Source organism: Cajanus cajan, chromosome 7 (genome assembly GCF_000230855.2).
Source record: "Cajanus cajan strain Asha chromosome 7, NIPB_CcT2T_4, whole genome shotgun sequence".
In the NCBI taxonomy this organism is placed as follows: domain Eukaryota; kingdom Viridiplantae; phylum Streptophyta; class Magnoliopsida; order Fabales; family Fabaceae; genus Cajanus; species Cajanus cajan.
This window is the reverse complement of record NC_138523.1, coordinates 35,037,350-35,109,438: the sequence shown is the minus strand read 5'-3', so window position 1 is coordinate 35,109,438 and position 72,089 is coordinate 35,037,350. Positions and strand designations below refer to the sequence as shown.

General features: G+C 35.5%; 3 protein-coding genes and 1 non-coding gene across 8 annotated transcripts; all 4 read right to left on the bottom strand.

Moving 5' to 3' along the window:
- Positions 1–44,668: 44,668 nt before the first annotated feature.
- On the bottom strand, positions 44,669–51,396 carry LOC109817232 (protein CNGC15a). 5 transcript variants are annotated; one of them, XM_029275192.2, is made up of 7 exons: positions 50,631–51,396; positions 49,264–49,789; positions 48,283–48,495; positions 47,834–48,126; positions 47,520–47,631; positions 46,667–46,903; positions 44,669–45,840 (listed from the first exon to the last, which is right to left on the bottom strand). In XM_029275192.2, the coding sequence occupies exons 2-7, from the start codon at positions 49,756–49,758 to the stop codon at positions 45,139–45,141; spliced, it is 2,052 nt and encodes a 683-aa protein (XP_029131025.1). In that variant the 5' UTR covers positions 49,759–49,789; positions 50,631–51,396; the 3' UTR covers positions 44,669–45,138. The 5 variants fall into 5 exon arrangements, with proteins under 5 accessions (XP_029131025.1, XP_082915665.1, XP_082915664.1 ...); XM_083059539.1 differs by having other exon boundaries at positions 50,668–51,396; XM_083059538.1 differs by lacking the exon at positions 50,631–51,396 and adding an exon at positions 50,395–50,579.
- Positions 51,397–53,606: 2,210 nt separating this feature from the next.
- Positions 53,607–56,713, bottom strand: LOC109817237 (uncharacterized). The gene is made up of 4 exons (XM_020382453.3): positions 56,567–56,713; positions 56,386–56,463; positions 56,183–56,278; positions 53,607–53,861 (listed from the first exon to the last, which is right to left on the bottom strand). Exons 1-4 carry the CDS (start codon positions 56,567–56,569, stop codon positions 53,790–53,792), a joined length of 249 nt encoding a protein of 82 aa, XP_020238042.1. The 5' UTR covers positions 56,570–56,713; the 3' UTR covers positions 53,607–53,789.
- A 3,006-nt stretch (positions 56,714–59,719) lies between these two features.
- Positions 59,720–59,810, bottom strand: TRNAY-GUA (transfer RNA tyrosine (anticodon GUA)). The gene is given in 2 exon segments: positions 59,720–59,755; positions 59,774–59,810. It is a non-coding gene; the product is annotated as a tRNA-Tyr (tRNA).
- Positions 59,811–62,597: 2,787 nt separating this feature from the next.
- Positions 62,598–64,845, bottom strand: LOC109817235 (putative xyloglucan endotransglucosylase/hydrolase protein 32). The gene is made up of 4 exons (XM_020382451.3): positions 64,540–64,845; positions 64,338–64,438; positions 63,916–64,133; positions 62,598–63,127 (listed from the first exon to the last, which is right to left on the bottom strand). Exons 1-4 carry the CDS (start codon positions 64,736–64,738, stop codon positions 62,761–62,763), a joined length of 885 nt encoding a protein of 294 aa, XP_020238040.1. The 5' UTR covers positions 64,739–64,845; the 3' UTR covers positions 62,598–62,760.
- Positions 64,846–72,089: the final 7,244 nt, after the last annotated feature.

Sequence of the window (72,089 nt, the reverse complement as noted above, 5' to 3'; positions counted from 1 at the left end):
TAACATCTCGATTTTGGCAGAGTTTGCACCAGGCGTTAGGGACTAAGTTGAGACTCAGTTCTGCTTATCACCCACAGACTGATGGGCAGTCTGAGAGGACTATCCAATCTTTGGACGACTTGTTGAGGGCTTGTATTTTGGATCATCTATGGAGTTGGGAAAAAATGTTGCCTTTGGTCGAGTTCACTTATAATAACAATTTTCATGCAAGTATAGGAATGACACCCTTTGAGGCTCTGTACAGGAGGAAGTGTCGGACACCTCTATGTTGGTTTAAAGAGGGAGAATCAATGATGGTGGGGCCAGAGATCATCTTACAGACTACCGAAAAAGTAAAACAAATTCAGGAAAGAATGTGATGGAGGAGGTCCATGGGCCAAGGGCACTTCTACTAGGGCTATGGCAAAGAGGATCCAAGAGGAGTGGGCCCAAGCTCAAGGAAAGCCCATCACATTGTTTAGTTGGGCTTTGACTCAAGCCTAAGTAGAGTAGGAGTAGTGTAGGGTTGGGCCTTAGGGCTTTGTATTTCTTTTAGGCCTTGTATTTCCGGCCATTAGACTAGGAATTTCATTTCATGGTCATTTGAATTTAGGGTTTAATTAGGGTTGCATGTGTATTTGCATTAGAATGTAATTAGCTTTACATTTGGTATGCATTTCGGCCATGTGCAACACATGCACATAGTGTGACCGAAATGCAACTCAAATGGAAGATAAATTACATTCCAAATGAGGTGCACATGGTGTGGTTCCGGGTTTGGCTCCAAACTTTGAATTTTGAATTCAAATTTTGGGCGCCTAAGGTTAAGTAAACCATACCATGGTTTCACTTAACCTTAGGCTAACCCATGGTTCCTTTAACCTAATTTTTCCCTATATATTCTAAGTGGCCGAGAATTGTATTCACTTTTGAATATATACATGAGATTTCTATCTTTGAATTCTCTCCTCTCCGAAAGTCACTCACACAACCTACCTCTACCCTCCTTGAGCTCCTCTCTTTGTAGAGCTAGGTTGCCTTTACATCTTCCGGATTTAGCTTGGACAAAGCATAGGTCACTTTGATGCTTCTTGGAGCTTCCTTCCTTGCCAATCTTCCAAGGAACCGAGAAGCATTTGAAGGTGTTCTTGAGGATCCACAAGTGGAACCTCATCAAGTGGTATCTAGAGCTTCGGTCTTCAAGAGATAAGCTTCTCATTCTTGTCTTTTGAGTTTTTGATCCGTGGTTCATCTTGTTCATTTTTGTGTTCTTGTCACTTTTTGAGTTTCATCTTTCCTAGATCTATTTTGTGCCTAAAATTTGATGGATCTAGTTGTCATGTTGCTTGAATGATTCATCTATGCGTTTATGATTAATTGCTTCCATGAATCATGCTCCATTTCTTATGCTTTCTAGGAATTTTCTGCCTATGAACTTTTTAATTTGCTTGAGTCTTATTTGAAATCTTATTTGGTCATTGTGTGTTTGAGTCAATTTAATTTTGAATCCATGTCCAGGAGTAATGTGTAGTTCTTTTCTTGTTCATCATTCTTAGCTATGCTTGTTTAACCTTGTATTTTCATTTGCATCTTGAAAATTTTTCTGGATTTGGCCGAGATCCTTATTGTCTTGTGTGCTCTTAATTTTGATTGAATTTGAGTTCATAAACTACAACTAGTTCATTAGTAGTTTTCTTAGATTTTAGGTTTCCTATTCTATAAAATGTCTTGAAATTTTTTTTTCCTATCCGTGAGTTTGATCTTGTGTGAGACTTGTGTGCTGAAAATTTTTGTTTAAAGATTCTTTTGAAATTTGAATTTTAGAGCCAAAACCGTGCATGTGCTAAACAAACAAGCAAGTACCAAAAGCATGTTGCATTTACATTACATCTTGACCTAATTTGCTTGCCATTTGTATTTCAAACTTGAACCGGTTTTGTGCTTCATCTTGAGTGTGACCGAGAGTGTGTGTTTGCAAATCATTTAAAAGAAAAAGGCATCTCCTAAGATAAAAAAAAATAGAACAAAGTTTAAAAAAAGAAAATGCAAAAGCAAAGTGATTAAAAAAAATAGCTAAACCTAATTGCTCAAAGTAAAAGCCATACAAGGAGATTTGTGTTGAAATTGTTCAAAAGTTCTTCTCGGTTTTACATTCCCTATTGTGTATACATTTTTTTCAGCTTACATATTTTGAGTGTTTTGGTTTTGTTAATCAACTCTAGAGCTTATCTAGGTTAATTCCTTCTTGTCCTAGCCAATTCTTTGTTCTTTGTTCATCTATATTGTCTTCTCCTAAACTCTACTCTTGTCTTCTTTAACTCTCAAATATCTTGGCTGTTTATGTTCATTTTGGTACTCAAATGTGACCTAAGTTTTGACCTAGCCTATCTCCTTAGAAGCTAGTTCTACAAGGGTCATCAAAAGAGGACTAAGAAAAGGAGGAGGAAGGGACAAAGAGTGCTCTCGGATTTGGCTACCAAACTTGAAACACCAAACACTTTGTTGGCTGGAATTTTGTGGCTGCTGGACTTTCACATCCGAGGAGATACATTGGAGTTTCAATTGATTTGTAATTGAATTTTATAAAAAAAAAACAGAGTATTAGTGACGGATTTAGAGACCAAATTTTCCTTACTACTTTGAATTTTTTGTTGCAAAATTGGTCACTAATCCCTCGCTAATTTTGGTGGCTGTTTTTGACTTATCTTGAAGCCACTTGTTTACTTTGTTGTTCAGTTTGTAATTACCTTGTAATTGGCCATTTTTAGGAGTGTCTTGGGTGTGTCTTTGGTACACAACCATCTCTCCTTAGTTTCTTAATTTTCGTTAGACTTGGTGGGAGTGGTCCTTGATTGGTCTTTGGTACCTCTCAAGCTCTCACCTTAGGAAAACGTTTTAGATAGTTTTTAATTTCTTGCAAGTTTAATTGTTTTAGTGCTTTAATTCGTCTAGTTTATCTTAGCTCACAAATCACACAAAAATAATTTTCATTGAAAAGATTTTGGTGGAGATTAACTACAAGAGGGATTAGTAATTTTTACTTGAAGAGGCTTGGTTATTAAGTGGCTCTTAGTAGCTCACCTCCCTCCAAAGTTCAATTTGTATACTTAGTTCCCCAAGTACTTAGTCTTAACCTTGTAAAAAAATTGCTTTCAAAAATTCTTTCATAAAAAGAAATCTTTCTCCTATAATGGAAGAATTTTCTACTCCTCATAGTGATACTAATTCAAGTGATTACAATGACATTGCCAAAGTATCACATGAATTAAGATCACTCAAGATTTGGAAAGAGCAAGAGTCTAAACAAAGACTCAAAGAAAAACTTGAAAGAGGGGCTCAACTTGCTCTTTTGGAGGAGGAAATTCGTTTGTTAAAGGAAAAAAGAAGAAAAATTGCACCATAAGCACCGAAGTAGACATAGCTCCCAAGCTCATAGTTCAACCCTAGGAGAGTCTATGCATGATGATAGCCTAGCCTTAGGTGATCATTACCAACAACCTCCTAGAAGAGTTCATAGGACCCCAAAGGCAAGGGAATCTAGGGTAGATCTCCCTTATTTTCATGGTAAAGATGATGTTGAGGGGTACCTTGATTGGGAGATGAAGGTTGAACAAATCTTCACTTGCCATCAAGTGAGTGAAGAAAGAAAAGTATCCCTAGCCACTTTAAGCTTTCAAGGTCATGCCATGTATTGGTGGACATCCCTTGTTAGGGATAAGCGTCTCCATAATGATCCTCCAATTCAATATTGGAATGAATTAAGGAGTGCCTTGAGAAGGAGGCATATTCCCTCTTACTACACTAGGGAGCTTATCAACAAGCTCCAAAGACTCCATCAGAGAAACATGACTGTGGAAGAATATAGACAAACGATGGAGTTATACTTAATGAGGGCTGGCATTAGGGAGGAAGAAGATATTACCATTGCTAGATTTTTGAGTGGTTTGACTTTTGAGATAAGAGATAAGGTTGAGCTTCTTCCTTATAGAGATTTGAATGACTTGGTTCAACTTTGTATCAAGGTTGAACAACAAAATTTGAGAAAGAATTTCAAAACAAGCTCATACTCATCTTCTTACTCAAAGGTTGACTACAAGAGGGAAGGCAAGCCAAACACTTTTGAAAAGAAAAATACTTTTGACTCCTCCAAAAATCTAGACAAGGGTAAAGAAAAAGAAAAAAAGACAAACACCTCACACACTAGCACCAAGTCTAGTGACATAAAGTGCTTTAAATGTCTTGGGAGAGGTCACATTGCTTCTCAATGCCCTAACAAAAAGGTCATGATTCTAAGGGGCCAAGACATTTATAATAGCCAAGATGAAGCTACTACTTCTCCATCTTCAAGTGAGGATGAAGAAGAAGCAAGTGAGGAAGAGTCATGTGAGGTCACTTACCCTTACAATGGGGAACTTCTTATGATGAGAAGGGTCCTCAACAACCAACCTAGTGATACACAATCCCAAAGAGAGAACATCTTTCACATAAGATGTAATATTTCAAACAAGGCTTGTTCTCTCATAGTGGATAGTGGATCTTGGTGCAATTGTTGTAGCACTAGGATGGTTGAAAAGTTGGGCTTGACTACCACACCCCATCCCAAACCTTATCAACTTCATTGGCTTAATGATGATGGGGATATGGTGGTCAACCAACAACTGGAAGTGGAGTTTTCTATTGGGAACTATCATGATAAAGTCAAATGTAATGTAGTTCCCATGGAAGCTTGTCATATTTTATTGGGTAGGCCATGGCAATTTGATAAACAAACCCATCATGATGGCCTAACCAATAAAATAACTTTCACTCACAAGGGTAAGAAGTTTGTGCTTCATCCTCTATCGCCTTCACAAGTGATGGAAGATCAAGTCCAAATGAAGGCCAAACGTGAGCAAGAGAAAGGAAAAGAAAAACAAAAAAAAAATTGAAAAAAAAAACTTCTAAAAATTAGTGATAAAGAGGATTCTAGAGAGTCTAGTGTTCCCTCTCTAGAGATAGTTCAAGAAGAGATTTTTGACACAAAACCTTTACACAAAACCTCTCTTTTCCTTGAACCATCTTCTCATATCCTCATGTGTAGAGGAACACTCACATGCACTGCCACAAGTTCTTTGGAAACTTCTCTACCTCTTGAAGTAAAAAATCTTTTAAAAGAGTTTGATGATGTGTTCCCTAGTGAAGGCCCAGTGGGACTTCCACCTTTTAGGGGAATAGAACATCAAATAGATCTTGTGCCTGGGGCTAGTCTTCCCAATAGACCAGCCTATAGGACCAATCCACAAGAAACTAAAGAGATAGAGAAGCAAGTACAAGAGTTGTTGGATAAGGGTTGGATTCAAAAGAGTCTAAGCCCTTGTGCTGTGCCTGTCATCTTGGTGCCAAAAAAAGATGGAAAATGGAGGATGTGTTGTGACTGTAGAGCCATCACAACATCACAATAAAATATAGGCACCCAATTCCTAGGCTTGATGACATGCTTGATGAATTTCATGGGTCATCCATATTTTCCAAAATAGATCTTAAAATTGGATATCACCAAATTAGAATCAAGGAAGATGATGAGTGGAAAACTGCTTTTAAGACTAAGTTTGGTTTATATGAATGGTTAGTAATGCCTTTTGGGTTTACTAATGCACCTAGCACATTCATAAGGCTAATGAATCATGCCCTTAGGGATTGCATTGGTAGGTTTGTAGTTGTTTATTTTGATGATATTTTAATCTATAGCCAAAGTCTAAATGATCATGTGGATCACCTAAGACAAGTCCTACTTGTTCTTAGAGACAATCAATTGTTTGCCAATGTAGACAAGTGCACTTTTTGTGTGGATAATGTTATATTTCTAGGGTTTGTGGTAAGCAAAAAGGGGGTTCATGTGGACCCCGAGAAAATCAAAGCCATCCAAGAATGGCCTATTCCTACTAATGTTAGTGAAGTTAGGAGCTTCCATGGTTTGGCAAGCTTTTATAGAAGATTTGTTCCTTACTTCTCTACCTTAGCTTCACCTCTCAATGAGTTGGTGAAGAAGGATGTGGTCTTTTTGTGGCAAGAAAAACATAATTTAGCTTTTCAAGAGCTTAAGCAAAAATTCACTCAAGCACATGTTCTAGCTCTCCCTGATTTTAGCAAAACCTTTGAGCTAGAATGTGATGCTTCAGGTCTTGGCATAGGAGCTGTGTTGTTACAAGGTGGCCACCCCATAGCCTATTTCAGTGAAAAACTTCATGGGGCTGCCTTGAACTACCCTACCTATGACAAGGAGTTATATGCTTTAGTTCGTGCCCTTTAAACTTGGGAACATTACCTTGTGACCAAGGAATTTGTTATTCATAGTGATCATGAATCACTTAAATATTTGAAGGGTCAACATAAGTTAAATAAGAGACATGCAAAATGGGTTGAGTACCTTGAGCAATTTCCTTATGTCATCAAATATAAGAAAGGCTCTACAAATGTAGTAGCTGATGCTTTGTCAAGAAGACATGTGTTGTTGAACATCCTAGGTTCTCAAATACTAGGGTTTGATGACATTAAGGAATTGTATGAGAAAGACCTTGATTTTGCTAACTTTTATTCTTTATGTATTGAAAAACCTTATCAAGGGTACTATATTTCTGAGGGGTATCTTTTTAAAGAAAATAAACTTTGTGTACCCCAAGGATCTATTAGGAAACTCTTGGTAAAGGAGAGCCATGAGAGTGGGCTCATGGGGCATTTTGGAATTGAGAAGACTCTTTCACTTTTGAGAGAGAAATTATTTTTGCCTCATATGAAAAGAGATGTTCAAAGATTTTGTAGTAGTTGCATAGCTTGTTTACAAGCTAAGTCTACCACAAAACCTCATGGACTATACACCCCCTTGCCAATATCCAATGCTCCTTGGGTAGACATTTCCATGGATTTCATCCTTGGTTTGCCTAGGACCCAAAGAGGAAAGGATTCCATCTTTGTGGTTGTGGACCATTTTAGTAAAATGGCACACTTTATTCCATGCCACAAAGTGGATGATGCAAGTAGTGTTGCTAAGTTATTCTTTCAAGAAATAGTGAGACTCCATGGGATGACTATCTCCCTCATGTGGAGTTTGCCTATAATAGAGTGGTCCACAAAACCACTAACATGTCTCCTTTTGAGATTGTTTATGGATTCAATCCTCTCACTCCTTTAGATTTATTGCCCCTTCCAGATGTTGCTTCCTTTGTCCATAAAGAAGGCACATCTAGGGCTGAATTTGTCAAAAATTTACATGAGAGGGTTAGAAATCATATTCAATCCTAAACTGAAAAATATCAAAAATACAATAATAAGGGTAGAAAGGAAGTTATCTTCAAGGAAGGCGATTGGGTTTGGCTACACCTTCGGAAGGATAGGTTTCCTTCCAAAAGAAAGTCCAAGCTTAGTCCTAGAGGAGATGGACCCTTTCAAATCCTTAGGAAAATAAATAATAATGCCTATGTCCTAGATCTCCCTTCTGAATATGGTGTTAGTCCTAGTTTTAATGTTTCTGATTTGTCTCTCTTTACAGGACTTGCTACCCAAGAGGAGGATGCTTTGGATTTGAGGACAAATCCTCTTCAAGAGGGAGGGGATGATGGAGGAGGCCCATAGGCCAAGGGCCCAACTACTAGGGCTATGGCAAAGAGGATCCAAGAGGAGTGGGCCCAAGCTCAAGGAAAGCCCATCACATTGTTTAGTTGGGCTTTGACTCAAGCCCAAGTAGAGTAGGAGTAGTGTAGGGTTGGGCCTTAGGGCTTTGTATTTCTTTTAGGCCTTGTATTTTCGGCCATTAGACTAAGAATTTCATTTCATGGTCATTTGAATTTAGGGTTTAATTAGGGTTGCATGTGTATTTGCATTAGACTGTAATTAGCTTTACATTTGGTATGCATTTCGGCCATGTGCAACACATGCACATAGTGTGACCGAAATGCAACTCAAATGGAAGATAAATTACATTCCAAATGAGGTGCTCATGGTGCGGTTCCGGGTTTGGCTCCAAAATTTGAATTTTGAATTCAAATTTTGGGCGCCTAAGGTTAAGTAAACCATACCATGGTTTCACTTAACCTTAGGCTAACCCATGGTTCCTTTAACCTAATTTTTCCCTATATATTCTAACTAGCCGAGAATTGTATTCACTTTTGGATATATACATGAGATTTCTATCTTTGAATTCTCTCCTCCCCGAAAGTCACTCACACAACCTACCTCTACCCTCCTTGAGCTCCTCTCTTTGTAGACCTAGGTTGCCTTTACTTCTTCCGGATTTAGCTTGGACAAAGCATAGGTCACTTTGATGCTTCTTGGAGCTTCCTTCCTTGCCAATCTTCCAAGGAACCGAGAAGCATTTGAAGGTGTTCTTGAGGATCCACAAGTGGAACCTCATCAGAATGAAAGCTTCTCAAAGTAGGAAAAATTCTTATGTAGACAAAAGGAGGAAACCTTTGGAGTTTTTAGAGGGAGAGCATGTATTTTTGAAGGTGACTCCTACTACAGGTGTGGGAAGGGCTATTAAAGCTAAGAAGTTGAATCCTAAGTTTATTGGGCCGTATTAGATTCTCAAGAGGATTGGATCATTGGCATATCAGATTGCATTACCTCCATTCCTGTCTAATTTTCATGATGTGTTCCATGTTTCACAACTAAGGAAGTATATTCACGATCCGAGTCATGTCTTGGAATTAGAGGCAGTGCAAGTTAAGGAGAATTTAACTTTTGAGAAACAGCCAGTCTTAGTGGTAGATAAGAAAGTTAAACAGTTGCGGGGTAAATCTATCAATTTGGTAAAGGTTATTTGGGATGAGGTTACTAATGAAGCCACTTGGGAGTTGGAAGATAGGATGAAGGATCAATACCCATATCTCTTTTTGAGTAATTGAATTTTTGGGGACGAAAATTTTTGTTGTTGGGGAGAGTTATAACGCCGTGTAAATAGCGAGCTATTTGATAGATATACTTTATATTATATATATGTATGTATGTAAGTATGTATATGTTGTCTATATTGATTTGGATTGGATTATGGAGGTGTGGATTTGAAATGTACTTATCTTTGTGCATGTTGTATAATTATGTGGTTTTGATTAGTTGTTTGGACATAGTAGTGATTTTGTAGTATGAGATGAGAGGTTTATATAGGCATGTGTATCATGAATGTGGTGAATGATGCATTGTACACCATTATATTGAATTGGTACTAAGAAGGAAGAAGACTGGTCACCTTCCTTCTCATCTTAGTTAAGTGAAGTATTATGGCATGCAACTCATTATTCCAAGCATATGAATCTGAAAGTGATGTTTGTTTGTGTGTTGATACATGTTGCATTTCATATGGTGGTAAGTTGTGAGTATTGCATGGAAAGGAATAGGATAGGTAGGAGATTGAAGGATAGGAACTTAAGATAAATCTGGTCTTTCTAAGTGAATTTGAGGTAGTTTTAGAGCTTAGGGAGTTGAAATACTTCAACGAATAGAATATTTGAGGTGCATAGGTTCTAAGGGTGAAATTTGGAAATTTTGGAAAATGGCTATATATAGAGACTTAGGACCGGAGGGTACAGACAATTTCTAGAGAGAGGAAGTAGAGAGAGAAGCTCTAGTCTGGAGGGAAGCTGAGGACACATTTGGGAAGTTTATCAAGCTAGGATCAATCTTCAAAACTGGAGTTTCAAGAGATTTGGCCTCTAAAGCCTTGAAAAGGGGGATTAAAGTTTGAGTTGGGATTTGAGGGTTTTGTTCAAACCTTGCATTTCTGAGGTTTCTAACGTAAGGGTAGTACTTATTAGACTTAATCTGGTGTGTATGGATTTGAAATATCACATTAATTCCATGATTTATGCATGATTAAGGATGGATTGAGGGGAAAGGGTTTTGGTTGGGTTTTCTTCATGATTTCCACGAATTAGTGGTTAAGACTTGATTTCATTGCTTAATATGTTATTTTTGGATAGTATTTATGCTTTGTAATGATTTGAACTCGTGTAATTTGAATTGGATTCATGTTGGGAAGAAATTTTTGAGATTTTCGAGGGTTTCAGGTAGTAAATGCACCGGGCCCAGTTCTTGGCACCGGGCGTGAATTCATCATGGACCACCATTGCCAAATCATGTCGGGCGCGAGGCTAGTCGTGTTGGGCGCAATTTGAAATGGAATCCCTGGGTGAATCACACCGAGCGTGGGGAGAACCATGTCGAGCGCACTATCAGACGTGGTCCTTGTGTTTTGGTTACTGATATTGCGCCGGGCATGATCTGAGCATGTCAGGCGTGGAGACTCATTGGGAGTCTCTGTCTGGAATTGCGTCGGGCGTAGGATAAATGTGCTGGGCGCTGAGACCTTTGTAGGTTTCTGTTTGAGTTTTGCGGCGGGCGGGATATTAGTGCGCTGGGCGTGAGTATGTTGGTCTTTAAGTATTTATGAAAGTTTTATACTTGGATGTTAGCTTTCCAATGGTGTTGGAATCACCCAAAAAGGAGGTCTAGAACTCCAGATATGACTGTTTTAGTGAACAGGGGTCAAGCTGCCAGCATTGGTTATAGCTTTTGCGGTTTTTAGAATTTTTAACAAATTAGATGATGGAATTAGGACTTGATGTTTTCATAAGAATTGTAGGAAATCGTCTTATCTTTCATATGAGATAAGTATGAGCATGATAGGAGCAGTATAACTCCTGATATGTTGTTTTAAGTGAAGGTTACCATTTCACAAGGAGTAATTTAGTTAAGTTGGCATGATTATGGAAAAGTTTGTATGTAATTATGTAATATGCTATGTGTCTTTGGCTTGTAAAGCTAATAAGACTTAGAGGAGTAAGGTTATGGTATGGATTGGGAGATCTCTTGGTGAGATCAGGATATAATCTTTGGAAAAATATGGAATTTGGGAGTCCCATGGTGAAGATTCCAATATGAAACTTTTCCAAAGATTATATAATAAACCACTTCAGATGTTAGGTCGATTCTAAAGTACTCCTCTAAGTATTCTATATGCTACCGGTATAAGGGCAAGGTCGAGTCATACCAATGGATGAAGTGGCCGCGATCACCAGGGTTACATGATGACGTAACCCAACTGTATATTTTCCATGAGAGGTTAGGTGTGTGACATGGGCAGGTGACATGTTCACGAATTCAACACTTGGTTTGGATGTGTTGAAGTCAACATTTGGTTTGGATGTTTTGGCTACTTCATGAGATTATACAGTGGTGTGACTTTGGTTTGGATGTGGAATATGTATGCATTTGGTATGGATTGTATACATTGGTTATGGATTCTTTATTATCATAGAATATGTATGCATTGGCATGGATGTGTATACGTTGGATTTTGGATTGGTTTATATTTGGCATGGAAATGACTTGTTATAATGTTGTCATTCCCTTGGTATGGATACATACTGTTGATGAATATCTAGTTTAATGATATTTCATTTTATTGTACTATGGTTGATTTTATACGTGCTAACCCTTATATTTCCATGATGTGGACTATGATGATCTTACTATGTGGGGGAGAAGATCTGGTGTGAGGCTTTGGGATGGCAAGGAGTCTTTTGGGTAGCTTCTTTGAGAAGTGGCTAAACTTAGAGTTTGACCAGCACCTAGGGTGTCTTATTTTGATACTTTCATGATGTTGTAATTATATTTTCTTTTTGAATGACTGTATAACCTTGCTGAGGATGACTCTTTTATAAAATTATGTTTTATATGATGAAAATAATTTATACGTTATTGTATATTTACACTCTAGTGTAGCTGGCCTTTGCTCTATTTTCTTTATTATATATTATTTTATTTTAGTTGTCATATTGGTTGTTGATGTGATGGCCTAAGGCGGGTCGTTACATTAATAAGCAACTTCTTTAACCAAAAAAGCTCACAAAATCCTTTAGTCATACCTCTAAATTATGCTTCTGCACTGGATAATGCCACTACCTTTTTCTTTTTACTCCTCCATGTAACTAGGTTCCCTCCAACAAAGGTAAAATAACCCGATGTAGATTTCCCATCGGTAATACTTCTTACCCAATCTGCATCAGTATAACCTTCGATATCCAAATGATTGTTCTTAGAAAAATAAGTCCCTTTCCAAGAGTCGACTTTAGATATCGAATGATTTGATTTATTGCATTCATGTGATCTTCACTTAGGTAATGCATAAGCTGATTTATCATAATTACTGCATAGGCAGTATCTGGTCATGTGTGATAAATAAATCAATTTACCAACTAACATTTGATATCTCTCCTTATTTGTGGGTTTTTGATTTGGGTGTTCTCCCAAGTGATGGTTTTGAACAACAAAAATGTCAGCTAGCTTATAATCAAGCATGCCAATTTCTCAAAGAAAGTCTAGTACATACTTCATTTGGGATACAAATATGCCTTTCTTTGATTTAGCCACCTCAATGTCAAGAAAATATTGTAGTCCTCCCAAGCTTTTCATCTCAAATTTAGTTGCCAAATGATTTTGAATTCTAGATATTTCTTCTTCTTCATCCCCTATAATTATCATATCATCAACATAAATGATCAATGTTGTTACGTTTTTATTTTGATGTTTCAAAAATAAAGTATGATCAAAGTGGATTTGCTTGAAGCCAAATTTCTTGATTGATATATTGAACCGTCCAAATCATGCATAGGGTGATTGCTTCAATCCATAAAAGGCCCTTTGCAATTTACAAACAACCTTGGCTTGGGATAGCACAGTGTACCTGGGTGGGATATTTGTATATACTTCCTATTAAGGTTTCCATGGAGGAAGGCATTTTTCACATCAAATTGATGTAGTGGCCAATCCAAATTGGTTGCCAAAGAGAGTAGTACTCTAATTATGTTTAGTTTAACCACCTGTGAGAACGTTTCCTCATAGTCAATGCCATAAGTTTCTGTATATTCCTTTACTACAAGTCTTGCCTTGTATTTTTCAACGAATCCATCTACTTTATGTTTGATTGAAAAAACCCATTTACATCCCACTATTTTCTTATCCCTTGGTAGCGAAACAAGGTTCCATGTATTGTTATCTTAAAGAGCCTTCATTTCCTCTTTTATTTACTGAACCATTTAGGATCCTTTAAAGCTTTTTCAACATTATTAGGAACTTGATTAGAGGATAACTGATGTACAAATGGAATAAGAGGTTCTAATAATTTTTTAGAAGAAACATGGTTTGCAATTGAATACTTTTCCCTTTTTACCTCAAAGTCTGGAGAATATCAAATTGGTGGTTGTCCCTAAATTTGTCTAAAAGGAAGTTTATGCATAACAGGAGTTTCAATCAAATTTACAGGAGTATTAGAGGATCTTACCTCATGAATATTCTCATGAGATTGTTCATTTGGTATAGGAGAATAAAGGTCTTCTAGTTCAATATCTTCAGCTAGATTATCACTAGTTTTAACCAAACCAATATCATTGTGGCCTATAATTGGTTCATCTGAGGCATCACCATCTACTAAGATCAGTTCCAGGGATTAAGGAATTAAACCGAAGAGCTAAGAAGAATAGAGAAACCTGGAATAGAAAGAGTTTTGAGACAGTATGATTGATTCACAAGATTGGGAAAATTGGTTACAAAACTGATTAACCAATTCTGAATCATATAGTTTTCTAATATACTAGTTGGTTTCCCCAACGTACTATTAACTACTAAAACACGAAACTTTAACCAAAATAGTCCTCCTATTATTAACTATCCTCACTTAACTACCTGTAATTCTCTCTAATTACAATTTAACCTGTATCAATGCCCCACCCTTACAAAAATCCTTGACCTCAAGGATGGAAATTTGGAAACTTTTTCATCAAATCATAGTAAAATTCCTAAGTTGAGTCTTCGGGTAGTCGATGCTTCCATTGTACAAGTACTTTGGTGACTGCCTTGCCTTGTCTCTTGACTGTCATGCGATCAATTATAGCTTCTAGTTCCTTCTCATTACTGGAATCAGTAGCAGAAATAGGAATACTGACAAAAGTAGTAGCTTCTCCAACATGCTTCTTCAATTGAGAAACATGGAACACATTGTGGACTTTTGATTCAGCTGGAAGTTGCAACTTGTAAGCTACTGATCCCACTTGATCAATGATCTTGTAAGGTCCAAAATACTTAGGATCCAATTTAGCATTGATTCTGAAAGCTACTGAAATTTGTCTATATGGATGTAACTTCACATAGACCAAGTCTCCAATGTTAAACTTCCTATCAAATTTGTGTTTATCAACCAATTACTTCATTCGATCTTGTGCTCTCTTCATGTGAAATTTAAAAAATTTAAGCATTTCCTCCCTCCTTTGAAGACTTCTGTCTACTAACTCCACCTTAGATTCACCAGGTAGATATGGTAAGTAGATAAGTGGGGGCTGACCATATACTATTTCACAAGGATTTGCATTAATTGTGTTGTGATAATTGGTGTTGTACCACCGTTCAGCTAAATCCAACCATTTAGACCATTGTAAAGGAGTGTCAGCATACATACACCTGAGATAAGTTTCAAGACATCTAGTCACGAACTCAGATTGGCCATCTGTCTGAGGGTGATAAGCTGTAGAAAGCTGAATCTGTACTCCTTGGAAAGCCAGAAGTTCTTTCCATAATTGACTCACAAAAATAGAATCTCTATCGCCTATTATGGATTCATAAAACCCATGTAATTTGAAGACATTATCCAGAAAAGATTGAGCTACTTCAGCTACAGTATATGGGCGAGCTAATGCCATGAAATGAGCTGCTTTGCTTAGTCGGTCAACTACCACAAAAATAACTTGTTTCTCATAAGAACTAGGCAATCCTTCAATAACATCCATAGTAATATGTTGCCACACATGCTCAGGAATAGGTAAGGGCTGCAAGAGATCAAGAGATCAAGAGATGCCACTGTCTCATACTTACATCTTTGGAAAATACTACATTGTTGGATAAACCCCTTCACATCCTTAGTCATGCCTTTCCAATAAACCATTGCCTTTAGTCTTTGGAGGGTTGAATTCCTTCCAGAATGACCACTGGAAGTTGTTGTATGCATTCAACCCAAGATATCCTATCTTAATTTGAAATCCTTACCAATAAGCAGCTTGGCCTTCCTCCTTAACTCCCTTTTATCCTAACTGAAATGTTTATGTGAAGTTGTTTTAGCCTGAACCTCATTGATTAACCTTTGAATATCACCACCACTTTCCCAAGATTTCTTGATTCGGGCTAGTAAATCAAATTCTAACTAATGAACTTGGATAGCACAACAATTTGTAGTTCCCAACCTAGAAAGGGCATCAGCAACAATATTGTCCTTCCCTTGCTTATATTCGATAGAAAAATCAAACTCCATCAATTTAACATACCATTTCTTTTGACAAGTGGTAGTTAATCTCTGTTCCAGCATGTACTTGAGGCTCATATGATCAGTCCTAATAATAAAACGTCTATTTAACAAGTAGTGCCTCCATTTTTGGACAACAAACACTACTACCAATAACTCCTTTTCATATGTAGAGAGAGATTGTTGTTGTTGATTCAGGACTCTACTGATGACAGCTATAGGGTGCATCTCTTGCATTAGCACAGCTCCAATTCCAAAACCAGAAACATCTACCTCCACCATAAAGGTTTTGGTAAAATCTGGCAATGCTAAGACTGGTGCATGTACCAGTTTTGTTTTTAAGGATTGAAATGCCTCATTTGCTTCTAAAGACCAACAAAACCCTTCTTTCTTCAACATATTAGTTAATGGCTTAGTTGTACTCCCATATCCCTTAAGAAACCTTCTATAATAGCCCGCTAAACCCAAAAAACCTCACAGATGTTTAATCGATTGAAGCAGTGGCCAATTTTGGATTGCTACAATTTTGCTTGGGTCAGTTGCTACTCCCTCTCGAGATATATAATGTCCCAAGTATTCTACCATTGTAACTCCAAAATAGCATTTATACCTCTTGGAAAACAATGAGTGTGCTCTCATGGTTGTCAAAAGTTGCTGCAAGTGGCCAATATGGCTTTCTAAACTACTACTATAAATGAGTATATCATATAAATAAAAAAACTAGCAAAAACATCCTCAAATAGTCTTTAAAGAACTCATTCATCAACCCCTGAAAAGTGGCAGGAGCATTGGTGAGGCCAAAAGGCATTACCAAATATAAAAATGGCCACTGTGTGTTTTAAAAGCAGTTTTATGGATATCAATAGGATCCATCCTCACCTGATTATAACCAGATCTCAAATCAATTTTGGAAAAAAAATCAAAGAGCCATACAACTCATCCAACAGATCATCAACAAGTGGTATTGGAAGTTGATCCTTCACTATATTCTTATTAATTCCCTGTAGTCCACACACATTTTCCAAGAACCATCTTTCTTACGCACCAAAATAACAGGACTTGCATAAGGATTGTTACTAGGCTAAATGATACGTGACTTGAGTGACTCTTTCACCAATCTATCATTTTCATCTTTCTTCTATTTAGCATATCTATAAGGGCCTTTGTTCACTGGATTAGAGCCTTGCATTAATGGAATCTTGTGATCATACCGTAATCTCTTAGGAGGCAAGCTGGTTAGTTCATCAAATATATCAGCAAACTAACTGAGCAGCTCATCGATTGCTCTTGGTAATTCAGGTTGGTCAGCATGAGTTGTTAAAGAATGCAACAACCCTTTAGAAGAATCACCTACCTGTAAGACATACAAATGAACACCTTCTTTAAGAGCTTTAGTGATGGAAGTAGGTAGGTGAAGTGAAGCTTGTTCTTCCCTTTCCTCCTCCAATAGCTTGGATCTTCTTCCTTGATTGATGAACACGAATTGAAGATTGAATTGATAAGAGAATGACACAGTTTCCCTAGGCTAAGAAGGAAGTTCCCTAGCTAGAGAATCAAAAGAAAGCCCACAGACAAGGCTTAGGAGAGGTGATTTCCCTAAGGCTAAGACTAGGCTTTCTTGGTGACTTTGAGAGAGACTTGGCTGAAAATTTTCAGAAATCTCATTAAGCATTCAAAGTGATTTTACAAGGGTGAGGATCCACTTAAATAGGTCGCGGATTAGGAGTCATTGGCGCTAGATCAAGCCACACATTTTGGCGCCTAGATTTGAATTCAAATTTCAGCCCACATGTGCTTGGCCGTGAGTTAGGTAATCTCATGCATTTAGATTTAATTTAGATGACATTTAGGGTTGATTTGAGTAAGCACATGTTCAGCCATTAGTGGTGAAAAACATGTGACTCAAATGCAACTTAAATGACTTCCAAATTAAACCTAGTTTAGCCTAATTCGTCCATTTAAGTGATCCTTGCATATTCCTATTCTAATGGCCTAAATACAATGGCCAATCAAATACAATGGAAAGGAAAAATTAAAAGAATGAAAATGAGCCCAATATTGGAAACCAAAAGCCCAAAGGCCCATGAAGCCCAAAACTAGGCCCAATAAGCCTAAAACCCAACAAGTCCTATACTAAGGTCCATAATACAAGACCAAACAATATGAAGTCCTATACTACCAAAAATAAAAGACAGGTGGTCAATCATGTAAAGCCCAAGTGAAGAGAATCCTAGGCCTACCAAGCCCATTGGGCCCACTAATCTCTAAAGCAATCAAATCTTCAAGTAGTCTTCTTGTCATGGCTCTAGTGGTTGGACCCTTGGTCCATGCTCTTCCATCATTTAGTCACATGTTGCTTCCTTATAGTCTTAATATTGGTAGAAGAAGCACCTCACAGCACATGCTTCTTGCCACTATCAGAAAATTCCATAGAGAGTTTGTCAAAATTCCAAATTTTTATCTCTCAATGTAGCCAGCCACTCGATTCCCAAGACTAGGTCACAACAACCTAAAGGTAGCAACATCATGTCAGAACAAAAATTTGTATTATGAATAGTTCAACCAAAGTTCTTGACTGTAAATACCAATTTTGTTACATCAATTTTTCTAATAATTTCTTTCTCAAATCTCCAAATCAATTATTCAAGAATAAAAGAATAAACGAATAATATATATATATATATATATACTTTTGTGATTTGTATATTTAAAATAAAAATAGAGTGATTAGTTATAGCTTTTCCTTCTAAAATATAATATAAAATTGAATAACAAAAATATAAAGAAATAAGAGAATCAAGGAATACATAAATGAGTCAAAAAACAAAACCAAGTAAAGAAATTGGGAGGCACCATTTTGAGTTTAAGAAACAGAGACTTTCCCTTGCGCCCCTACGTTACTCTTATTCTCGAACAAGGTAGTGCAAACCTTGTTCTCATAAAAAGGTTGTCTATGCGACCTATGAGGCTATTTTCCCTTTTGATTAAAAAAAATCCTCGGGATAAGCGAAAGAGAAAAAGAAGGAGTTCATGGATGAGGAAAGGAGATGATATTTTCATTCCCTTGCTTATATTCGATGGAAAAATCAAACTCCATCAATTTAACTAACCATTTATGTTGAAAAGTGATAGTTAATCTCTATTCCAACATGTACTTGAGGCTCATGTGATCAATCCTAATAATAAAACGTCTATTTAACAAGTAGTGCCTCCATTTTTGGACAAAAAACACTACTGCCAATAACTCATTTTCATATGTAGAGAGAGATTGTTGCTGTTGATTTAGGACTCTACTGATGAAAGCTACAGGGTGCATCTCCTGTATTAGCACAACTCCAATTCCAAAACCAGAAGCATCTACCTCCACCATAAAGGTTTTGGTAAAATCTGGCAATGCTAAAACTGGTGCCTGTACCAGTTTTGTTTTTAAGGATTGGAATGCCTCATTTGCTTCTAAAGACCAACAAAACCCTTCTTTCTTCAACATATTAGTTGATGGCTTAGCTGTACTCCCATATCCCTTAACAAACCTTCTATAATAGCATGCTAAACCCAAAAACCTCAGTTGTTTAATGGATTGAAGTAGTGGCCAATTTTGGATTGCTACAATTTTGCTTGGGTCAGTTGCTACTCCCTCTCGAGATATATAATGTCCCAAGTATTCTACCATTGTAACTCCAAAATAGCATTTAGACCTCTTGGAAAACAATGAGTGTGCTCTCATGGTTGTCAAAACTTGCTATAAGTGGCCAATATGGCTTTCTAAACTACTACTGTAAATGAGTATATCATAAAAATAAAAAAAAAACTAGCAAAAACATCCTCAAATAGTCTTTAAATATCTCATTCATCAACCCCTGAAAAGTGGCAGGAGCATTGGTGGGGCCAAAAGGCATTACCAAATATTCAAAATGGCCACTGTGTGTTTTAAAAGCAGTTTTATGGATATCAATAGGATCCATCCTCACCTGATTGTAACCAAATCTCAAATTGATTTTGGAAAAAATCAAAGAGCCATACAATTCATCCAGCAGATCATCAACAAGTGGTATTGGAAATCGATCCTTCACTGTATTCTTATTTAATTCCCTATAGTCCACACACATTCGCCAAGAACCATCTTTCTTACCCACCAAAACAACAGTACTTGCATAAGGACTATTACTGGGCTGAATGATTCCTGACTTGAGTGACTCTTTCACCAATCTATCAATTTCATCTTTATGTTGTTTAGCATATCTGTAAGGGCCTTTGTTCATTGGATTAGAGCCCTGCATTAATGGAATCTTGTGATCATACCCCAATCTCTTAGGAGGCAAGCTGGTTGGTTCATCAAAAATATCAGTAAACTAACTGAGCAACTTATTGATTGCTCTTGGTAATTCAAGTTGGTCAGCATGAGTTGTTAAAGAATGCAACAACCCTTCAGAAGAATCACCTACCTGTAAGACAGACAAATGAAAACCTTCTTTAAGAGCTTTAGTCACCTGTTGCTTCCTTATAGTCTTAATATTGGTAAAAGAAGCACCTCGCAGCACATGCTTCTTGCCATTAATAGAAAACTCCACAGAGAGCTTGTCAAAAATCCAAATTATATCTCCCAATGTAACCAACCACTCGATTCCTAAGACCAGGTCACAACATACTAAAGGTAGCAACATCATGTCAGAACAAAAATTAGTATTCTTAATAGTTCAACCAAAGTTCTTGACTGTAAAGACCAATTTTGTTCCATCAATTTTTCTAATAATTTATTTCTCAAATTTCCAAATCAATTATTTAAGAATAAAAGAATAAACGAATAATATATATATATATATTTTTTGATTTGTATATTTAAAATAAAAATAGAGTGATTAGTTACAATTTTTCCTTCTAAAATATAATATAAAATAAAATAACAAAAATAGAAAGAAATAAGAGAATCAAGGAATACATAAATGAGTCAGAAAAAAAAACGAAGTAAAGAAAATGGGAGGCACCATTTTGAGTTTAAGAAACAGAGACTTTCTCTTGCGCCCCTACGTTACTCCTATTCTCGTACAAGGTAGTGCAAACCTTATTCTCTTAAAAAAAAAAAAAAGGTTGTATATGCTACCTATGAGGCTATTTTCCCTTTTGATTAAAAAAAATCCTCGGGATAAGCGAAAGAGAAAACGAAGGAGTTCTTGGATGAGGAGAGGAGACGATATATAGGAGTCATACGAAGGAGTTCTTGGATGAGGAGAGGAGACGATATATAGGAGTCATGGTTCATTCTCTAGAGAGGTGAGAAACAGAGAAAGAAAAGAAGAATCAGTAGTGGAAAAGAGCACCAACTAGTGAGGTAAACTGCTCTTCAACCTTAGTATCCATGTTATTCCTTTGTTTGAATTTATTTTTTTTCTTAACTTGATGGTTTTGTTAACCTGCACACGAAACTTGCACATGAAGTCTACCACGTCAAAACCTTCATCATTCCATGTCACTTCTGCATGCACATCATGTCATTTTCTAAAAGGTATATATACAATGAAAAAGAAAAGAAAAAGTATATCTATGAAACTTCATACCAAACCAAGACTTTGTAATACATTCAAGCTCATCATTATACATTCTAAAACCATTCATAACCATTCCTTAGATCCATAACAAGCTATATTTTTACCCACCATTCACTCATTATTTAGGCCTAGATATTTAATCTTGTTTTATCGTTGAATATCATCTTATAAAGTTATTGTTGTCACTGTTGCATTCTTTTCTTAAAATCATGTTGTTCTCATTATATTCGTTTATTTATTTAGTTATTCATTTATTTTAAACATGTTTTACCTTTTCAGTCAACAATGAATTTAGTAATATGTCTTCGGTAATTCTTAGCTACGTAATTTGTGACTTATAAGCTATTCGCCAAATATATTACTTTCACTATTGTGTAGACTTAGATTAGTTTATATTGTAAGAATTATACCTAAAGTTTGTACGTACTTAATATCATTAATAAGGAATTAATAAAATGTACATTAAACTAACGAGGCAATATTAAAAATAAAATAAAGGAAGAAAGATAAGTAATATTATGAATTAAGTTTTAGGTAATCTATACTTTCCTATTAGATGTTTATTTGATCATTTTTAAAATTACCTTTTTATAATACGCTTAATCATCGTTTAAATTTATTTTATTAAGAAATTAATTGAACGTAATATCTTTTTAATCTTGAAGTCTCAGAGCACAAGTTGTAACAACTTTGTAGTTCTAAGCTTTCTTCTAAAAATGAAATATTTCGTAATTGTTAATCTAGATTAAGTCATTATAATAAAAATAATGTTATATACAATGAAAACAATAATTTTATTCACAATAAAAAGCGGAAGGATTTTTCTAACATTTTTTTTTAAAGAGAGTTGATTAATTAGATGAAACATTTATTTAATCCTAGAGGTTTGAAAGCATAAATTGTGGTAATTTGATAGTTCTAAAACTTCTCTTTAAAACTTTAAAACATATCAAACCATTTTATAAAAAGAATTAGCTAAGGAGTACACCTTAGTTGGTTTCATCCTGTAGGACACGTGAATTGTAACAGTTCAAAGATCCTACAGTAATAATAATAATATTATTAATAACTATTGGATTTCTGCATCAATATTTATATTAATAATATCTATCATTTAAAAAAAAAGAATTATTTGAATGTAACATTCCCTTGATTCTAAAGCTTAAAGTGTTGGGATAAATTTCTTAAGCCAAATAGAAATTTTTCATTAATCAATATTAAGAACCTTTGTCCCAGATTACAGAGTTAATGTTAATAATACGTACCTGTATCCATTGACGTTGATCAAAAGATTGCAGCGGAATAGTCCTTTGGTGCAATGATCTTCCTCAGCCAAATCACTGGATTTCTTGATAGGACTTGATGTTACTCTTCTGATAGGGAGACAGAGAGATGTGTGTTTTTGATTTGGCATATTGGGGACCATGACCATCTTTACGATTTTAAACTTATTAGGGTTCCCATTAAACTCTAACGGGCCAAATCTGGTTTCCACTTATTTGGGCCTATATCAATTTTTCTTATTGGCAGTCTAAAGGCTCACTAAAATTAGATCACTTTTGTGGAGCCCAACTAAATGTAAATAACTAATATAAATACTACAAATAATATATGTAGCCCACAATAATTATTAGAAATAAAATTTCTAAAAATCTCCCACTTGGGCTTCATATTCATTTAAGTATTTATATCACAAAATTCTTTAGACACGCAACCATATACTATTTACTTTTAGACTCCCCTTAAACAATTTGGTCCATCTCATACAACAACAGGGAACCACTGCAGCTTTCATCATTATCTAATGTGAATAAACCACAATGATCACCACAATTGTATGCACTCAATGACATAGATCAAATATGGATAAGTGGCATGGAAATTACATGCAACGTGATCTTAGTCATGTCTATTTCCAACTGGTCCAAACTTTATTATTTATAGAGATCCATTCAAAATGCAACATATATATATTGCACAAAAACAAGCTCAGAATAAAATTATGAACATCAACTTTATTTCTGTAGAAAATCCAAATAATACAAATATTTGGAAAAATTAAAAAAAAAAAAAAAAAGACATAAAACATAAATGAGACTCCCACTAAACTAGGGTACTATAAGGGATTACACCTATATGAGCAGTGTGCTCATGAAAGACTTTAGGCACCAAACCCTTAGTAAGTGGATCAACTAGCATAAAATTAGTCCCTATATGTTCTATAGAAATTTTCTTATTCTGAACTTTTTCCTTAACAACCAGAAACTTTATATCAATGAATTTTGACTTGGTTGTACTCCTATTGTTATTGGAATAAAGAACTGCAGAGTTATTATCATAATAGATTTTCAATGGCCTTTCAATGCCATCAACCACACGTAAATTAGTGATAAAATTTCGCAGCCATATCCCATGGTTCGATGCCTCAAAACAAGCAATGAACTCCATAGCCATGGTTGAAGAAGCTATAATAGTCTGTTTAACAGACTTCTAAGAGATAGCTCCTCTAGCCAACATAAAGATGTATCCAGATGTGGAGTGTTTACTGTCTTGACATCTGGCAAAATCAGAGTCTGAGTATCTAATGATCTCTAAACTGTCAGACTTCTGATAAGTGAGCATATATCATTTTGTTCTCTTTAAATAGCGAATTACACGCTTTACTGCCTTCTAATGTTGCATCCCAGGATTACTTAAGTATCTATCCAAAACTTCCACTATAAATGCAATATCGGGACGAGTACAAACTTGAGCATACATTAGACTTCCCACAGCTGAAGCATAGGGAATCTTTTGCATCTCATTTCTTTCAAGGTCATTATTAGGGCATTGTTTGAGGCTAAATTTGTCTCCATTGGCTATAGGGGTATCTCCTGGTTTACTATCTTTCATGTCGAATCTATCTAAAACTTTATCGATATAGTTCTCTTGTGATAACCTTATGATACCATGAGAACGATCTCTTAGTATCTTAATACCTAATACAAAAGAGGCTTCACCATGATCTTTCATTTCAAAATTATTTGTTAAAAATCTCTTGCTTTCATGCAATAAGCCTATATCGCTGCTAGCAAACAGTATATCATCGACATATAATACCAAGAATACATATTTACTCCCACTAAACTTTGTAGACACCCAATTTCGTCCGGGCTCAGAAAAGCAATGAAATAGAGTCTATTATCAAGGAAAGGAGCTCCCGAAGCATGGAAATAATAGGACATGACATCAGAAGACCTAAAGCATAAATAAACTGGTTTTAGTAGCCCAGAACGAGCTGTTCCAAGACCGAAACAGATCGTTCCCAAAAGCGGAATGGGCTGTTCCCAAATAGGTTGTTATAAGCAAGATTTGAACCCAGAACGGGTCGTTCTAAATCGAGAACGGGCCGTTCCAACTCATCAAATGGGCCTAAAACCCTAGTTTGGAACGGGTCGTTCCGGAATAGCTTGTTGTAAGTGAAATTCGAACCCAGAACGGGTCGTTCCACTTTTGGAATGGGCCGTTCCAGATTCTTATTTTACCCATAACAGACTAGACCAGAACGGGCCGTTCCGAATCCGAAATGGGCCGTTCTGGCCCCCTTCTGATGCCTATAAATAGACAGCTCGGGCACAATTCTCAGGGCCTCAAAAATTTCGTCCAAGACTCCTTAGAGCACAAAATTTCTCTCTCTCTCTCTCTTATTGTATTTCTTGAATTTTGTGAGGCATATTGTAGTGTGAAAGGTTGTCGTAAAGCACCTAAAATCTCCATAGTTGAAGATCTAATAAAGCTTGCTACGAGGTATTACTCATTAATCTCTTGTTCTATCTTTCTCTTCTTTTATTTCATATATTGCTATAATAAACGCAATCATGTAGATATCTTAGGGTTCATCGTGTAATTTAATTTTCTTGTAAATAATCATTAATAAAGGGGATTAAACATTTAAACTATTAATTCTTATTACGTTATCTTCATCATAGGGTACCGATTTAGGGCGTTGTAAGGGTGCTTAATACCTTCCCTACACGTAATTGACCCCCGAACCCAATTCTGGTTATCAAGGCCATTATTGGACTTTTAAAAACCTTTTCTTTTTCCAATGTTTTGAGTAAAACATTGGTGGTGACTCTATGAACATATTTTCAAAACCATTAATTAAGGATTAGTCTGGTGTCTGGGCATTCCTTAATTGATGAATTTTCAAAAGGATGTCTAAACCATAGATCGCAAGATCAGAAATTTTCGGGTTGCGACAAACTTATGATAAACACAATCATCAACTATATTTGCCTCAAAACCATATGAGGTAATAACTTGATGGAACTTGTGATACCATTGACGGGAAGCTTGTTTGAGACCATAGATGGATTTCTTTAGTTTGCATACCATAGACTTTGAGTCACCAGACACAATTTTCTGGTTGCATCATATAAATTATTTCTTCAATGTCACCATTTAGAAACGCAGTTTTAACATCCATCTGATGGAGCTCTAAATCATAATGAGCTACGAGTGCCATTATTATTCTAAAATAATCCTTTGAAGAAACCGGAGAAAATTTTTCTTTGTAATCAATGCCTTCCTTTTGAGTGAAACCTTTAGCAACTAAACGAGCCTTATATCTCTCGATATTACCTTTTGAATCCCTCTTGGTTTTAAATATTCATTTACAACCAATAGGTTTCACAACTTTAGGTAATTCAACGAGATCCCAAACATTGTTTTCTTGCATAGATTTCATCTCATCCTTCATGGCATCAATCCACTTTTGAGAGTTAGAACTGTGCATAGCTTGACAGAAGTTGATTGGATCATCCCCTGTTAAACCAATTTCGTCCTCATGTTCTTGGAGAAACACAATGTAATCATCTGAAATTGCACTTCTCCTTTCTTTAATGGATCTCCTTAATGGAACTTCTTAAGGTTGTTGAGCTTGCTCTATAGGTATTTGAGGGAGAACCTCAATATTGTCTTATGTAGGGACAATGTTAGGAATAACTCCATGATTGTCACCTATTACTGGGGTAGGTACTGGAATAGTAATAGGCACGAGGACTTGATCACTATCAATGACAGGTTCTTCCTCAAAGACAACATTTCTTATGTTCTCTTCCTTCCCAAACTCAACATCCTTAAGGAATCTCGCATTCCCCATCTCAAAGAATGATCTAGTAGTGGGATTGTAAAATTTATAGCCCCGAAAGCGTTCAGGATAACCAACAAAATAACAGCTAACAGTCCTTGACTCCAGCTTGCTTTCATGCGGCCTATAAGGACGCGCTTCAGCCGGAAAACCCCAAATATGTAAATGTTTTAGACTTGTCCTTTGACCATCCATAGCTCATAAGGAGTTTTGTTAACTACTTTACTTGGTACCTTACTTAGGATGTAGATTGCAGTCTTAAGCGCTTCTCCCCATAATGACTCTGGTAAGGAAGAATGACTAATCATACTTCTCACCGTATCCTTAAGAGTCATGTTTCTACGTTCTACAACACCGTTCATGCTTGGTTTCCCAGGCATAGTATACTGAGGAACGATGCCACATTCCCTTAGGAAAAGCGCAAAAGGCCCTGGACGTTGTTCACCTGATCCATCATATCTACCGTAATATTCACCACCACGATCATATTTGACGGCCTTAATTTTCTTTCCAAGTTGAAGCTCAACTTCAGCTTTAAAAGATTTGAAAACATCTAGGGATTGAGACTTCTCATGAATTAAAAATAGGTAGCCGTACCTTGAATAATCATCTATGAACGTAATGAAATATTGTTGCCCATTCCAAGATGTCATAGGGAATGGTCCACAAATATCTGTGTGAATTAATTCCAAAACGTCCTTAACCCTTTCGGCACCTAATTTTCTAGAATTTGTTTGTTTACCCTTAATACATTCAACGCAAACCTCAAAGTTTGACAAGTCAAAGGGTTCAAGAATCTCATCCGACACAAGTCTCTGAATTCTCTATTTAGAGATATGTCCTAAACGCTTATGCCATAAAGTGGCGAAGTTCTCATTTATTTTACACTTCATACCACGAGAATCAATGTAAAAAATTTCTTTATTGCAACTAACTACATCTAGTAAGTATAAATTATCAATTAAAGAACCAGAACCAACAACATTTGAATTTTGATAGAGCCTAAATTTATTATTTCCAAATGAACAAGAAAAACCAAATTTGTCCAAACTAGAAATAGAAATTAAATTCCGCCTAAAAGACGGTACAACAAAAGTCTCAAATAAATCCAAATGAAATCCAGTTTTTAACTGTAATCTAAATGTTCCAATAGCCTCCACTATGACCTTGTTGCCATCACCCACATATATAAATCTTTCATTATCACTTGGCGGTCCGCTCCAAAGGCAACCTTGCATTGATACATTAATGTGAGTAGTAGCACCAAAATCTACCCACCAAGTATCATGTGGTACAAAAGCTAAATTAACTTCAAAAAAACAAAAGAGAGAAAATTACCTTTCTTTACATGCCAAGAGGCATACTTGGGATACTCTTTTTTCATGTGCCCAGGCTTCTTGCAGAAAAAGAAAGTAGGTATGTTCTCATCCTTTTTTACTTTCTTTTGCTGAGAAGTCCTTTCTACAACATCCTTATTATTCTTTCTCTTCCTATTCTGAGAACTTGACGCTAAATGAGCACTTTCAGTCTTTTCTCTTTGCTGCCTTTCCTTCTCTTGCACACAGTGAGAAATCAATTCATTCAAGGTCCATTTATCTTTCTGAGTATTATAACTCACCTTGAATTGTCCAAAGTGTGTAGGAAGGGAAATCAAAACTAGATGCACGAGCAAGTCATCAGACAACTCTAACTTTAGTGCTTTTAGTTTTGACACGAGATTAGACATTTCCATAATGTACTCCCTTATGTTTCCTTTACCTTTGTATCTCATAGAGATAAGTTTAGCAAGAAAACTGCTTGCATCAGCTTTCTCATTACTAGTGAAATAATGCTCAATGGCATCATGGAAACCTTTAGCATTGTGGCTCTCAGAAATAGATCCCCGAAAAACTTCTGGAACAGATCGCTTCATGGTCATCAAACACATTCGGTTTGAGTGTTCCCACTTTTCAACCTTATCCTCATTCGGGTTTTTCGGATTTGGAGTGGGTTTCTCAGCCCAAAGTGCAAGATCAAGATCCATGCAGCCAAGAATTATCTCAACTACTTCCTTACAAGCCTTAAAGTTTGTCCCATTAAGCATGGGTATACAATTAATTTGAGCAGATAAGTTAACAGCACTAGCAACAACAACTGTAGTAGAACATAGATAAAAAAAATTAATTACATGCTCATAAAGTAAGAAATAAATAAATAAAACATGCAGATTATTTACATAATAGACCCATTACAAGATACCGAGCACAACATTAATTCTGTCTTTGGACATACAAATCAACTTTTTAGTGGTACTCTCAATGCAACGATTAAATATTGACAATTAATTCTGTCAAATAATAGCCTTTTTTTGGACCGACTATTATTCACATGATTGTAACTTTATAATTGTCACATATTTATCATCACAGGCATGTTATTATTTAGCCAAATTGTGTCTTCCTTTGGGATGAGCACAAATTGCATAAATAATCTCATACTAACATCTATTGTAATTTTTTAATTAAATTAATTTCTATAACAGGGGTTGCTTTGGCAATATATTACATCAGTTAATTTAATTAAAAAATTAGTAGACACTTAATTAATAAAGAGAGTCTATAATCTGCCAACATTCACACTCAAATTTGATATATATATATATATATATATATATATATATATATATAATATCAATTTAAATTTCAAGAAAATAATTCTTACGCAAATGCCATTAAAATTTCGATAATGTGGAATTTAATATATTGATCATATAATTTTCCCAAATATCATTTAATATTACAACAATGATTTTGACAAAAAAAAATCCCACTTCTAGTGGTACTCAAAGGATCAAACATAATATTTATATTATATTTGTGTCTTTATCAACCTTTTTTCCTTTTCACTTTTCATATTATTTTACCACTTCCAGTGAGAAAAAATATTCATTTATTTCATTGTTGCACAATTAACTCACTTCTGGTGAGAAAATATTTCTTTATTGCATTGTTGCACAATTAACTCACTTCTGGTGAGAAAATATTTCTTTATTGCATTGTTGCACAATTATCTCACTTTCGGTGAGAAAATTAAAAAACTCAAAAAATTTCTTCATTTGACAATGTCTTATGGATCATTGCAAAATTGTTACATATACAAATATATAACATTCATAGAAAATTATACAATTTGATGGAGGACCATCCTTGGTACTTCACTTCATGTGAGATCCATCACATGGTTCATGGCTATGGCCAATTTGAGTAGTATAGAATTTATTGCTTTATTCCAATTTTACCCTTGTATTTTGGGGTATTTTAGTCATAGGATTTATTTTCCTTGTATTTCCCATTTTACCCTTGTATTATGGGGTGCTTTAGATGATTAGGTTTTTAATTTGGGCTAGGGTATCACATTAGGAGGTGACGCCTATTTTTGGTGAGCATTGGATGTATTTTTGGTGATAGAAAGGCTTATGCCCAAGTGGAGGGCAAAGGTTGCATGGTCTTATCATGCACCTAGATATAGCCAATCTAAACCCATAGATTCCATCCTTGGGCACCAAGTTGCATCTACGGTTTATTTACATTTTATTTGGAGTGCATTAGCCATATGAATTTCGGCCATGCACATCTCAAATGAAACCCTAGATGCCTCCCCTCCTATAAATACCCAACACCCCACCACTTGTAAATACTTTGGATTATATGAATTTGAGAGAGCATTTTCTTGCCTCAAATCCTATCCTTAGTCCCTAAGTTAGTTTCGGCTAGCTTCCTTCATTCTCCACCCTTGGAGAGTGAAACCCTAGAGTGGCCTCCACCTACACTTGGAGTGAGCCAACTTGAGCATCCATACACCACCACCCTAAAACACTTCCGCCACTGTCGCCACCGGCCCGAAACGGGCTTTCGGCGTTCGCGATGGATGGTTGGACTCTTTTATTTGTTTAAAAATAGGGATTGCTAGAATGACTTATTCTCAAACTGAGACCTTGTCAAACGAGCAATTTTATTAAAAGGCTCACCAATCCATGTTAATCCCAAGCGGGACCCTCCATGGATTAGCGGTTTTCATAAAAAGGAAGGGTTCATGGAGTCGCCACCAATGTTTTACTCAAAACATTGGAAAAAGAAGTTTAAGGCAATCGATTCAAAAATCGACTTCGGCCATGACAACCAGAGTCGGGTAAGGGAGTCGGTTACGCGTGGGGAAGGTGTTAGCACCCCACAGCGCCCCTTTCGGGTTCCCTATGACAGATTATTTTAAAAATAATAGTGCAAAATTACTAAATTACCCCTATTTATTCTAAGCAATTATAAATTAACTATCTACATGATGACAGTTTAAATATATACACACAGAAAGCGGTAAAAGAAGGGACTTTAAAGATATAAACCTTTGAAGCGTGCTTTCTTATATATCTTGACAGAAATTGGGAAGCGTTTTGGCGTTCCCTCCCTCTACAAGACCGCTCGCTCCCTCCTAAAAAATAATTTTTGACTTGGAAATCCGATGGATTTCCCTTCGACTTAGTTTGAGACTCAAGCAAAATGCTCAGAACTCAAAAACTTCGTCGGATCAACTCTCCGAGTGATTTCTAGGCAGAGCACTGCTCAAAAAAACCCAGAATACTCAAGAAGAGGGTTAAAACTCAGTCCAAAAGTGTGAAATGACGTCCCATTGACGTCATATTTATAGGGAAGAGGCTCAATACGGTTCCTGGGGGTCAATACGGTCAACATTGAGATTTTGAACTACAATACGGTCGTATTGAATTCAATACGGCCGTATTGAAGTTCAAAAAACCTCAATACGGCCGTATTGAAGTTCAGTGCAGCCGTATTGAAGTTCAGTGCAGCCGTATTGAATTCAATGCAGCCGTATTGAAGTTCAGAAACTTCAATACGGCCGTATTGAGTTCAGTGCGGCCGTATTGAAGTTCAAAATGTTCAATACGGCCGTACTGAACCTCTGGGAGGCCGTATTGGGCTTCATTCCTCCCACTTTTCTTATTTTAGCTATCCTAAGACCTCTAGACCTATAGAGAACCCTCCTTGGGCCTTCTGGAAGTCCTTCTGGCTGATCTTCCTTCAGTCTTCGAGAGTCTTCAAGCTTTATTTCCGACCCGGACAATTTTAGGGGTCTACAGCTGCCCCCCCTTTACTTAGTCGGACGGCCTTTTGGTGTACCGGCTGACAAGTAAAGGAGTTGACCCAATTGTCCGGGTGATGTGCCAACCTTCTGACTTGTAGCGTCTTCCGGTGGAAAATTGTTGAGTAGCCTCTCCAGGTTGAGTTTGCCCTCTCCAGGGTGAGTATTAGTCGTCGCCTCTCCAGGCTCATGCATACCTCCGTGTTCTTGACAACCTCGGGGTAGCGTGAGTTTTCCCTCTCCAGGGTATACCAACGTGTTCTTGACAACCTCGTGGTAGTTGCATACCTCCGTGTTCTTGACAACCTCGGGGTAGCGCGAGTTTTCCCTCTCCAGGCTATACCAACGTGTTCTTGACAACCTCGTGGTAGTTGCATACCTCCGTGTTCTTGACAACCTCGGGGTAGCGTGAGTTTTCCCTCTCCAGGGTATACCAACGTGTTCTTGACAACCTCGTGGTAGTTGCATACCTCCGTGTTCTTGACAACCTCGGAGTAGCGTGAGTTTTTCCTCTCCAGGGAATACCAACGTGTTCTTGACAACCTCGTGGTAGTTGCATACCTCCGTGTTCTTGACAACCTCGGGGTAGCGTGAGTTTTCCCTCTCCAGGGTATACCAACGTGTTCTTGACAACCTCGTGGTAGTTGCATACCTCCGTGTTCTTGACAACCTCGGGGTAGCGTGAGTTTTTCCTCTCCAGGGATTTGTGATGATTTTGTCTCCACAGTCCACGATGCTGCTTCGACGATTGTTTTTGATTTTTGTGCCACTGAGGGCTGGATAACGCAGGGATCCATCTAGGGGATGTGCAGTTACTCATAGGTTCTTGTGTCCCAACTTTCCATTGCGTAGTTGGTGCCCATTGAGGAATTTCTGTTTCCTTGGGTTGTAGACACGAAGATGCTCTTTCTGAGATGAGCGGTGCCTTATGATTGGCTGACGTCCTTTTGACGGTGGTGGAGTATCCCGGTTATCTTTATTCGGGTGACTCTTTTTGATTTTCTGATTTTTGCTGCCTCTGTGTAGGCTGTTATCCGCTGGGGATTCTGGATGTTGATTTTTTGATTGACCTCTTCTGTTAGGCAAATCATCTTGATGTTTGATGTTTGGCTAACAGCCGGATTCCACTTGGGGAATGATTATTGATCTTTTGATTTTTTCTCTTTTTGTAGGAATGCCTCTGTGTAGGCGACTGGGGATTTGAAGTTCTTATGTATCCCAGAGTATTATTTAGAAAGCCTCTTCAGGCTTAGCTTCACTCTTCGTTTGAGTTGGAAAGCTATCTTCCACTGAGGAAGTCTAAGTCCTTTGACTTGGATATTTTGTTTGGATCATGCTTCCGTTGGGGAATTTTGCTGATCTCGCTTTGATAGCTTTCACTGGGGAATTTGGCCCGTGAGTGGAAGCTGAGATATCTCTGGGGAGTATTATTTCGGCGAGCCTCTCCAGGCTCAATTATTCTTATACGAGTATTATTTCGGCAAGCCTCTCCAGGCTCAATTATTCTGTATGATGAATTGGTTTTTTGTTCAGCCCAAGAATGCGAGCTGAGACGTCTTTTGGAGAGTATTATTTCGGCAAGCCTCTCCAGGCTTAATTATTTTGTGGGAGTATTTTTTTCAGCAAGCCTCTCCAGGCTCAATTATTCTGTGGGAGTATTATTTCGGCAAGCCTCTCCAGGCTCAATTATTCTGTGGGAGTATTGTTTCGGCAAGCCTCTCCAGGCTCAGTTATTCTGTACGAGGCGATTGATTTTCTAAATCTTTTGCCTTTTTTGTCGTTTTTGGCTTTTTCTGTATTTTTTGCCTTTTTGTCATTTTTTGGCTTTTTCTGTATTTTTGCCTTTTCTGTTGATTTGCGGCTTTTTCTGTTGACCGCCGCCATACACAAGCAATTTTTCCTATTTTCTATTTTATGCAATTGCCTCATGATAAGGTCTTTGAATGTGCAACTAATGTGTGTGATGCACAAATGCAAGTTTTATTATTTAATGTTTTTAGAAAAATGAATGGCTCTCCCTATCCTCCTTTTCTTGGAGGAATTTCTGTCATCGACGTGAGGGAATATTTTTGTGAGCCTTTTATGCAGGAGATTATGGATTTTATAGGAACCCCTCCAATTTTCTTTATTGACCGATTATTAAGGAATTTCATACAATTTTTTTAGAAATACCAATTTTAGAGGCATAATCACATGGTCAAGAGAGAAGAGAAAATGAATAGATATTTTATTGATATTCACAAGTGTTTTTACAGAAAGATATACAGAAGGATTTTCTGAAGAATGGCTGGCCTGGGTAGGCTATTTACATTGGGCTTAACAATTATATCTGTAATTGTTGCTCCGTACGTTCTCCTAGTTGTTTTGGGTGATATGCCTGAGTCAGGAGTGCAGACACTACAAGACGCTTGCTTCTAGAAGATAATCACATGAATCGCCTTTCGGTTTTCGATTCAAGTGATCGTCGCTTGCTTTATTTTTATGTCTTATTCTTTTGTCCCTAACTTTTGCCTAGGACGTATCCTAGCGGGGATAATTTTGCCTTTGTTTTGCCTAGTACCCTTGTACTGGCAGGCTTTTTATTTTGCCCTAACTTTTGCCTAGGACGCCCTTTTCGGGTTTTCATCCTAGCGGGCCTGTGCAAGCAACGTCTTCAAGCGTAGTACTTCTTTACCACGTCAGCGTTGACTGGGTATCGAAGTTCTTCTCCATCCATGTCTGTGAGGATCAGTGCTCCTCCTGAGAAGGCTCGCCTCACCACATATGGTCCTTCGTAATTTAGGGCCCACTTTCCGATTTTGTCCTTTTGGGCTGGTAGTAATTTCTTCATTACCAGCTCTCCCTCATGATAGACTCGAGGGTGGACTTTCTTGTCAAAAGCCTTTTTGATCTTTCTTTGATAGGCTTGACCATGGCATATGGCGTTCAACCGTTTTTCTTCAATAAGGTTTAACTGGTCATATCGGCTTTGAACCCATTCTGCCTCGGAAAGTTTCGCTTCCATGATTACCCTTAGAGAAGGTATCTCAACTTCAACAGGCAAGACCGCCTCCATCCCATAAACGAGGGAGAATGGAGTAGCTCCTGTGGATGTGCGCACTGAAGTCCTGTATCCATGGAGAGCGAAAGGTAGCATCTCATGCCAGTCTTTGAATGAGACAACCATCTTTTGCACTATCTTCTTGATATTTTTATTGGCTGCCTCGACTGCCCCATTCATCTTTGGTCGATAGGGGGAAGAGTTGTGGTGTTGGATTTTGAACACTTGGCACAGTTCTTCCACCATCTTGTTATTTAGATTGGATCCTTTATCAGTGATGATTTTATCAGGAATACCGTATCTGCATATCATATTCTTTTTGATGAAGGATGTTACCACCTTTCGGGTCACATGAGCATACGATGCCGCTTCTACCCATTTGGTGAAATAGTCAATGGCCACAAGAATGAATCTGTGCCCGTTGGATGCTTTCGGCTCAATGGGTCCAATAACATCCATGCCCCACATTGAGAATGGCCAAGGTGAAGCCAATACGTTGAGTGGGGTTGGTGGGATATGGATGTTGTCGGCGTATGCTTGACATTTATGGCATTTTCACACATATTGGTAACAATCCTTTTCCATGGTCGACCAATAATATCCCGCCCTGAGGATCTTTTTAGCCATTGCGGGCCCGGGAATGTGGGTACCGAAAACCCCCTCATGAACTTCTTTGATCATGTTTTGGGCTTCGACTTGGTCTACACATCTCAACAAGACCGAGTCATAATTTTTCTTGTAAAGGGTTTCGCCGACTAGCAAAAATCCCATGGCCCTTCTTCGGATATGCTTCTTGTCATTATCACTGGCCATATCAGGATATTCCCCTTTTGTCAAATATTGCTTGATGTCATGGAACCATGAATGATCATCAACTACTTCATCTATCAGAAGGCAAAACGCTTGCTTATCATGCCTCCAGATATTGATGATGGGCATTTCATGCTCATTATCCAAGGCGAACATTGATGATAGTGTGGCAAGAGCGTCGGCAAACTGATTTTCCTCCCTTGGAATGTATTCAAAGATGACACTTTGGAAGAGTTGTGTCAAATCTTTGATGTGCTCAACATATGGTATCAATTTGGGATTTCGGACTTCCCATTCACCTCGTAATTGGTAGATGACTAGGGCCGAATCACCAAATACTTTGAGCTTTAGGATACCATTGTTGATGGCTGCTTGGATTCCCAACGCGCAAGCCTCGTATTCTGCCATATTGTTTGTACAATCGAAGTTGAGTCTTGCCGTTATGGGAATGTGTTTTCCTTGTGGAGAGATTAGCACTGTGCCAATCCCTCGTCCAAGCATGTTGGAGGCTCCATCAAAATACATGGTCCATGCATCATCTTTAAGCTCTTCATGTTGTAGATGCATTATATGCTCATCGGGGAAATCATCCTGAAGGGATTGGTAGTCGTTGGTCGGCCCGTGTGCTAGGTAATCGGCTAGGGTACTACCCTTGATGGCCTTTTGAGTGACATGTATGATGTCAAATTCTGATAACTGTACTTGCCATCGGGCAATCTTCCTAGTGATTATTGGTTTGTCGAACACGTACTTGATTGGGTCCATTTTGGAAACCAACCAAGTAGTATGCCTTATCATATACTGCCTGAGCCTTTGCGTTGCCCATGCTAACGCGCAGCACGTTTTTTCTAGCGGCGTATAGCGGGTTTCATAATCAAGAAATTTCTTGCTCAGGTAGTAGATGGCTTGTTCTTTCTTTCCTGTTTCATCTTGTTGTCCCAGCACAGCCCCCATAGACTCATCAAGCACCGTCAAGTAGAGGATTAATGGTCTTCCCTCGACAGGTGGCACCAATACCGGTGGATTGGCCAAGCACTGTTTGATCTTATCAAAAGCTTGTTGACAATTTTCATCCCAAACTTCGGAATGATTCTTGCGCAACAGCTTGAATATTGGCTTGCACGTGTCAGTCAACTGTGCGATGAACCTTGCAACGTAGTTCACCCTGCCGAGGAATCCTCTAATTTCTTTCTCAGTTTTAGGAGGAGGCATTTCCATTATTGCCTTTACTTTATCAGGGTCCACCTCTATGCCTTTTTCACTGACGATGAACCCGAGAAGCTTACCCGACCGGACTCCGAAAGTACACTTAGCCGGATTTAGCTTAAGCTGATACTTGCGAAGCCGATTGAATAATTTTCTCAAATATCGGACATGGTCCATCTCATCTTTTGACTTTGCGATCATGTCATCCACATATACTTCAATTTCTTTGTGGATCATATCATGGAATAACGTCACCATCGCTCGTTGATAGGTGGCACCCGCATTCTTGAGTCCAAAAGGCATTACCCTGTAGCAAAAAGTACCCCAGGGTGTAATGAAGGAAGTCTTCTCGCGGTCTTCCACATTCATCTTGATTTGGTTGTACCCGGAGTACCCATCCATGAAGGAATAGAGTGTGTTTGTGGCTGTATGATCCACCAATGTATCGATGTGTGGTAAGGGAAAATCGTCCTTTGGACTAGCACGATTAAGATCCCTGTAGTCAACACAAACTCTAACCTTTCCATTCTTTTTAATGACTGGCACAATGTTAGCCAGCCATTCGGGATACTGGGACACAACCAGGAACCCCGCGTCTAATTGTTTTTCTACCTCCTCCTTGATCTTTAAAGACCATTCGGGCTTGACTCGTCGGAGCTTTTGTTTGACGGGTCGAAACCCTTCTTTCAATGGTAATTTGTGCTCGACGATATTAGAGTCCAAACCGGGCATATCATGGTACGACCATGCAAATACATCTTTGTATTCCTTTAACAACTGGATCAATTGCTCCCTTATTTCATCACTGATATGGGTTCCAATATTGACCTCTTTTATTTCTTGGCCTTGCCCCAAATTTACGGTCTCCAATTTTTCCTGATGCGGTTGGAGTAGACGAACCTCTTGATCTAGCAGTCTTTGCAAGTCCGGAGAAATGGTCTCCTCATCACTGTCCGACTCAACCCATTCATCCTCAACTTTCGGATCCCGGTCGGAGCGAACAATCACAGACATAATTGTTTTATTGGTTCTGTTTAGGTTTAGAATTTATTAATATTAATGAGAGAAAGAGAGAAAAGAACAAATGAGAGAATAATGTGTGAAAAATGCCTCTTTATTGATATGTATTAAACTGTACAAAAACCCTTATTTACATGAAAAGGTTCTCATGATCTCGGGTACTGATCATGAGTCCTAAAAAGAAAAAGAAAATTAAGGAGGGGCCCTATTGTGGCTTGCCCTTCTTTCTACTCCTGCTTTGGCAGAGGGTTCTTGCTCACGTCGGGCGCTGTCGAATCGAAGGTGACCCACCCGGCATCAATAAGGTCTTGGACCTTGTATTTGAGAGCCTTACAGTTCTCCGTTGAGTGCCCCGATGCCCCCGAATGGTACAGACATTTGTCTTGCGGTTTGTACCAATAGGGATGAGGTGGATCAATCTTCCTTAGTGGAACGTAAGCTAGGAGACGTGCTTCCACTAGCTTTGGCAGGAGGTCGCTATATGTGGTCGGAAGTTTATCAAACTTCTTCACAGAGTTGTATTGCGACTTTCCTGACTTCGAAGTGGAGGAAGGCGAGGAAATGGTTATGATGCTGACTCCTCTCTTCTTCTTCTTCTCAAAGGTCTTCTTAGCTTTAAATGATTGGGAAGGTTTAGCTAGCTTCCCACTTTTCAGCTCTTGTTCCACTTTTCCTCCAACATGATGGGACTCATGGTCACTGTGCTCAGCCCCGTGTATGTTGTGATGACGCATGAGTTCCATCATTTGCGCCATTTGTTCTTTGAGCTGTGAGAGCTCGGCTGTAAGCTTCTTATTTTGGTCCTCCAGCGCTTCCATCTTCTTGATTTTCTGCGCGCGTGTGAGGACAGAGAGATGACCAGCCACTTTCTAAAAATGAATATTTAATTTAATTAATTTATGGAATGAATACGCTCTTGACATGAGCTTGATAACCCTCCATTTTTAAGGCGCTGCCTTTTTAAAATGGAGTGTTACCACCCTCCTTGAATTATGATCCCTCCCCAACGGAGAATCTCGATAATTATGGGTCTCTTTTACTCATGTCAAGAGGTATTGATGAACCTAGAATGCATGGTTTATGAGGATGCATGATATCTTATTGGTAATGATGCACATGCTCCTCACTTTTATTATATTTTCACACATTGGTTTTTCCTCTCATGTCATGACATTTTCATGCATGGGGATTATTCTTTAGACCTTATCGCGAGGTTATTTATTAATGCACAAACAATTGCACATAAGCATTTACACAAACAATTCACTCATCCACGAACAGTCACGAGCGAATCACGAGGTAGGGGTATCCTGCAGAAAGGTGCATATTCAAGGTGGTTCTAACTGTTCTCACCGGTCTGAGGCCCCCAAGGTGCCCCCATTATAGGGACCCAATTCCTCTTGTCGTAAGTCGATGGAAAGCTCCAACGCACTGTCGGACTCGAGTTCATGGTTATCACCTTGAGTGATGCTTTCCGACAACGGTCTACGGGCACCTATAGACCCATTCGACAACCGGCCGTACTAACATCCACTCCCTATGGCTTACCACTCATGCCCCCGGGTATAGAGGGAACTGTTGTGTGCAAAGGTTTGTGTGCAGTTTTTATTTCAAACAATTGCGGAAATTTAAACAAACAACAGTTATTAAAAGCCAAATAGGTAAAACGTGTTATCATACAAGCAAGGGGTAATAAAGTAATTTTAACTATTATTTGTTAAAAATAATCTGTCACTAAATGGGACTGACTCTCGAAGCTTCCCCAGCGGAGTCGCCATCTGTCGCCACCGGCCCGAAACGGGCTTTCGGCGTTCGCGATGGATGGTTGGACTCTTTTATTTGTTTAAAAATAGGGATTGCTAGAATGACTTATTCTCAAACTGAGACCTTGTCAAACGAGCAATTTTATTAAAAGGCTCACCAATCCATGTTAATCCCAAGCGGGACCCTCCATGGATTAGCGGTTTTCATAAAAAGGAAGGGTTCGTGGAGTCGCCACCAATGTTTTACTCAAAACATTGGAAAAAGAAGTTTAAGGCAATCGATTCAAAAATCGACTTCGGCCATGACAACCAGAGTCGGGTAAGGGAGTCGGTTACGCGTGGGGAAGGTGTTAGCACCCCACAGCGCCCCTTTCGGGTTCCCTATGACAGATTATTTTAAAAATAATAGTGCAAAATTACTAAATTACCCCTATTTATTCTAAGCAATTATAAATTAACTATCTACATGATGACAGTTTAAATATATACACACAGAAAGCGGTAAAAGAAGGGACTTTAAAGATATAAACCTTTGAAGCGTGCTTTCTTATATATCTTGACAGAAATTGGGAAGCGTTTTGGCGTTCCCTCCCTCTACAAGACCGCTCGCTCCCTCCTAAAAAATAATTTTTGACTTGGAAATCCGATGGATTTCCCTTCGACTTAGTTTGAGACTCAAGCAAAATGCTCAGAACTCAAAAACTTCGTCGGATCAACTCTCCGAGTGATTTCTAGGCAGAGCACTGCTCAAAAAAACCCAGAATACTCAAGAAGAGGGTTAAAACTCAGTCCAAAAGTGTGAAATGACGTCCCATTGACGTCATATTTATAGGGAAGAGGCTCAATACGGTTCCTGGGGGTCAATACGGTCAACATTGAGATTTTGAACTACAATACGGTCGTATTGAATTCAATACGGCCGTATTGAAGTTCAAAAAACCTCAATACGGCCGTATTGAAGTTCAGTGCAGCCGTATTGAAGTTCAGTGCAGCCGTATTGAATTCAATGCAGCCGTATTGAAGTTCAGAAACTTCAATACGGCCGTATTGAGTTCAGTGCGGCCGTATTGAAGTTCAAAATGTTCAATACGGCCGTACTGAACCTCTGGGAGGCCGTATTGGGCTTCATTCCTCCCACTTTTCTTATTTTAGCTATCCTAAGACCTCTAGACCTATAGAGAACCCTCCTTGGGCCTTCTGGAAGTCCTTCTGGCTGATCTTCCTTCAGTCTTCGAGAGTCTTCAAGCTTTATTTCCGACCCGGACAATTTTAGGGGTCTACAGCCACCCTAAACATACTTCACGCCTATCTTCCTTTTCCTATCATAAGTCACCTTTTGTCTACCCTTTGGTGAGCCTAGATCAAGGGCAAGGTCTTCCCCTTCATACTCTACATCAACCATGGAAGGAGGAAGCCATCACAATTTCACAATACAAACAACAACAAAAATCCCTTTAATAAAAATTCAATTTTTAATCGATCTCTTTATCCGTACAATCAATTAAGCCAAATTGAAGCAAAAAAAATGACCAACGCATTCAAATACACGTATTGTCAATGAAGAAAGAAAAAGAATTGTAATAATACGCTTTAGAACCCCATAACCTAATGACAACGGCGACTTTGATACCACTTGTTGGGATAAATTTCTTAAGCCAAATAGAAATTTTCCATTAATCAATATTAAGAACCGTTGTCTCATATTACAGAGTTAATGTTAATAATACGTACCTGTATCCATTGACGTTGATCAAAAGGTTGCAATGGAATAGTCCTTTGGTGCAATGATCTTCCTCAGCCAAATCACTGGATTTCTTGATGGGACTTGATGTTACTCTTCTGATGGGGAGACAGAGAGACGTGTGTTTCTGATTTGACATATTGGGGACCATGACCATCTTTACGATTTTAAACCTATTAAGGTTCCCATTAAACCCTAACGGGACAAATTTGGTTTCCACTTATTTGGGCCCATATCAGTTTTTCTTGTTGGTAGTCTAAAGGCTCACTAAAATTAGATCACTTTTATTGAGTCCAACTAAATGTAAATAACTAATATAAATACTACAAATAATATATGTAGCCCACAATAATTATTAGAAATAAAATTTCTAACATAAGGGTGCAAGTTGTGACAATTTATTATCTTAAAATCCTTCTTTAAATTCAAAATATAATTAAACATAAAAAAGTATTATCATAATATATTTAATATAAATATTTGAAGTCATTCTATCGAAGGTTTTATTGGAGGAATGGTTAATTAGATGTGACATCTTTTTAACCTTTGAATTTAAGATACAAGTTGTGACAAGTTGATATCTTTAAATTTTTTTTCCAAAATAAAAATATCCAACCAAAAAATCTTTTTAAGTATATACCATAGTAATAATAATATCTATAACAATAATTATAATTAAAATTAAATATTTTATTGAGTAGACTTTTGTGTACACCTTAGTCAATTTTATATTTTAGGGTGAATGAGCTGAGACAGTTCAAGAATTAATCCTAAATTTAATAAAAATAAAATTTAAATTAAAAAAATATCAACACACAAATATTTTCTACAAAGAACTGCGTGACTCTGATTCTTTGTTGTATATGAAGATACGTAGGAGCAAGAAATAAATCTTGTTGAGCCTAAAAAAATATTATTATCTTTTTTATATAATAATTTTGATTTTTTATAAAATAAATGCACTAGTTAAATAAAATACATTTGATTGTTATAGTTAATTTCGATTAATCTAGGGTGAGATAAATATTTTATAAATTATAAATAATTTATTTAATTAATTAAAGGTAATCATCTTAGGACGAATGTTATGAGGTGCTAATACCTTCCTTACACGTAATCGACTCCCGAACTCAAAAATCTGATTTTTGTAGACCATTTTCTACTTTGTGATTTTTCTAATGTTTTTCCATAAAAATAAACATTAGTGGCGACTTCATATTTATTACCGTATTTTCGTTGTCCTGTTGCGATCTTAGTTGCGACATTGACCATTGAAGAAATTCTGACTTTAGTACCATCAGCCACAACAACATTCATAGTTTCCATTTGTTGTATCAAGCAACCTAATTTCCGAGCAACTTTAACATCAAGGAAATTATAAGTACTACCATTGTCTATAAGGATATGCAAGGGTTTTTTCTTATAATAGCCCGTAATTCGCATAGTTCTAAAACTAGCAATACCAATCAGAGCATGTACTGAGATCTGAGGTTCAATCAAATCCTTTGGACTTTCCTCCACATCCACATCTTCGCAAGTGTCAAATGGCTCACCATTATCAATTTCCATGACATGAAGTTGTAGTTTCTTATGAGTAAGAGCATGCTTAGGGGTGAAACGTTAATCACAAAAATAACACAGCCCTTTTTCTCTTCTGTCATTAATATATGTTGGAATAAGATTTTTATAGGATTGTGTTTTGGTTTTATTGACAATAGGGGTAGGAAGGATGGAACTGAAAGGTTTAGAAGGCAATGTAGGTTTTGGCTTGTGTATTAGGGTGCTGGAAGAAGATTGAAGGTTGGCTGCTTCATACATTTTGGCTAATGCATAGGCTTTCCTTATAGTGCTAAGGGAAAACATCCATACCATCATCTAAACATTTGTTTTTAAGCCTCCCAAAAAACAACTAAGGGTATTGGCTTCAGAAAGATCCAAGCGATTAAGAAGAGCATCAAACTCCTCATGAAATTCAGTGACTGAATCTGTTTGCCTCAATTTCATCAACTTAGCCATAGGGTCTTCACAAGGTTCACCAAATCATTCAAGCAAGATTATAGAATAGGTATTCCAAGAAAGTGTAGAATTCGCTGCCATAGATTTGACAAAAGCAGTGTGCCACTACAAGGCCTTTCCCTCCAAGTGAATTACAGCAAGCTTCACCTTGAATTCCTCAGGAGTAGAATCAAGTGAAAAAAAATGTTTCACACAGATACACCCAGTGTTTGACATTTGCACCATTGAAACGGGAAAAATCGATACGTGCAAGACAAGTGCCACAAGAGTAATTGGAGGAAGGTTGCATAACGCGATGCGGAACCGTATTAATTAACGAAGAAGAGGAAATTTCACCATCGGTATGTTGTTTGATGTGATCTTGAATGCGTTTATCCACCGAAGCATCCCGGGACTCTCTCATCGATGTAACAATCTCCATGAGATGAGTTTCAAGTCGCCTCGTGATTCTTGATTCCAATTCATCGGCATTCACGTGTGATGCATCCTATAAATGAGTGGAAACCACCATGATTGTCATTGGAAGGAACAAAATCTGATACCAATTGCTAAGATTAGTTCTACGGATTAAGGAATTAAATCGAAGAACTAAGAAGAACAGAGAACCCTGAAATAGAAAGAGTTCTGAGATAGTATGATTGATTCACAAGATTGGGAAATTGATTACAAAACTGATTAACCGATTCTAAATCAGATAGTTTTCTAATATACTAGTTGGTTTCCCCAACGTACTACTAACTACTAAAACACAGAACTTTAACCAAAATAGTCCTCCTATTATTAACTATCCTCACTTAACTACTTTTAATTTTCTCTAATTACAATTTGACCCGTATGACCATCTTGGCCCTTACTTTCAAGACCAAAGTCCAATGTTTCCATGTCAAGTAAACTTTGCCAATTCTTCTCTTGACTTTATATCTCCCTATGAAGAGGAGAATTGGATGTTGGGGCAGAGAAACATGTTTCAGACTCCAAGAATGTAACATCTATCATAACATATATGGGTTTTGTGGCAAGATGGTAATAGTGATACCTTTTTTGGTGAGTAGCATACCCCAAAACAACAAAGTGCACATGGATCAAGCTTTATAAATTGATTTTTATGGAGATGGGCAAAGGCCAAACATCCAAAGAATTAGTTTGCCTCCTCGTATCTTTGGATGTGTGGCCTTATATTCATCCTACATTGGGATATTCATGTAATTTAAAGCAAGTATCATGTATGTGTTTGACATGTAATTTAAAGTGGTGATACTCGAGTTTGTAAAGTAATATAGATAATTTGGGAATGAATTACAATTTTTATAATCATATTTGACATAGTGAAATTCTTTTAAGATGATTGTATACGGATTTAGCTTCTTTAAAGTGAATGGTGCACTTTAGAGGATAATGTTAACACAATATAGAATGATATATATTTTATTTCTCTATAAGGATCATACATATAGTTTACTTAATCTCCTATTTTGGGAAACTAAGACACTTTGTTTGTATTATAAAGTAATCCCACAGAATCTGCAATCATATGTGTAATTACATAAATCAGATCCCTATAATCTCTCATATCAACTCACATCAATAGATAAAATGCGATAATAAGCATTAATTAAAAAATCAATGATAGAAAATTATGATAAATTAAATATATGTATAATTAAATTTAAAATTAATTATAATATCCATTGTTGATTTTTTAATCAATAATTATTATTGTATTTTATTCTCTAAAATGCAATCTCATTTTAGAGAAGCCAAATTCTGTATAGGCAAGATGTGTGCTAAACTAGATTAATTATGTGTGTTTCTTCTCAGATCTTTTGTGTGCATGGTAATTATGTTTATCTTCTTCTATTTGATTTTTCTTTAACAAGGTCTTGATTTACAATTTTGCGTTTAAAAAGAAAAGAAACTCATGAGAGAACTAACTCACCATACAGTAAATAACCTGGGTTCAAATAAAATTGTGTGAAGCCTATTTATTTATTTATTTAACAAGAGGTCAAACTAAATTACAAAGGGACCAGACTAGAATTAGGGTTTAGGAATCATGTACAAAGAAACCTGTTGCCACTTGAGTTAAGGATATTGTGGCAACATTCAAATCGTTTATTAATACAAAAATTCTGCCTCCGGTTTTGTTTATTTCCATCTTTTGTCCTTGTCTAAAACATGAGGACTCCTTCACAGTTACAAAGTTCACTACAATTAACAAGAACCACATACTCATCTAATAATCCTATTATACACTTAGATTACTATCGGAGCTTGTCTGGATAAAAAAAAAAATTAAAAGAGTTGATGAGTTTCTATACTAAAAAAAAAAAAAAAAATCTATATCTTCAATAGAAAAACTCTGAAAAGCTCTTCTAACATTGTGCATAAACATACTTGTAACATGCCCTCTTCAAGTGAACAACTCTTTCACCTGTCATCAATCATCATCATCAGTAAAGTCCGGTTCGAGGGGCTTCCTCAATGAGCCAAGAATGTCAAGTTCAGGCCCATATCTCAAACTCCTACCTTTCCTTGGGATTGAAGCTAGTTTTGCAGCATACAGTGTGCCCATTGGAGCCTGCAGTGGTGCAGAGAAGTGTTCAGTGCCGTTTCCAGGCACATATGCCATCATCATGAGTTTCTCCTTTCTCTTGAGCTCGCTCGTCTCCTTCATTTTCTTGTACCTGAACCACGCTGCTTGTATGAAGCATGCAGCCCAAGTCCTCCACTGGTGTGAGTGGAACCTGAAAGTGTGCCTCAGTTGCTTGCTGTGCAGCCTCCGGAACTGTGCTGCCACAAACTTCAAGTCCTCTGCAATGAGTGCAAAGGCCTCCACCTCAGTGATGGCCTTCACCGTGCGAGTTGAGGAAGGGAGCACAACCGTTGGACGAGGGTCCAAGGCCCATGGCAAGAGCTCCTCGCCACAGAAGTCGCCAGAGCCGAGCCTGCAGGAGTTGAAGAAACCTGTTCTGCCACCATTTGTGGTGCAAGAATCTAGGCATCCTCTAACAATGAAGATCATCTCATTCACAAGGTCTCCTTCGCGAACCACGTGGGCGCCGGGAGTGAAAAGAGAAGGTTTCAGCCTTTCACAGATTGCATCTAGCATCCTGTCATCCATCTGATCAAATAGTGGTACCTGCCATGGACCAATAACTACTTCATATTGAGAAAATTCCACGTCTTCAATAGAGATAAGGCCAAATTAGCTCATATTGCGTGTTTCAACTCAGGTTTCTCTAAACTTTACTCCTTTGTGTTTATTTGTTGCTATAAGTCTGCATTGTTTGTGTTTCTCTATTCTCTGTCTATTACCTTGTTGATAAATAACATCTTGAATTTCTTTTGTTTCTGTTTCTGCTTGTAACAGTTCATTCTCTTACTTGCTTGTTTCCCAAGAAACATGTTAACATGATATAATCTTGCATGAGATGTCATGAACCAACACTTACAAAAACTTAAGCTATTAAATGAAGACACATGAATGATTTCTATATTACATGTCCATTGGGGCCCCCTCACGCAAGTGCCCTTTGGACTTGTACCATGGATAATGTGCAGGTCCACCAACCTTGTGCTGAAATCCAACTTTTTATTAGAAGAATAAGCGAGGAAGGATCAAACTCTTGACCACTAAAGTCCTGTATGGATATACTTCTCCATAAATAGCTATAGGAAAAGAAAATAAGAAGGTAGAATATATTGAATTTTTTTCATAACCTAAAATCATTGTATGTACCCTAACTTTCAGAAATGATAACTAAAAGAACTTTGATGAAAGTTAAGTTTATATGTTGATTTTAGTTTATGCGAGTAGCTCAGTTCATTTTATGAGAAGTTCATCCAATCAGGACTTAAGGCATAGAAGGTTAGATAACAAGTCATGAACCACTTATTCTACATGCTAAACATGAGATGCTTAATTGAAACTTCCACAACGTGTAGAGAAGAAAACAAAGATTTACTTGTCTAACTAGATTAAGGCAAAGGTGGCGTTTGATGTCACGTCGTAGATCTGTGGGAAGGTCTCCGAGAATAGTTTCCTCATCAACTCCCCTAGTAGCAACCCATCTGAATTGTTCATGACGTCGCACATTTTGCTTCAGATAATGAGGGAGCTGCCTGTGATGCATCCATCTTTCTGTATCTGTCCTTCTTATTCTCCATTCTTCTAGTCGCGTAGTGGTGGATTGCAGGTAGGTCTGTTAATTAGGTAAGAATTTCAGCTATATGAAAAAGGGATGAAAATACAAGATATGAGGATCAGAGATATGATCTCATTTAATTATCACATATTCATGGTGCATTCTTTATCCCCTAATCAAAGTGGGCAAGCAAGACTAGATCAAGCCATCAAGGTCCTAATTGATGACTCAATAAGCTTCTTTTTTCTTCTTTTTTTTTAATCCATGAGAATCAAACTTGGTATTAAGAGAGTTTACAACAATTCACGTATCTTGTTCAACGAATTGAGTTAGACTCCCTTAATCCTCAATAAGGTTTTGCCAACAGAAAGAGTCAACTATCAGTGTAAAATTTAAACTAAGATCGTTGTAAGCCTAATAGTTATTATATCCCAATTCATAATAAAGTATGACAATAAATACTACTCAGTGAACAGAAAGTGTGTCCTATAAGGTTCAGAAATTTTATATATTCAACTCTAAATAATCCTTGTAAGTAAAAAGGAGGATGCTATAAATAATCCTGATGTTAAGGAATACTATCATACCAACAGACAATGAGTTTATTTTTGCAAACAATTATCAAGTCCTGAAACTTGCAGCACATTAGTAGAGTGGCAACAGCTAGACTTACTTGCATATTGCCTATAAGCAGTGCAAAAAGCACTAATCCAAGAATTGCAACGACCACAGCAAAATTGATCTCTGCAACACGTGTGCTTGTTAAGAGATTCTGTCCCACAGAGCTGCAAGTTTCGCTTAGTATTGGTAAGAATATCAAAAACTCTATTGTGGCTGATTAGAATCTTATAATAATCGATTTCAATAGTAATTCTCGTCTTCAGTGAAGTGATGACTATGCTCTGAATTAGTTTATTGCCAATTTTCCATGCAAAAAAATAATTCTTGGATGAATTATTCAAATTTTACATCAAAAATTGAAGTTACCTGAGATTCCTTAGTCCCCACCAGAGACAGTAATAGTATTTGTTGATGAATTTTGAGCCCGTAATTCCCAAATCTAGAGCATCAGTAAAAATGCCAAATTGAAAGAAATCACTGTTCTGATCACATAGACCTGAGAGATTGCTTGATCTTAACCAATAAATCCTATTTGGGTCATCCATGCTTTGACAATCAAGATAATGATACTGGCAGCGTGGATATTGCAGTGTACAAGCTTTCTTCCAACATTCATTCTGCCGTTCTATTGACAACAGGTACCAAGAGGATCCTAAAACCTAGAGGGACAGTGAATAACTGAATCAGAAACAACATAAAAGATAAAATAAATACAAATCATAAAGGAAAAAAAATAGGAAAAAGGCTATAGAACAAATAAAAGTGCATCATAAGTTCTTATGCAAAGAAAAGAACTATTAGGAACAGTGACTTACATGACTAGCTAGCATATAGAGCATCAGATTATATGCTGCCCCAGCCCATGCTTTCTCCATCATTACCCCATTTGCCTTGATGATTTCAGATGATAGAGGATAAATAAGATACAGCCTCAAGAGGTACTGGAAAATCGAAACAAGGCGCAAAACATGCCTTGAAGCAATCATTTGAGAGCCTCTTAGATTAGGAATTACGGCCCAAATCAATACCTATCATGTATAGGAATGACAAAATTGTTATCCTGCCGCAAAAGAAACAAAACAGGATGTACACAACTAAGACACAATAGCATTTTGAACTGTAACATCAATTTAGTTCAGCAAATGACCCTGAGAAATGCAACCAATGGCATAACTAAGTAAAGACTTATAGTATATTAGTAAATTACCGTTGTATCATAGCACAAAGGAGAGGCTTTCAGGATCTTTGTGGAATGTAGTTGGGTGGGGGAAAGTCAAGATGTTGTATGAAAAATTATAGCCTTAAAAATGTTGCAATTTGTTTAAATTTGTTTTCACAAGCCTTAAAAATTATCCTTCTCTTTCACCCATTTAGAAGAATGTGAGCATAAGGCTGGTGTAAATTAACAATAAAAATGAAGGTAAAAAGAATCACAGCATTAAGAAGTGGTCTTCTTAGTCTCAGATAATCTAGGTACATTGGTATAAGATTGCAAATTAACTGTTAAGTTGACCCTTAGTATCAATTAATCTACTAATCTAGTTTTATATTTCTATCAGGAAATCTAGTATGAAGTTTATATTTATACCTAGAGTTGACTAAGCTCATTTAGAATATTAATGTGCTAATAATGTTCAATAGTTAAGTTAGCAATCCTATTGCATGATGTTAGCTTAAATTAGCTAAGTTTTGGAGTTGTCATCAACTTTATAAGAACCAACTTATCTCCTTTGTATTTTCACAAACAAATTTTCAGAAGTTTCGAAATGAATTCACATTTTATATCAGGAAAATACCTGTGGAAGTGGTTGGGCAGCCACTAGATCAATCCAGAAGTCTTTCCTCGTGTACTTGGACGCAATTTTTGAAGAGTCTATGATAAGCTCTCCTCTACCAGAAACACGAGAGGAAGGAGCAATATAAGCAGTTTGAAACCGAAAATAAATCTGAATAATGTAAAATGCATCAATCAATGACCGGATTACGGTAAGGGACACTTCAAGACCATCGGACATATCAATGCACTTGTCCTTCTTAGCCACTGGTAAGTAAAAGAATAGGGGATCCACAAATAATGAAATCAAACAAGCTGCTAAGAAAATTTTGTTCCAACTATTTACTCTTGGTCCCCTAGGATCCAATATCAAAATCTGTTCTGAATCATAATCCTCAGAAAAGACCCTGGAAAGTTCCCTTCCATCAGAGGACTTGCCTATTGCATCCTTCCCAACCTTCTTTTTGCTACTCGTCTCATAGGCCACCATTGATAAGTGATTTTCTTTGTTGTCCATTAACTTATTTGTCTCAAGTTCATTTTGAAATCTGGATGCACATATACACAACTGAATTTCAGCACCAAAACCAAATAAAAAAAAAGGTGATGAAAATAGTAAGTCCTAAAAAATTGTAATCTCGTAGATGGACACATGCCCTATAATATACATGAATAAGTTAATAAAGTCACTGACATATGTTACACTAAATTCTAATTATGTGCAAGTTTGCAGCTCAATGTCAAAGGGAAAAACTGGCAAACCTCACAGATCTTGATCTATCAGAATCCATAGTTTGCTAGTTCAACTTTTTAGTTTCACTCTTCAAGTAGACACAACAGAACATATATATATACAGGCTATTAACCACGGGAAAATATTTGATTCACATTCTCAACCACAAAATATTGAAGCTTGTTTTCAGTAGAGTCTTTCCCAGAAATCATGTGACAGGAAAGTAGTACTATGTTGTACAGTAACAACCCTTTTGTGTTTCTTTCATAAAAGTACAGGCAAAACCTGTGAATTTGACCCTTCTAAAAGCTTGTGAAGGATTCAAAGTCGTCGCTCCTTGGACTTAATGGTCAGCTTCACATATTTTTCCTGATATGAAAAGATGAGACTAACGAAGAAAGAATATGAAATGAAACATACATAAGAAGTCCATGTAGAGCCACAAAAACTGCTTTCATCTAGTTCGTCTGTTTTAATATCCATGAAAATTTTCAAGGTTCGGTTAGGGGAAACGTATCATTGAAAAACATCACATTCAAGTTCAATTATGTGGAGAAATAATTATAGAAAGAGAAATACCATAACTTAAGCTAGAAAAAAAGGAGAGAAGAAAATAAATAATTCAGAAGAAAAATAGAGATGAAAAGAAATTTAACCAGGAAATCCTTGCTGTCAATTCCCCTTTAAAACTACCTTGAATTCAGTATTTGATTATTTCTACCATGAAAATTTTAGTTCCAATCTCCTGATATGTCCTAATCAGTGAACAAAACAGAAACATGGGTCATGGAACAGTCTCATTCTATTGTGAAACCACAGCTTACTGTTCCCCAACTTGAGTTATATGACTTGGACTTTAACCGTGTAAACAAAAGTAATTGGAAGATTGCCTACTACCCCAAATTCAGATAATGTCTTATATGTTAATGGAGCAATAGTTTGAAGCTTTCCAAATGACACATGGGTTTGTTTAATGTTTTTTATTCATGTCATGTGTAGAATAGAATCCTCCACCAAGGGGAGAGAGGAGGGGCACCAAAGTTTACAATTGTATTGCATTGTATTGTAAGCTTCTTTTTTCTTCTTTTTATGTCTCAAATTTTGAAGAGATTTTGACGACACTGACTACCTTAACCAAATATCACAGCAGAGACTGGTCATTGATGTCAATTGTCAAGCTCAAAGCCAAGTCATACATACACCTTCCTCTCAATTGCATGGGTTGTCTGGGGACAGCTATGCATTGATACTGGGAACGTGTATAATTGTGCAAATATTGATTATAGAGAAATATATTAACCCTCTCCAACACTATATTTATTATTGAGTAAAATTTATGTAACTCATCAAATATGCAAATTTGGTTTCCATTTGATTTGATGGATTATGTATACAAATTAGTGAGACTAGTGAATTTTAATTGGAAAAATGTGACTGAATATGTTAGCACTTGTCATGTATGATATAATTTGAAAATGTTGGTTCATTTTTTTTTCTTTCATTCATATTAATTTTATTGTGATTATTATTTTTATTACCGTCGCTTATGTGATTAGTTAAAAAAAGTTACATGATTTTTTAAAAGAAATTTGTATAAAAAGTTTTCTATTACTATATATTTTTTATTAGCAGGAACCGAATACAGTACCGAGAGATTACATTCAGTTCGCTCACTATAAACATCTCTTCTCATCCGAACCGTATTTTGCCATATATTATAGTAAAAACTGCAAATTTAGGCAAAATTCTTGAAAACTTCGTTAAATCTTGAAAAGGAATGTAACATTATTATAAGTGATTAATGAGTCCCGTTATTTTTTGAGTTGACTTCACTTTAAAGTGGATGAATCTTTATACGAAATATGTACCATGAACTAGTTATGCAGGTGAGAAGTTAGAGGACGAGGCATAATAACCGTGACTCGGGGGTGCGACGAAATCAAGGGTGAATAATCAGATTTATGGTCTCTGTGCATATTGCGATTGCAAAGGTGACAGCATTAAATGCAAAGCTGGCTTGCATCAATAACAATCATATACATTTCAACTACCCAAACCAAACCAAACATGCACACAGCAATACAATAGCAGTTGCCGTTGCGGCTATTAACGGTGATGAGTGTAAAGAGTTTTATATATCAATCAATCAAATAAAAAAAAATTATGACTTTTAAATAGTTAATGTAAAATTCAACTTTTTATTATTCATGATGAATTTTGATTGGTGGATCGTGTAAAATTATCAATGTATCACTATTAAACCATTAAAATAAATATATGTAACATAATTAATGTGTTATATGATAAAATTAAATTACAATAACTAAAATATAAAAGAATTTAAGTTTAACAAAGAAATTAATATTATAAAAATGTAATGAAACATAAAAAAAGGGTTTTTAATTAGACAATTTACAAGTTTTTATTTCTCTTGAATTTTAGATCGCAAGGTAACCTAATCTAAGACAATCGTGTGTTTGGGGTTGAAACAAAAATTAGATATTACAATTTAAAAGGAAAGAAATTGTACGTAAGGATAATCATTGATTATTTCATTAGTTATCTAAAAAACTCGATCGATTTATATAAATTTTTATCTTGAATATATTTGAAGTTCTTGTAAATACGATTTGTCTAATTTTAATTTTTTAAATTTTTTGTTATTTTAGATCTTTTAGTATTTGTTTTTCTTATCATTAATTTTAGTTAATTTTTCGCTAAGATAACTAATAAAATGAAGAATATTAATTTTTAATTAAAGTAATAAAAAAATATTTTCAATTAAGATAATTAAATTATTTCCAGACACATAATTCAATTAAGTAATATGTTTATTATTCGCATAAATAAAGAAATTACATATAATTTATTTTTAATTTTTAATATATTATAAAGTATTTTTATTACTTTTATATTATTCTTATTCTTATTTTTAAAGTCACTAACTTATTTATAACATTATAATTTTTAAAATTATTATAATTGACTTGAATACTTAAATGTACTCGAGATTATCATATGGAAACCAAAGGGCTCATTTTGTCTCCACAAACTTTTTCTTTTAAGGCTTGTCTCCACAATGTGAATTTTAGAAGCTAGACTTATTGCTTTCCGGTGTTAAATGTGATTCTTTCATTCCTAATTAGTTTATTAATAAACTATATGAATGTCAATAAAAAAATTGAATAATAACTTATTAAAAAGAGAAAATATTATCCGCTAGGCTTTAAAGAAAAATGAATAACATCTCGTTAAAAACTTTTAAATCATAAAATCTTTAAAAATTGATAAAACTATATAAAAAAGACAAAATAATTTAACTAATAAAAAAATCATAAATCACTTTTAAACGCAATTTATTAGAATTATTTTTTTTGTAAATGCCCCCGTATCAAATTGACGATAACAATGATAAATAAAATAGTCCATTAGGCTCCAACAAGACAGGTATTTGAGTGTTCTTAAACTTAATTTTAAATTATTTTAATTATGTAAACTTACTTTTAATTGAAAATATAATAATTTTTTAAAACATTTTTTGTCTAGAAGTAAATTAAAAAATAAAACTTAGTACGAGATTCTTAACCTTATACATAAACTATGATTTTTTTTTTACTTCGACTGAAACATACTTATGAAAATAAAAGTAACTTAATTTTAAAACGACAAAACATTTTTTTTAAAAAAATTATTTTTTGAGACAATGGACATGACAGGACAATATATTTAATAAAAGTTACAGACATAAACCATCAGAATTCCCAAGTGGTCATACATTTTACTCTTGTCAAACCTTACAGAGTAGCTACCCCAGATTAATCCTGCTTCACATCTACACTTCCAGGTTTTACAGGATCTGCTGGAGTTGGTTCAACACCTGCCTCAGTCTGCAATAACATTGCCATTTTGTAATTTCAGTTCATATTTGAATTCATGGAAGCTTCATATGAGAAATCATATAAACAAAATTGTAAGCATGCACATACATCAACACAAGCATTATACGCATGATGCAAACAAACGCTAACCAAAAACAGAATCCATCATCATGTCACGTGGGTCAGGGTCCCTATCTAGTAGTGCTTGTCTTAAGGATCACTCCTTTATACAAAATCCATCTTTATGAAAAATAAATAATGACAGACGAATAGCTTGTTTCTCGAATGGGAGATGCATATGATCATCGGTAACACAAGCCCTTTTCAGCTAAAAACCAAATATCATACTGGACAACAGGCATTTGAAAAACGCTAAAATTGTTCCCGACATAATACTGTCTTTGTAAATGACCAATCCTCAGCAGGCAGAAATGTATTAAGTAACATAAGAAAAAAGGTAGCAGGATAAACATCACTTCTAACTCAAAACTTCTCATTAATTTAACCAATTTTATACTTCATTATCTGTCAAAACAAAATAAAAACAGTTATAATAAAGTGCAATAGCAAAAACTTGAAAATAATACGACCAATTATTCTTTATTATTCCATTTTTTCATTCAAACTCATACAAGTATCCTCATAACAGGAAGCCTGACCATAAAATCCTACAGATACTTCAGGAATTCCACATCAATCACCCTATTCATATATTAGTATTAGGATTTCCTCTTTTCCAATTATACAGACACAATGTTGATCTTCTTTGCATCTGAGCCATCAATTTACACTTGGAACTGGCTCAAAATGATAAAGGCATCAACATGGAAATTTTACAGAATTCAAGTTCTAAATCGCATTGCTGGTGACAGCTTTCAGAACAAATTACCAAGAAAAATAATATTTTCCTTTTTCTTAAAAAAAAGAAAAAACAAAAGACAGGGTCACTTAAATGCCGATAGGATCATAATATTTGGAACCAGATCTTGGCATTATCCTATAATAATGCAGTAGCAAACTCCCATCATGGAAACTGGTACAACATGATCATATATGCAACTAATGCAAGTGCAACTAAAAAAGCTAAGAGAGATGATCTTGATATCAGAATATAAAAAAACATTTTTGTTTCTAAAATGCTATCCCACAACATTTTCCCAAATAAAGACTTCTACAAAGAGCTAATAAAAGGATTAATCTTGTGCTTTGTTCAATATAGCCAGACTCACAATGCTCCATAAATCCATATTTCTAAAATGAATCCAATATCCTACATTCCTACTTGATTTAAAATTTTGCTATAGACATAATATCTAAATTAACAAAAGTACCTTGAACTTGAAGTGCAATAAAATGGTTAGTCTAAAGCATGTAGGAAGCCAATAGTTGGTCTAATGGATTTGTAATATGCTTCTAGTTACTCTAATAGCATCTCAAATCTCTGCACCTTCTTCTCCGTGTCCTCATAAGTTTTAGCCATGTTTTGACATCCAGGATTCACCCACAATATTCAGCCAAGATCTACCTACCAATTGACACAGTTACAGCCGTTGCACAAGGCAGTGTTACAACCACATACTGTTAACCAGAAGATGATACATTGTGATGGCACTCCCAAAAGCACAGCCATAAGTGGGGACAGCCTCCACTTCAAATGGAAGATCCACGTTGCATAGGGGCATAGCTCACACTGGGAAACAATCATATTCCTCAATCCTATCAATTACTATTTACCGGTGTCGGCCTAGTGGTGAGAGGTTAGAGTTGTATACACATGATCTTAGATTTGAATCTTATAGCCATCATTATAATTCTTACAAATCAAAAAGAATATTCCTCAATACTATCCGGTTGTAAAGTGTGGTCTCACTCACACACTGCCAATAGGGGATCCACGCCCCAGAATCACATTGGTTTTTCCTATATACTAAAAGGTGGTCTGGTGGATTTTTTTTTTGGGGGGGACGGAGGGACATAGGGCTGAAGTGATAAGGAGGGAGTGGATTCAAATCCTTCCAGCTAACATTTGCCTATAATATATATATATATATATATACTAAAAACACATAATTGACCTGAATGAAATCAAAGACTGTTCCACCCTACCACCACAAACCAAAAGAATTTTAATTCCATACCACCAAATTGACCACTAGTAAAGCTTCTGGCACTCACCCATGTTATCAGGTAGAGCACTCAAGATTATGAGTTCGTTGAATTTTACAATAACTATAATAAAAAGTCATACATACCATAATTTCTTATTGGTTGACAATGAATGAAAATTAAACTCATGCATAAAAAAGCAATTAACATCGGTAATCACTTACTTTACTAACCCCGGTGGTTGGAGGCTTGTATGGACATGCGGGAGGAGCCCTCTCCGGTTTTCTGTACTCCCAACCAAACACACGATAGATTTTTCCCTGAAAACGGTTACAGATCAACAATCACCCAAACATATCATATAAATGAGTATAATATGGTATGGTATGGGAAATATGAATATACTACAATAGGGAATTGCACTTACCATAATAAAATCGAAGAGAATAGGGAGAATGTTGACGATCGGGACGAGAAATAGGGGCAGCAAGCAAGCCAAACAAACCTATAGCATCGCATCAATCAATTTTATATAGAAATTAAAAGAAAACGTAAAATTGATCGCAGAAAAAAAAGTGAGAAGATCATAGATTCATAGGTAATAGTACCATGTTGGGATGATCGACTAGAGTATGAGAAAATCGAGAACGGTTGATTCAGCAGCGCGATTCAGAACTGCTAGGTTCGTTAGGGAAAGCGAGACAATTTGGTAATTTCCTGTCCACACCCAAAATTATATATACGTTTTTATATTTCGACTGTTGGGCCTACTCATTATGGCCCATGGGCTGCACGAGGGCAACCAAGCACGGCTTACAACATCATCAAAACAATCTAGACCGTTGGTGCATTAGTTCTAAAATTATATATATATATATATATATGGAGGGTTATAATAATATTGGTGTAATTTTTATTAAGTATTGCACCACTCAATAATTTTATATTGAATGTGAATTTTGTAAATTAAACTGTTAGATTAAAAAATTATATCACTTTATATGTTTATATAAAATTTTATTAAAATTGAACAACAATTTAAATATAATCAAAGTGTTTATATTTTAATATATTTTGAAATGTATATATTACGTTAATTTTTTTTTATAAGAATGAAGTATCAAATCATTTTGGATTAATATAAAATTTTGTATATATGATCTAAAAGAAAAGAACTTTTAATTTAACGGTTGAATTTATAAAATTCACATTTAATATAAAGTTATTGAGCGATGTAATATTTAGTAAAAGTTATACTGGTATTATTGTAACTCTCCTATATATATAATAATAATTTTTTTAAAAAAAATTGGTTATAAAATTTAATTAAAAAAAACATTGCTAGAAGAGAAATAACAAAACATTATATCCTTGGAAATATTGTCTCATCTATATCTACTAATAACTAAGGTTACAAGTCTGTCAATATCCCTAACGATTGAAGTGTCTCATGATGTTGCTCTCAATTTTGCTAAGAAATCATTTAATCAACACTAAAATTGGTTTCTTTCCTGAGTCGACAATTACTTGATAACCACTATTTTATTAGTATTTATACCTATATAGAAATATAAAGAGGATATATCATTTTATAAACATTTTTTTGTCTTCACTTTTTTTTTTACGATTTTACCTTTACATCGTTAAATAATAAAAATAATATTAAAATTAATCATCTATGTAACCACTCAAATAATGTAACTATCTCTAACTACTCAAATTCTCAAAATTTTTATCACCTTTATTACTTAATCTCAATTTTTATTTTTTTATTTTTTTAATAAAATATAAAGACATGGAGTATTTCAATCCTACTAGTATAAATGATGTGGATCCACATTCCTCTATTCTAGTATAAGAATGTTTAATAAATTTGTTGGACATGTAATATGTTGAAAGACCAACTCTCAACATAGCTCCATGTCATGTAAGAGAGCACGTGGACATGTAAAATGTCTATATTTCCCATGTTACTTGCAAAGAAACAACCTAATGAGTTGTTAATAAGACCTCCAAATTTCACTAAACTTGTGCTGAGAAGCACACTATCATCTACATTTCGAGTATAATCCTAAGATTATGAGAAGCTCATGATATAATTAAAATGTCACATAGTTGTAATAGACTTGTCAAATGCACGTTTAAATTTTTGAAATGTTAAATTTGTCTCTAAATTTTATTATTTATTATCATTTTTATTTTTGAATATGAATATTTAGTTAATTTTAAATTAAAAAATATTTTTTTTAAAAAAATTAACTCCTGTATGTTAAAAGCAAACAACTATCTTACATTAAATCATTTTTAGGTGTTATTTTTCAATGAAAGTGTTTTCAAAAATTATTTTTATTTTTTTTATCTAATTCAATTTTTTTATTCATTATATTTATTTATGAATTAAAATTTAATCTTTTTAAAATAAATTATGAAAAATTTAAAAAAAAATTGTGTTACAATATAAATTAATCTTAAATCATATGTTCAAAAATATTTATTCATATAAATTTCTAATATATTTTATATATTCAAATATAATATATTTATTTTTATATATAATTTATTATAAAGTTTAGTTACATATAATAAATATTTTGTCTATGAAATTCACATGCTAAAATACTAATTTTTAAGAAGTACATATGATTGCTTCTAAAATAAAATAAAAGAATTGTTTAAACAAATAATTTAGACAAACACATTAAAAATGCTTATTTAATTAAAAAAATTAAAAAATGTGTCGTTATCACTTTAATCATACATTGTTTTAAACTAATATAATTATTAATTTGTATTTTTAAGGACTTATTTGACATGTTCTTAATCTTAGAAGCTAATATGATGATGTCATCTAAATTTAAAGATTAAAATAACCATTTGCTCCTGACTAATTCATAAATCAACATGTACATATAAAAACTTGTTCGATCAATCATCCATATAGATTCTACAATTGGGTGTTCGTTTCAACTTATGATATTACATTTCTAGAAATGTAACTCCTAGGAATCACGTTCCTTGAAATATTATAATCGAAAATGTTATTAAAATATATTAAAAAAATGTTTAGTTTTATATTTATTAGAGTCTGTACGTATTCATGAACACAATCAAATCTGGCTTTTCATCAACTCTGATATTACAAATACTTTTTAAAAAAAAAATTATGACACTCAAGTAAAAAGTGGTCTCATAAGTCAACAATAAATTAGGTTAGGAAAAAAAATCTACTTATACTGTTTCTAAATAATGTAAAAGTTTTTATCTATATATATTATTAATTCAACAGATAAAATAAGATAAATCTATACTAATATATATAAAAGGGATATTTTTTTTTTACAATTACCTTAACTTTTTTTTTACCATTATATCTTTTTAAAAAATTTAAAAAAAATATTTTTTAATCAAATTTAAGAACTTGAAATTAATGAATCTAAATTTCTATACTAATATATAAAAAGATATCATTTTCAATAACTATTTTAATTTTTATTTTTACATGAATTATTTTATTATTTATTTTTTAATAATTACATTTTTTTAGGAATAACTTCTTAATTTTTTTTATTTATTTTTTCTTTTAATATAATGCATGTATGGAATATCTTTTTTCTGTTAGTATAAAATAAAATCAATTAAGCATGTAATTATTACCAAGGAGATAAAGTTGTTTTAGCCAAATAACTAAAAAATAAAGAGATGTGACTTGTGAGCAAGATGTCACGCTAAATAGTGGACAGATAAAATAAATGTAAAAAAATTCCGACCTGCCGGATTCGAACCAGCGACCTAAGGATTATCTGTTGGAATTCCCACTACAGTCCTCCGCTCTACCAACTGAGCTAAGGTCGGCCATGTAAGCTGATAGTTTGATTTATTATTAATACTGTGATTTCTCATTGGACTGGTAACTGAATTAAAAATAAAAATACTTTTTCATTAAATTTGAAATTAAAATAACTCAGTAATTTATTTAAAATAATAATAAATACATAAGTTAATAAGTTATTGTGCTTTGCATAAAAAAAAAAGAAGATATATATATATATATATATATATATATATATATATATATATATATATATATATATAAGAACTTGGATTTCCAATTGAATCCCGAAGCAAGTTAGATTTAGTTAGTTTTGAAGAAAAGTAATTCTATGTTAGGAGAATTTTATTTAAAATACTTGTGGATTTTTTTTTTATGACGTAAGTGCTTGTGCAAGTATTTGAAAGAACTTATAAAAATAGGTTTTGATATTTCATGAGTCGTTTTCAACTTATTATTTTAATAAATTCTCTCAAAATAGCTTTTGAAAACAATTTATAGTTTATATAAGCAAAATTTGACCTTATTTTTATTTTAATTATAAAAAGAACTTACACATAAGCTTTTACTAATAAGGGCTTCCTTAATAAAATTTTTAATTGAACTGTCTATGCAAACAAACTCCAATTCATGAAGAAGAAAAAGTCCATATATATTTTTTTCGTGTAATTGATAGTAAATTTGTATAAAAGGTTATATTTTCTAATACTTGAATCAATAACCAACAAAAACATATTTGTCAGTAAACTTCTTTATGAAAATTAGTTTTTTTTTTTTTTTAAATAGTACGTGCTTCCAACAAGAAGATAAGAATAATCGAAAAATACCTTTCCTAATCATATCTATATTGTTTTGCGGTGATTTTATTCCCTTTTCAATCACAATTTACAAGTGTGGTTTGCAACAATTGAGAAAGGTTCTCTTAAAAACCAGAGAGAATATCAAATGTTATTAAATAAATAAAAGAATATGTTAACATACACTCATTTATTTATTTTTAGTAAATACCATTAGTTAAATCGTAGCTGTATATTAAAAAATTTGTAGTTATGGAATGTTTGTTTCAAGGATTAAAAGTTACTTTCTAGGAATATAAACATTAAAAAAAATAGTAATATTCCAATTTCACACATTTTAAAAAATTATTCTCGAGTCATTCTCAAAAATATTGTCATGTTTTTACATTTTTATCTTCATGTTGAGGGTGTAAGAAAATGATATTTTCTTAGAAATATTAGAAGTTACATCCTAACACTTGTAACTTGTTTTCTAATTATTTTGTATTTAAATTGTTTTAAATTTCAAGAAATATTATAATAAAATCGAGCACATTTCTTTTTTGAATATATCCAAGAATAAATTTCAGTTAAAATATTTTGAAGAATATAATATAACACAAAAAAAAAAAAAAAAAGTTAGTGTACGTGACCAAATTTCATCAAATAAGAATTTGTTAACTAATACTGATTTTTAGTTACTTAGAGTACATTTATATTTTAAAATAATTATAATTATAACTTATTAAAATTCTCCACAAAACCACAACTATAAAGCAAGTTGATCTACTTTAATAAATCTCATGAATAAATAAATAAATAAGCATAGGGAGGAGAATGGGCGAAGTAATTGTCACCAATATTACTTAGCCACGTCTATTAGTTAATTAGACAGCAATTTCATCTTTTTGACTTTATTAATGATTCGAAAGCTCTTCACCACGACGCTATTATGGTCCTCTACTTTCTACTTTCTACATTAACAAATCATGTTTGCTAATTTGGATGAACAATCACGTTTCCCCAATTTACACAACGCAACTAAGTTGCCATTTTAATGTTTCTAATTGCCACTTTCATTTTCCCTTTTGTTACTTCGTATTTATTGCCAGATTGCTAGGACCCACGTTATAATTATAAATCGAGAATAGTGTACCTTATCTTCATCAGGCATTATAAAAAGTAAATAGCATCAAGTTTTTAACTGTCCAAGTGCAACTTACTCTTCCATAATTTTACGTTTATTTCACTCAATTTTTTTGTTGTTGTAATTATACGAACATATATATGAATTTTGTAATTAAAAATAATTGTGTCACAAGCACAACTTATAAAGAATAGAACAGCTGCCATGCATTTATGGTCTAGTCATTAAGTTTGGAGTAAGTTCAGAGTGCCAATGATATCCTTGATCATTAGATGAATGAACCAATCTGAAAATTAGAGTACTATTGCTAATAGATTCAAGCAAATCATGACAGACCCGTGGAGAGAATCTGCTGAAACGCTGTAGAAGTTTCCTTGCAATAATTGCATTGCAATTGGTTTCGCACGAGTCAAACAGAAGAACACACTTAACACAAAAATGAAAATTCTTATTTTCGTCATTAAAATGCCAATGACATTATTATAAGATGATGAGTGTGCATATAATATTCGCATTCACCCCACCCCAATACTGCTTGGTCTAATCTCTCTTCATTTTCTTTCTTCTTTTTAACTTGTTCTAACCAAAAGAGAAATACAACAAAACGAAAAAATCCACTCAATCATACCAAATTTCTTCTGTCTAGGAGGACCCTTGGACTCTCAATCCGTACGCTTGCATCAATGTTGTTGTCAAGGAATGGCCCCATCTCTTGTCATTCCCATTAAGAAAAATTAAAACTTTCTAAAAGATAACACAACTTATATATCAAATCACACAAAGAGTAGTCATTTGGGAGAGTTCGGTTCTTCTGCAGTAAAATTATGCAGTATTCGATGTGATAAATCATTTATTATCCATATAAGCAAAAAAAATATGCACCTTACTACACTAAATCCAATCTTACTTTAAATTTTACTTTACCACATCAAACAAATCACAATTAGTAGGATTTAGTGTAACAAAACACACAACTAATTTATTCATATGAACCAATAAATGGTTTAGTATACCAACCAAATATTGCATAACTTTACTCAGTTGAAAATGTTACCCCCAACACTCAGGTGTTAGTCTGTGGTCTCTTTTGGGGTCTTGGCAATAGTTATAAACCATGTGGTGTTTTTGCACCCATCTCATGGCCCAAAATTGTCTTCTGGTTAAGCCACCAGAGCGATATGGTGAGGCTGAGACTGGACGGCACCAACGAGAGGCATAGGCAGAGCAACCACCAGCCTTGAAGTTGGTGTACCTTGCAACAAAAGGTTGGTATCTGTAATCAGCTTTGTACTTTCCATCTTCTGTTGCCCATGATGAAGCATCCCATATTGAACCATAAAGCCACATTGGCCTCAGTGGAAATGTTTCAGCACTCTTCCTTGGATACCTCCTTATGGGCACATCATCCACAAGGAATCTGAGATTTTGTGTCATAATGTCAGTAAAAGAAGTTAATGAAAAACACTTCTAATGTGATGAGCGTTTGTAAAATGTCATCATGTATGATAAATTTGTTAAATATTAAAAAAAAAATACTTTAAAGTTATGTCAATAACGGTTTTAGATTTTCATGTTTATAGTTAGTAAAACTTTTAAGAGAATGATTGGAAAATCAATTCTCTTACAATTTATAATTGAATGAGAGTATAAATAGTGCCTAGTTTATTTTATGTGATTTTATAGTTGTGAGTGCATAGAAATCAATGCAAGACAGAAAGAGTAAAACTATTTTTTTAATAACTTTAGTGGCCATAAAGATAGGACTAAATGTCCCTTCATTTTTTAGGAGTCACCAGATTTTACTTTACCCTGCACTTCTTAATAGTTCTATTTTCATACTTCTTGTGTTGTTCATGTGATCTTGATTTTATATGATTAACCCTGTCAATTGTCAAATGCCTCTTTTTCTTTCCTCAATTTCAGAGAAAACAGAATTCTTTCTCTCTCACCATCCAAAATATCACTCAGTCGTGCCTAAACTATGGTACCTTTTTGTAAGGGCCAGTCAAATCAATGCCACAATCATGGAGCCCAAGTTTATACAGTTGATTCTTTTTTTACTCCCTTCTATCTACTTCAGTAGAAAATGAAATGTTGCCTACCCCGTGTGCTCTACTTTTTTTCTAACTAGGACTAACAAATCTCGCCATTTCAAACACCACCATACAGATATATACTTGCATAGTAAAATGTACAGTGACTTACATTATTTCCTTAGGATTCCAGAGTATAGCATAGTGATGAAAATCTTTGGTAGGATCAAACCAAAGATGGAACTTCATTTCTCTGCCAATAATTGTGCCATCCCCGCTCCCTCTTATATAAACATTGGTCTGCAATGTATAAGGCTTTCCAAATGTCGTCCCAAGAAACTCAATGTCCACTTCATCGTGGAAGCCCGGATGCGCCTCATTGTTAGAAAGCTGTTATTAATCAAATCATTAGTGAACTTAAACTAAAAATGAATGTGTAAACTTCCCTCAATCAAGTTAGAGTCTGTTTATATATAAGCTTATACAAGCTTCTGTACTACTCTATTTTTTATAAAAAAATTCTGAAAAGTTCTTCTAAGTTTATATCCAAATAAGCTCTTATACTTTTGCAAATTTCATTTCACCATATCTTACATAGAAAGCTGTTATAACTCCTGCAGTGTAGCCAGGATGGAGCTTAATGGATGCACCAAAGTAACCGGATCGAAATGGTCTAACCGACTTGAAGCCACTCCCTGTATAGTGTTAACCAAAACATGTGTCACATTTCAATGACATAGATATATAGTAGCTAATAAAGCAATGAAAGTGAATTTAAACTAAAGATTATTCAGACCTGAGGTTCTATCAAGCCATATTGTTAATGCATTTTGGTCTATGCCTTGGTGCTGAGGGCCCCAGAGATTTCTAAACCCTGTGTAAAAGTTTACTGTCCTGAATTTGGAACTAGGCCAGTAACCTGGTGAAGGTGGCCAGTAGGCATTGCTTGAGGATGCCATAAAGAATAAAATAGCAAAGAGTAGTATCAGAGCCATGAAGGAAAAAGGTGAGTAAGCTAAAGTGTAAGCAGGAAGCAGAATGATGATGCTATTATAAATGCAGGGTGTGAGAGTGAAAGGGAGAGGAACTGTTCAAAGAAAGGTGCATATGAAATAATATGAGTATGGCAGTACAGTTTGATAAAAAAAAAAAGAAAATTAGAGGGTCCCTCCATAAAGAATTAACTCTGAAACTGAGGAAGGATTAGATAATTAATCATAGCAATAATTAATTATAGATCATTATAGACAAAAGGGAAGGTCTCTTTAATTGTTGGATAACATTCAATTACAATTTGCAGGGTCACAAATTATGTCATGCTCTTTTTCCCAATGAAACTACCTTCCTTCTTACTATTATTGTCAGATTCTTTACCAAAAAAAATGGCAGATAACTTTTTGGCCTGGTAGGAGAGCTTAGAAAAGTTGATGGCATGCATGAGAGGGTAGATGGGGTGCCTTAAATGTGACTCTTAAACTCGTGTTGTGTTTGCATGGCTCTTAAAAAAATACTAATTCTAAATACAATAGTACAATGATGTTATTTACACACAATATTCCTTTATCACTTGTTTTTTGAGTAATAACTAATAACTAATAAAATAAGAAAAATACATGTCTCAATACACCAACATTATAGATGTGTCAGAGGTCTGAAAGCGCTTGCCGGATTAACCCAATTTTTTGCACTTTTCACCATACCATCTCCCTCTTCATTGTGTCTGCTACTATTCAGTACTAGTGAAGCGTGACTGTAAGTGGAGGCCAAAGTTAAACAAATAAATGAATGCATAAATAATAAGTTAAAGCGAAAGAGGAGTGGACCAGATTCTGATATAGTCAAATTTTATGAACCCCAAGTGAGTAATGGTGTGTTTTATAACCTATGGAAATTTCGTGAATAGGGTGGGTCAGGAACTAGGCATTATACAATGGTCCCCAAAACTTGATATCAGAGGGCACACGGATCATTGATTGACTCGTAGAAATGAACTTCATTCATAATCTTTAGAGTTAAAAAGACCCATAATCAAGAAAAAGAGTCCATATATAGATTGCAACCAATCACATTAGATGTTTGTGGACCATCAAATGTTTAAGGCGTAGGATCAACTAATCAAAACTCATTGTAAGATTAAATATGAGTAGGTGTAAGTGTGTATTTGGTTTATTGTTAAAATCTTGCAAACTTATGTTCAACTAAAAAAATAGAAAAAGTTATTTTATATTTTGATGTTTTGAAACGCGTGTTTTTACGTTTTCGTTAAAAAAATAGATTTTCAAACATGTAATAAGTTGTTAGAATTTCTCCAAAATTTGTACATATTTTACTCCACAATATGGAGTAGTTATTTTATTTTTGGTTGAAACAAACTAATGGATTACTTATTTAGTTGATTGGTTCCTTGATATAGACAAATTCTTGATTTTAATCTTCTGGAGTGAACGTTATTTGAAATTTAAAAAATCTAATCTTTAATTTATCTAATGGTACCGATTTATTAACACAAATGCGTGACAACAGGGAATCTGTTTCCGAACAATTACAGTGGATTGGTAAGTGTTTTTCAGTTTTTCTCTACGAAGATGTGTGCTTACCATATTAGGCCACATTTAATGATACAAACTATCCAAATCAAAACGGTATATCCCCCAAACGAGCAATCAACTAGATTTTGGAAAAGATTGTGAGCAATTTTTGAAAACCAAAATATGAAAATCAGAGAAATCCCGGGTGTACTAGTAACATGACTAAATCATTTATATAAGTTAAGATAATTCTAATTTTATAAATCAGTCTTATAAGTTATCTCATTCTATTCACTTCAATTCTCATATGATTAATCCTACAAATTTTACGTTTGAGACATCCTTCTTAAATAAAATAGGCTCAATTAAGAAGAACCTCCTTTCAGTATTTGGTAGCCTGGACCCTTGACTAGTGTCCCACGAATCTAACAATATTTAGTGTCCTGGGTGCCAAAGAGTACAAGAAATAAAGGCACGGTTTCCCATGACCAAAGCACATAACCTCAGGGCATAGATCTATGAACTATACGGCACTAGCAAGTTTCCAGCTACAACCACCACAGTACAATGTGTAAAAATAATAACCCCAAAAAATATAGTCGCAAAGAATAATTAATACATATAGAACCACAAATTATGCAAACAATAAATGTGACACGAGAAATGTAAATAATGGGGATTTGTGTTCTCTGAATTTTCAGTTACGACTTGCAAGAGCTTCTTTTCTTGACCTACACATGCAGACAAATTCACACGATCGGAAACACGCATTACTCTGTCGGTAAGACCGAAGAAGGGAACGATTGTGGGCATGGTGGGGATGGCAGTAGGGTCACTAGCCTTAGCCGACACATATCACGAAGCTCATATCATATGAGACTTGATTTGGTTCCTATATCAGAGGACTTGTCCTATAGGTTCACGTAAAATTAAGGTTGCTCCTATGATCCTCAATTAATTAGACCCTTAACCATGAAGGTACATAGTCCTAGATACCGGGTTTTTAACTATGTTAACATGATTTGATTATCTGGTTACGTGTACACAAAAGAAAATCGTGTAAGTCAAAAATAATTTTTATCTTATAAACTGATTCTACAAAATTTATTTATGTTCTAACTCATATTTCAATACACTTCAATCATCTTCATATTGAAATAAATTAGTCTCTCACCATCAATAGAAGAATATGTGGTTCTGACCCAAAAAAGAATTAGACCTCTACATGTGGGTATGCATAAATTTTGTTACAATCAATGATTCTATTTACGTTATGGGAAAATGATCCCATTTGTTATATATGTCACATGTCACATTTCCTATATTTGGTTAAAATTTGCCATGAAAGGTACATCTCGTTTCTTTCTGTGGAAAAACTAGTTTAATGGTTGATATGTTTGTATTTGAGATTGCAGTTTACTTGATTTGGAGAATTTTTTTCCACCGTCCCTTGACTTTGTCACCTCCAAAGATGGTATAATGAAATACTGATTGTGACTGTAGCATTTACGGATTACCTCTCCATTTTCAATTAGTAGGGAAAAAGTTATTTCGTGTGGGAGAGTGGCAACCGTAATTGCCTAGGCAAATAAAGATGCAATAATGATTTCTTTATTTTATTTTATTTTTTGGTGTTATTGGTAAACAATCCCACAGTTGTAGATATACTTTTAGGGGGGAAAATCATATTTGGTTGTTTAATATCAAATTAAACATGATTATGTTCTCAAAATCTAAGTTTGATTAAAAGCAAAAACTAAAAAGAACAATGTAATTTTGGCATTTAGTTGTTTGAAAATAAGTTATCTGGGCAGTAATCGTACAAGGAATGTCTTTATTGTGAAATAACAATTCATGAAAGCTTGGGAATAGAATGACTTGCATATTCAATATACCACTTCCTACCAATATATATTATATTGTCGATAAAAAAAAATCTACTAGTTGTTTTAATATAATAGTTTATCTCTCTGACATTGATAAAAACTTAATGAAAAAAAAAACAATTGTCAGTTAACAACTCAAATAAATTATTTATTGTCTTTTTTTAATGAATAATTGGAAATTTTCCACTCACCGTGAGATTTGTTTAAATGATTTACACCACTCTTTTAATTTTTTTAAATATTACTCATTTTTTTTAAATAATGTCATTAGTTAAAGTGAGAGAAATAAATAAAATAAAAATTAATTTATATTCTGTTAATCGATTATTATTCATTTCTAAATTACGTATAATATTCTATTTTTATGAAAAATTTATTATTCTTTAATTTTAAAAATAATAATTTCTTTTATTTTTTAAAATTATTTTTTGAAGTTGGTACATTTTTTAAATCACAACACATATGACATTTAGAATATGATTTAAGAGTTAAAATTAAGAAATTAAATTTTATTTAATTATTAACACTTACATTAATAATTTATTATCTCTTAACAATGTATAAATAATATTATTTTATATAATAAGTTTTATATGTCATTTAGATAAATAAATAAAATAACTTTATGTTAACTTAAAATTTAAAAGAAAAGTGTGTATTATTTAAAAAGATTTTAGAGAGATGAATGTAATTTTTCTTAAATTATGTTTCGACTATTTTAATTGGAAAGTTTTTTCTTTCTTTCCGTCCTGAACCTGTTGCAAGGGTGTCACGTGAAGACAAGGTAACTGGAACATAGGCTTATGGTGCTCTGTTATAAAACAATAAATAATGCTCTTACAATATATTTTATTACCTCCTTTAATAATTATTTTTTCCATGTGTTTTGATATATAGTAAGGGTGGCAAAATGGGTTAATCTGGCCCGTTTTTGTCTGGTCCATCAATTGCCCTCTAAAAATAGATTGAGTTGGGTCGACTCGCCATTGAAAAGCGGGCTAAAAATGTTAGTCTATTATGCCTAAATGTGGGTTAGCAGGCTAGCGAGTCGACGGTCAACTCGCATTATATTAAAAAATGTAAAAAAAATTGTAAAAAAATTATCGATAGATTGACGGACTTGACGGGTTAACGAGTTAAAATGATAAGTTCGATTTACCAAATTTTAACAAGCCAACGACCCAATGAACCAAAACCTATTTTGCCACCCTAATATATAGTTTTCTAACAAACAAATAATGTTGTACTAGGAATATACACCACCCAGTCAAAGTCAATACCAAACGCACCCCGTCGGCCTTGAAAAAGACCGAGATGTACCCAAAACGCAAAACATACCCGAGTACTCCTTCAGGTCGAGTACCCATCAGGCCAATGAATAGGCCGAGTACCCCCTCAGGCCGAGTACCCATCAGGCCATGAATAGGCCGAGTATCCCCTCAGGCCGAGTATCCCCTCAGACCGAGTACCCATCAGGCCAATGAATAGGCTGAGTACCCCATCAGGCCGAGTACCCATCAGGCCAATGAATAGGTCGAATACCCCTTAGGCCAATGAATAGGTCGAACACCCCTTTGGCCAATGAACAGGCCGAACACCCCTTCGGCCAAAGAACAGGTCGAACACCCCTTCGGCCAATGAACGGGCCGAACACCCCTTCGTCCAAAGAATAGGCCGAGCACCTCCTCAACCAATGGACATGCCAAATACCCCCTCGTCCAATGAACATACCGAATGGGTATTCGACTGTAACGAATTTCCATGAGGTAAAGTAAAGCAAGTATTAATTACATTAAACACATCCACGTCAGCTATAATCAGTGTGCAAAACCTTGTGCACCAGCCCAATAATACAAAAAGCCCACCAGGCCCAAGAACGTCACTATAAATATGGTATTGATAGGAGAGGTATGATAATTTAATACAATAGCCTTTATTACTCTGTACCGAATACTCACTTGAGCGTTAGAGTGCCTTTGCAGGTACCCGCCCCACCACTCGAAGACAAGATTCAGATAGTAATTGGGACTTAGAAGATTAGTCAATAAGAGCAACAAGAGGAGTGTTTCTAACAGGAACATTTTGGCGCCCACCGTGGGGCCGAAACCAAAAAGGTTTTCGACCCTGAACTGAGATGGTAGCAACCAGAAGTCAGTAGGAAAACACCACCATTCACAACCTCGGAATGCCCAAAGAACCCACACAGCAAACAAATCAAACGGGAGAAGGGATGGAAGAATCGTATGAAGATCGTTCGCAGTCGGCTAATCCATAGTCGACCATAGAGCAGATTAGGGTCGAGATGTTGGAATTGAAGAAACTTCAGGAAAAAGATGCCCATGAACTATCCATTCTGAGAAGGGAGAACGCGGAACTTAGGAGTGATAACCGCTCCTGGCATCCGTCTCACAGCACCCACAACACCCGATCTACACACGATCAAGGGGAATCGTCGAGGTGGTACAAAGAGCCAAGAATTCCTGGCACACCTGGGGAGCAACGACAACAACACTCGATCAACAAAGGCGACAAGGGAGGACACCATTCACTCCCGAGATCGCCAGTGCACGATTACCAAATAACTGGAAAAACCTGGCTCTAGAACGATATGATGGAACTACCGACCCGGAGGAGCACCTTGATGTCTTTATCACCCAAGTCAGTTTGTTCACCGAGGAAGATGCCATCATGTGCAAAGTATTTCCAATATCATTGAAAGGACCTTCTTTAAGCTGGTTCACAAGACTCACTCCGGGATCGATAGACTCCTTCGCTACCCTATCATCCCGTTTCAGTATCCTGTTTGTCACAAGTTGACCTCATCGACTTACTTCCCTCGCCTTAGTCAACATTCGCCAAGAAAAGAGGGAACCTCTGAGGGATTTCATGGAACGATTCGGGAAAATGATGTTAGCCATTCGGGATTTGGACCCGGTAGTAGCCATGCACCACCTCACTATGACACTACGACCTGGGCCTTTCGTGAACAATTTGTGTAAGAAGCCACCTCTAAACCTTAACGATCTACGCCAAAGAGCGATCAAATACATGCAAATGGAAGAGTTGGCAGAGTTCAGAAATCAATCACGACCCGAACCTAATAAGAGCGAAGGGGACAAAGAACACCCGAGAAAACCTCACATCCCAAACATCGCGGATCGCGAGAGAACCACAAGGGGACCGAGATACGCACAATACACACCTCTTAATGCTAGTAGAGCTAAGGTACTGGAGCAAGCTCTAGCCATCAAAGTCTTAGCGGTACCCCGATGTGCTTCAACTTCGCCCCATGCGGATAAGATGAAAACATGCCAATTCCACAGAAACCGGGGACACGCCACGGAGGAATGTACAGCTCTCCGGGACCGCATCAAAGATCTTGTGAAAATGGGGCACCTCCAAAGCTTCTTACAAGCCTCGAACAAGGGAAGGCAAGACAACTATTCCAACCAAAGAAACTGAAAGAGAGAGGACCAAGATAGGGTACCTTCTAAATATAGGCACAGGGAACGCAGCAAGTCTCGTGAATGAAGTGATCTGCAGCGAGATAGGAATCTCCCTAGAAGAGTGATAAACACAATTGCTGGAGGATTCGCGAGAGGTGGGGGAACTTCTTCGGCGTGCATGAGACATTTGAGGGAAATTCGTTCGATAAACTCAGTAACACTGTAGACCCCTAAAATTGTCCGGGTCGGAAATAAAGCTTGAAGACTCTCGAAGACTGAAGAAGGATCAGCCAGAAGGACTTCCAGAAGGCCCAAGGAGGGTTCTCTATAGGTCTAAGAGGTCTTAGGATAGCTAAAAATAGAAAATAGGAGGAATTGGGACCAATACGGGCTGCTTGGGGACCAGTACGGCCTGTATTGAAGTTTTGAACTTCAATACGGCCGTACTGGACTCAATACGGCCGTATTGAAGATTTGTGAACTTCA

Excerpts from the sequence above, each read along its gene's own strand:
- LOC109817237 (XM_020382453.3), bottom strand. Across the intron at positions 56,279-56,385 it reads TTCTCTTCGATTTTATTATG|GGAAAAATCTATCGTGTGTT; the intron begins GTAAGTGCAATT and ends AACCGTTTTCAG. Across the intron at positions 53,862-56,182 it reads CAACCACCGGGGTTAGTAAA|ACTGAGGCAGGTGTTGAACC; the intron begins GTAAGTGATTAC and ends ATGTTATTGCAG.
- LOC109817235 (XM_020382451.3), bottom strand. The coding sequence starts at position 64,738 with ATGGCTCTGATACTACTCTTTGCTATTTTATTCTTTATGGCATCCTCA. Across the intron at positions 64,439-64,539 it reads ATGGCTTGATAGAACCTCAG|GGAGTGGCTTCAAGTCGGTT; the intron begins GTCTGAATAATC and ends AACACTATACAG. Across the intron at positions 63,128-63,915 it reads TGGAATCCTAAGGAAATAAT|ATTCCTTGTGGATGATGTGC; the intron begins GTAAGTCACTGT and ends ACAAAATCTCAG.
- LOC109817232 (XM_083059538.1), bottom strand. The coding sequence starts at position 50,432 with ATGAAAGCAGTTTTTGTGGCTCTACATGGACTTCTTAT. Across the intron at positions 48,127-48,282 it reads TCTATATGCTAGCTAGTCAT|GTTTTAGGATCCTCTTGGTA; the intron begins GTAAGTCACTGT and ends CTGTCCCTCTAG. Across the intron at positions 47,632-47,833 it reads TGGGGACTAAGGAATCTCAG|CTCTGTGGGACAGAATCTCT; the intron begins GTAACTTCAATT and ends CGAAACTTGCAG.